The 54,659-nt window shown below is 38.0% G+C and overlaps 1 protein-coding gene across 1 annotated transcript; it reads left to right on the top strand.

Moving 5' to 3' along the window:
• Positions 1 to 21,443: 21,443 nt before the first annotated feature.
• LOC131928408 (GATA-binding factor 2) lies at positions 21,444 to 53,355 on the top strand (the record flags this gene model as incomplete). The annotated part of the gene is given in 4 exon segments (XM_059284439.1): positions 21,444 to 21,929; positions 30,446 to 32,174; positions 51,241 to 51,521; positions 53,318 to 53,355. Coding segments are annotated over 3 exon segments (1,931 nt in total), but the record flags the coding sequence as incomplete, so codon positions are not given.
• Between the last annotated feature and the right edge of the window lie 1,304 nt (positions 53,356 to 54,659).

Here is a 54,659-nt window from a genome sequence, read left to right as displayed (position 1 = left end):
ACAATCAATCATTGAAACTGATGAAATTTGCACGAAATAATTTTCTTCTTGCCTTTGTTCATCCACCCACTTTTTTGGTTGCAGGGGGAATAATGTCTTCATAAATTTCCATAATCTAAAAGCTGTCCATATTTTGAGCACTAATTTAAATAATTAAAATTCTATTTGAATTTCATCATGGGGCACATGATCTGGTATCTAAAGTAGGGTTAGAAAATTTGTACTAATTTTTGTGATAGGGATAGATCACCTGCCTAAAAATGATAAAAGGGGCAGATAATTTCTTTCTGTCAACTTTGATATTATCCACTTGCAGAAAGGTAGTTGTTTTGGTGTAAAGAGCCAAATGCTATACAATCCATGTAGTAGTACAGTACTGAACCCAGAGAGTACTCAGTACACATAATCTTACCTGTGGACTGTATGATGTTGTACATAGTGCTTGTAAACTAATCCCAAAGATTGAAATATTTATTGTGTCATTTTATTCCTCTGTGACATCCACCATTTAAGAATATTTTTTTTTAATCTAGATATTTAAAAAAAATTTAAATGGAACTTCCCATTATTTGCATTTAACTTTTATTAAGTGCTATTTTTTTAAATATTGTAAATAAGTGTTGTTTTAGATAAAGCTTGCCATAGTTAAATATTTTTAACTGTAGTTTCTTGTAGCTTGCTTTTTTTTTTCTTTTTAAAAATTAATTGAAATTCGAAGTACGCGTAAACAAACATAGGTTCTGTGGAATTCTTTGATTTTTATTTTGTCTGCTTTATGGTTTTTAAAGTTCAGATTTTTTTGTATCTAGTCAATTTTGGCCAACTTTGACAATCCAAAATATTTTTCTTTCAAATTTGGTTATACAATCTGGCAATTAGAAAAATCTGGCTCAACTAAAATAGAGATTTCCTGTTCTCATAGCTTGACTCAGGTACAAGTTTGGAGATTAAAAATTTATATTTATACAAATAATGGTATTAGACAGTCTTAAACACAGCTGTCATTTTAAAACAATGTATGCCCTGTTATAAGGGCCCACAATCCAGTAAATTTGATGTGTGAGTAGATGTATGTAAGACCCACAGTTTATGGTGGGCAGTAGAGTGATTGTTGTAAGAGCCCACAATCCACTACATTTGATGTTGTAAGGGTCCACAGTCCAGTATAGATTTTATGTGTGGGCAGCGGTGTGCCTGTGTTTTTGTAGAACCCCAGCTCAGCCATGTTGGTTTAGCAGTTTAAAAATATTCTCCACAGTTGGCTTGTATTAACATGATTGAATTTCTATTTTTAGCACAATCCTATCTTTTTAAAAAAAAGTCATAATGGTTAAAAACATGTATTTTACAGTTGTAACGATTGTTACTTTCCTGAAAGTTACTTTATAAATATTTTATAATTTTTTAAGGCATAACTTAACTTAAAGTTGAGAAAGGACGATTGATTTACATCTGTCTTGTTAAGTTGAAAAAAAACACATTAAAATGGTTTTGCAGTATCTTTAATTTTCTTTCAAATTGTACACAAAAAGCACAATTATAAAGGTAGTTTATTTCTGGATTTTATACTTGTCTGTCTCATGTCAGGTGTTGTCAGTCTGTTGTCACAACCATCTGTAGGAGGGTCAGATGTTGTCAGCTTAATGTCAGGCTGTTGTCACAAGTTTTAGTCAGTTTGACACAAGTGTCAGTCTTGTTATATGTGGCAGTCGCAAGTACCAGGCTGATGTCATGTGTGTGTCATTCTGAGATAGTCTGTCACCACTAGTTATTATTGTCACATGAAAGACTGTCACCTGTGTCAGTCTGTCACAAGTGTCCGTACGATGTCACATGCCAACCTGTACACAGCTATTGTGGCCTTGTTTTTATTAATTTTTTTTTTTCATTTAAATTTTTAAAAAATTGAACAATAAATGGATCCCTTTTATCACCTGTATATTGTCACTTCATTTTTTTTTAGTCTTTTTAATTTAAGTACAAATTGCAAGGTTTAAAAAACCCTTGTTTGAATAAATAAATTTAAAAAAAAATCAAATTTTGCACACATTAAAAAAAAAAATGATTGCAAAAGTAAGATTTTAAGACTGAATTACAAACAAATTTAATAGAAATCTTACAGACTAGAGTCCTTTTACAAAAGAAATTTCTCTGATTTATTTTGGCAACTTTTGGATTAACTGATTACATCGCCAGTGGGCAGCTGACATTCACTTCCTTACACAAGAACTACGTTGCCTATTGTCCATTGGCTTGACGATGTTTATGGGCATCATTGATCTTTTATAAAGTAACCACACATGGTCCTATAGTTTTGACTATAAAGGCCAATTGTTTCCAGCCCCTTTTTATGTCACTATATTCTTGTCTATTGAACTGTGACAATCTTTGTAATGTCCATCTTTTGTCCATCATCCTATGGACCTTACCATTGAACTGTTAATTGATGGAGACACCACTGTAAGACAATATAATCTTCCTCAACTGTTTATCCATCTTTCGCCACCTAAACAAAGAAGTGGCCTAATCTTAGAAAATTGAAGATATGTATTGTGAAAGAAAAAGTAAACACATGTACTCGGATTATGTGTGTTAGCTGGGGAGGGAGAGTTGGATTATGTTATGTCTCTAAGATGAAGTAGAGCTCAGCATATGAAGGGGAGGTGCGGTCAGCTCTTTGCCCAAGCGCCTTTACTTTCCCTAAACCATTCGAGCTGGGTAACCTCAGGGACGTTATACTGACTTGAACCCGGATTCGAACTCTAGACTTTCGGGTTAGCAGCCTAACGCTCTATCGCCTAGGCCACGCCGTCCCTTATGTCCCTCATTGCGTGAGGGGCTATTTTACACAAGGTATGTATTTTATTACATAAGTTCTATTTCGATTGGGAGGAGCTGTAGGCGTGCTTCGTGGAGGATGCCTGAAGGAAGCAATGGCTACGCTGTTGGATGTGGAAAGCGGGTCTGTTACCCCGGGATCCTTGGGGTTGGATCCCGGATTTGAACTCGAGACTTTTGAGTTGGCAGCGTACCCTCTACAGACCAACCAGAAAAATTCGCATTTAAACAATACATTTTGCTTAACCTTGCTGACTGTTCATCGTCACACATCGTCACCCCCCCCCCCCCCTTTCCGGGTATGATGGACCCATCAAAATGCATATAAGATCTAGTTAGTTTTTATTTTGAAAATGTTAAAACATGATAGATCGTACGTAGTACGTAGATATATTTATGTGGCCGGAAAACTTTCCCAAATATAAACACAGAGAAATGAATGATTTTAATATATTACAGGGCGAGATCCATTTCAGCCATGTTTGTTATACACTTTCCGCCGGCATTAGATCATTTTACACCACTACAACGCCGAACGCCGAGGCTGACGTCATGTCCGGCTGCCTAGCCTATTATGGCGGGTCCAAGGGAGAGCATTCTGTTTGCACACTGTCGCATGGTGCTCTTGTTTTTCCGAGGCACCATTAAAATATTCTAATAGGCCACTTTGGCCCAAACCTGCAGTGGCGTAGATTTATTTTAATCAAGAGTGGGTTCAAGATGATCTTCATTGTTTTGTTCATAACTTTATCCCTGTGAAATTTGGCACATTAAACTAATAATTCGGCCATTTTTTAAAAAATGCTTGTTAAAAGCAACGTCATCTCAAAGAAAATAATATACAAATGTTAGATACACTAAAAAATTAAATTCCAGAACTCGAAAAAATTAGTAGATGGATCTTCAGCTCATGCCGTCATCTATACGTTTTCAAAATATTTCTCCCTATAGTTATTATCTAGAAATAAACTTAGTTCCCCATCTAACTGCCCCTTAAAACAAATCTCACTTAGGATACACTCCAGAATAGGACCCTATTCAGGTCCCGCATTAAGACAGTTCCCTAAAATAGTGTATTCCACCTATCAGATGGAAAACTTCAACATTCAGAAAACGCCATTGAAAAGGATACAACTTCTAGGATACACCCCAGAAAAAAACCCTATAAAATACGCAACAGAAACGAACTCCAACAGTAATTCGCCATGGAAAAGAACCTCATTTGTGAAATGCGCCAGAAAGCGTATCCCAATAGAAATACACCCCAGCAAAGAAATCCCACTTGGGACACTCTCCCATCTAGGATACGACACAGACAAAAGCCCCAGTCGAAATACACCCCAGCAAAGAAACTCCATAGAAATACAGCCCAGCAAGAACCCCAATAGAAATACACCCCAGCAAGAACCCCAATAGAAATACGCCCAGCAAGAACCCACTTAGGATACGCCACCGAAGAGAAATCTATCATCGAAAACCTGCGCTCTCATCAGATGTTTGAATTATCCAGGTAGAATTACCTGCTGGAAGTCCAGGTGTGCTGTGAGGACTGGGCTGGAGCAGACGACCAAAACAACACGGTCTATGTAGAGCACACACCGTCTGCAGGCACACAATGTCTGACTTCCTACACATCTGCTCCAACAGTTTCTGGAATCATACGTCTACTATCACATACATCTGATGTCATACGAGTACGAAGTCACATAATCTGAAGTCGCATAATCTGCAGTCTAACACATCTGTTACTACAGTTGCTGGAACCATACGTCTACTATCACATACATCTGATGTCATACGAGTACGAAGTCACATAATCTGAAGTCGCATAATCTACAGTCATATAATCTAAAATCACAAGTCGTATAATATTAAGTGGCGTATCCTGGAGTACATAATCTGGAGTCCTGTGAGTTTGCAGTTGAGTACGTCTAATCTACAAGCTGAGCAACAATCTGACCCCGACAATCACAACATTGTAAACTTTATCATGGGTGAGCACATGACATTTCCAACTTCACGAAAATTGCAACGAAATTCTTGCCTATATTATTTTCAAATTTGTATTTACGTTGACTTGTGTGAAAGACAAAACTGCATGACTGCTGCTGAAAACAACAGCAGACGGTAAGGCGGGTGACGTCACACCATCACATGGAATCGTTCCCAAGTACAATGACCTGTTCAGCCGCGGATATTTTTCTTGCTGGTGAGTAAGAATTAATTAAGGTCATTTTCATAAACATATTTTTTTACAGCGGTATTTCAAACTATTGGAATTTTATTGGAGACATTTGTGAACCTCTATTCGTGTAGTTACATGGCTGATTACGATGTTGGTACCATTGAGCCAACAAACAAGAAACCATGTTATGTGGTGTTCCAATTTCGCTAAAAAATAAAGCGTATAGCAAAAATAATATCAAGGAATATTATTACGTAAAACCAGTTTTAAGAAACTGCCTTACTTCATTACTGACGATAAGAATCACTATTTTTTTTAAAACATTAGTGATGATTAAATTGAAAACTATGACAAAATAACCATTTTACTCACTAAACAAAAATGGCAGACCTTTCTTAACAAAGACAGAAGCAAGTACTTAAAGCTAACAAACTATGGTAGACTCGTGGTTGTTTGTGGAAATTTGTTTTTCATATTAATATTTCAAGTAGTTTAAGCAAAAATACTTGTTTTGCGGATCCAAACGGTTATAAAAAATATTCAAATCATAGTTCATGAAAATTTAATGTGAATTGTTGGTGAATTTTGAACGGATTTGCGGATAATTTTATAATATATTACCAATTAGTAGACATGAGTCTGGTGTAATTATATCAAACTTAAGACACATTTTAAAATTTAAAAATTAAAATAAATACTGTTAACAATTATTAACAAACTCTTTACTTTCAACTTTTTTAGGAATCAGTAGGCTAAATTTGAAATATTTTCTTTTTTTTTAAGTTAAGACAAAAGCTTTGTCTGACAATATTGAGGCTAAATGTTTAGTCAATGTTTTTGATATAATTGTTCTGAACACTTTGATCAAAGATTATTTTCTATTGTACCGCTGTCTCTAAAATTAAGATCGTCTGATGCCGATTTTCTAAGCCTGAGGTCTGTCATGATTTCGAACATTAAAATGTCATATAAGTTCTATGTGTAAAATTATAGTTTTTTTTTATCACAACCTGTTTGTCTTACGTGCATTACTCAACTCTAAGGGTTTTCGTGGTCGATTTGGTAAAGCTCATGTTTACCAAACCGAAAAGTCTCGAGTTCGAACCCTCGGGCAGATGAGGCTCGTTAGCTGGTGACAGCCACTCTTCTATTATAATTTTTTAAATAAGACAAATGAGAAATACAAACGCATATGTAGATTGTAAAAATAAAAAAAAATTAACTAACTGGAACTTGCTCTAGATTCAATTAAAATCGTCATTTCTATTGCGACGAAACCGAAGATCTGCACATTGCACTCTACTTGAATTCTCCTCAAGTGCGTAGATACACAAGAAGGCGGATCACTTTTCTAGGGATGTCTAAGGTGCCATGAGGACAAGTTCCAAGACTTGACGGCGAAATGCCATTGTGTTTGTCCAGTAAGCCAATGCCAACAAGTACTTATACATGGCTCGACATTCCCACTGAATGGTTTCCGTATAGCTGTGGGTGCTAGCCGGAGCGCCACTTGGATATATTGACATTCATGCTAAAGTTATTAGGCGCTGGTCTTGAGTCAACAAAGACGGGGGGTAAATATTTGTACTTAAGTTGTGGATGAATTAGCTTTTCCGCCATTTTATTTGAAAATAAGCAAATTAAAACAAATTAAACAAAGATGATAAATTACGTGAATTTATTTACAAAATGATCTCACAAAAAGTTTTAATAACATAACGACAAGTGTTTCTTTCAGACTTTTTTCTCCGGGGGTGGGGTGTGGGGGGGGGGGGGAGGGTGCGGGAGAGACTTGAAACTGTGGAAGGGGGATGTGGACACTGGTAAAAGCATACATTTTCTATATAAATAATATTTTGTTGGGGGGGGGGGGGGAGTGTAGAAAGAAACACTGTCAACAACAGATCAGGGGAATATCAATGATATACTATTAATGTGTACAAGCACCAAGACGAGGATCTAATGTACGACAACTCGACGTAGTAGCATGACACGATTTTTATGAGACAAATCTTTGTGAAACATGGACAGAATATGGCCAATACCTTCATAGGTGAATAAGTACGTAAGTAAAGATCCATGTTGGTAGCACTAAGCTTAGAATATAACAGGTTTACCCCCTAAGACCTGTATCTTATCACCGTTATCATCATCATAGTCACCCACAACAGCATCTTTATTAGCGTTATTAAATATATCATGCCTTTCATAACACCCGCCACTTATGATAAAGAATAAGTAACCAGTGTTCTCTGTCCTGCTGGAGTATGGGCCACCAACTACAGCTCTCCAGAGTTCTCTGTCCTGCTGGAGTATAGGCCACCAACTACAGCTCTCCAGAGTTCTCTGTCCTGCTGGAGTATGGGCCACCAACTACAGCTCTCCAGAGTTCTCTGTCCTGCTGGAGTATAGGCCACCAACTACAGCTCTCCAGAGTTCTCTGTCCTGCTTGAGTATGGGCCACCAACTACAGCTCTCCGGAGTTTTCTGTCCTGCTGGAGTATGGGCCACCAACTAAATGTCTCCAGAGTTCTCTGTCCTGCTGGAGTATGGGCCACCAACTACAGCTCTCCAGTTCTCTGTCCTGCTGGAGTATGGGCCACCAACTACAGCTCTCCAGAGTTCTCTGTCCTGCTGGAGTATGAGCCACCAACTACAGCTCTCAAGAGTTCTCTGTCCTGCTAGAGTATGGGCCACCAACTACATCTCTCCAGAGTTCACTGTCCTGCTGTAGTATGGGCCACCAACTACAGCTCTCAAGAGTTCTCTGTCCTGCTAGAGTATGGGCCACCAACTACAGCTCTCCAGAGTTCTCTGTCCTGCTGGAGTATAGGCCACAAACTACAGCTCTATAGAGTTCTCTGTCCTGTTGTATAGGCCACCAACTACAGCTCTATAGAGTTCTCTGTCCTGTTGTATAGGCCGCCAACTACAGCTCTCCAGAGTTCTCCGTCCTGCTGGAGTATGGGCCACCAACTACAGCTCTCCAGAGTTATCTGTCCTGCTGGAGTATGGGCCACCAACTACAACTCTCCAGAGTTCTCTGTCCTGCTGGAGTATGGGCCTACGGGTATCTAACCAAGTAAAGCAAAGTAAAGGCGGCTAGGCATAGAACACACTATTCCTTCATATGCCGAGATCACACAAAAAAAAAACAACAACAACAACAACAACAACACGCAACCTCTTCTTTATCCGCCCAATTGATTACCAAGTCCAAATGGGTAAATCAAATCACTTTACGTTCGATCGAGATACAGGGACTTACACAATATTTTTGCAATCATTGATAACACTTGTTTACATTTTGGAACTAAACTGAAAAGTGAAGTACAAGGAAGTCAAGGGACACAACTTTATGACAAGAGTTAGCTGGCAACTACGGCCGGACTGTTCTGTAGAATACATAAGAAATAACAAGTTCACAGATATTTAACAGGAAAAAATGCGCGTAATCTATCTATCTATATATATATAAAGCAATGTATGTTTGTGTGTCTGTTTATTTTTTGTCCTTTATGCATTACTACACCTCTCATCACATCGCCGTGAAACTTTGGGAAGTTGTTGAGAATATTCCTGGGGAGGTTTCTATGAAAAAAAAAATTTCAAATTCGCAGGGGTGGCGCCCCGGCAGGGCGCGATTTGTTTTTCTCTATATACCGTATATAAAAATAAAAGTCGATTTTTGGTTTGACATCGTTCATCCGATAGCCATGAGACTTTGGGGAGTTTATTATACCACTTTAGGGAAGGGTTCTGTAAAAAAATAATTTTTAATTTCGCAAAGGCGGCGCCATGGGAGGGTCCGATTTTTCTCTATATACGGTATATAAAAATAATAAAAGTGAATTGCAGTGACACTGTTCATCCGATAGGCATGAAACTTTGGGGAGTTGATTAGAACACTCTAGGGAAGGGTTCTGTACAAAAATCATTTTTAACTTCGCAAGGGCGGCGCCACGGGAGGGTGCGATTTTTCTCTATATACGGTTTATAAAAATAATAAAAGTTAATTGCCGTGACACCGTTCACACGATGAAACTTTAGGTAAGTTGTTGAGAATATTCCTGGGGAGGTTTCTGCGAAAAAAAAATATTTCAAATTCGCAGGGGTGGCGCCCCGACACGGCGCGATTTGTTTTTTCTATATACGGTATATAAAAATAAAAGTCGATTTTGGTTTGGCATCGTTCATCCGATAGCCATGAAACTTTGGGGAGTTCAATATACCACTCTAGGAAAGGGTTCTGAAAAAAATAATTTTTAATTTCGCAAGGGCGGCGCCACGGGCGGCTGCGATTTTTCTCTATATACGGTTTATAAAATTTCGGTTTCACACCGTTCATCCGTGTAACATGAAACTCCGGGGAGATGATTAGATCACTCAATGGTAGGGTTCTGCAAAAAAATATTGTTTAATATTGCAAGGGCGGCGCCCCACGGGGGGAGCGATTTTTTTTCTCTATACACGGTATATAAAAAATAAAACTCGGATGCGGTTCATGAAACTTTAGGGCATAGATGAGAATACTCACGAGAATATTTCTGCGAAAAAGAAAACTAAAGTTTCTTATGGGCAGCGCCATATAGGGTACAACTTTCGTCAATACACGGTTTGGAGCCCAGAGTTTTAGAGCGACGATGTTGGCACTTGGCATCCGTTAATCGAGCGTCCTGCATAGCGAGTAAGGGGTACTACTATATTCAGCGGTAAAACTACAACAGGCTTCTGAAAATAACTTTGTAACGCGAGGAAATCCTTCTGTACAGTTTCGTCACCTTGCGAAAGATGAAAAAGTAACTTTTTGAATATGAGGAGCCTACTGTAGAGTTTCGTCACTTTGCGAATGATGCAATAAGCATCTATTATTAGACAATCCAGTCAGAAATTGAGATCGAGCATCTAATAATAGACCATTAGTAACGCTAGCATATTGATCAGTCACACTGATGTTTATAACACGTCAAATACTTTTTTACGTGTTAAAGAAAAAAAATCCTGTTCATTTGTGTCACTATAGCGAATGACGAAATCAGCATCATTATTAACAGGATGCTATTTGGCACGATGGCGCCTGTTAGTTTTAAGGAGCCAGGCGTCGTACGCCGCGCCTATGCGGTAGTGTAATCGGGGGGTGGGGGCCCTGAGAACGCCGCTGTACGTCTCTGACACATGGGCGGTCACTGAAGTGTGTTCTACCATATTATTTCGGTGAGTGATTAATGTACATTCAATGTTTTCATGCAGTAGTGTAGGTAAACCCGTGTCCCGATATTGATGATCCAAGCGCAGGCATTGTTTACATTTAAATAACTCACTTTTAGAAAAAACGGTCACGCGTCTTAGAACATATGATTGGAAACGCGTTGCTGAAATTCTTCTAATGCATTTCGTCAAACTTACTTTTATCCCCGCGGCAACGCGCGGGGGACGGGTACGCTAGTGATAAAATAATAAACCGGGAGTGATCTCCCCTAAACTTTCTCGAATATTCTTATATAACTTGGAATGTAGACATGATTTTTAATTACTTAAACTTTTAAAAATAGAATAGAATCTCATAGAAAAAAACATTGCGCACCAAACAAACGCCGAAACAAAATGTGCATAATAGTGCGCAATATTATTAGTACTTTATAAATTTACTTGCGTTTTTTGAGAAATCGGAAATAGCGTAAATTAGTACTTCCGGTCAACGAAAATTACTCAAAATTTAATAGAAGGTAGAGAATTAGATCTATTAATTACATGTGAAATTTCATTTATCTATCTGAAATAGTACTCAAGTTATAGGCTTTTGAAAAATTCAAAGTAGAAAAAGTACCACTTCCGGTTATCGAAAATCGCTAAAAAGTTGATACGGATCTACGATTTTGATAAAATACTTATATATGAAATTTCATCAACCTAGCTGTAACGGTACTCAAGTTATCGTGTTTACACACAGACACACACACAGACAGACAGACAGACAGACAGACAGACAGACAGACAGACAGACACACAGACATACGGACAAGATTGCAAAATTTAGTTTTTCCGTATCAGTGAGGTGTAAAACGTCGAGATTTGCAAAAATCTCGATTTTTTTTTTGCACGATTACAAGACTTTCTCTATACTTCGTATATACGAGAAAGTAAAAAAGGCGACTCAACAATTTGTAAAACAAAATAAATTTATTTTGAAATGTTCAGTCCTTTTAATATTTTACCAATTTTTAAATTTTTCATTTTTGTTTTTGTTTTGAAATGAACAGTTAAAAGTTTGCATTAAAAAATAATTATTAAAGTATCTAGCACAAAAAACACCTCTAATTAAACACGCATGAAAGCTCACTAATAAAGTAATTAATATGTAATTAAACTTTATCTGAAGTGAAACAAGAATCTTGATAGATTAATACAAGCCTATATCGACAAATAAACAAAAAATACGTCGCGTGTTTCGACAGAATCACTACCGTATTTATGACAATAAACACTTGCCGTAAAACTTATCAAGTCCAGGCGCGCCACGACAAGTTTGTAGATTATCTTTCACACGCGATAACAATTACACAACTGCAGGAACTGTTGCTGTCGATATCTGCTGAATTAGATGGTCCATGCAAGTACGATTAATGAGGGTGGTGATAAGATCTAATGTAAATTTATCTGGAAATCGATATACATGAAAATGGGTAAATTTAGATATCGATAAATTTTATAAAATGATTACACGAAGATACTGAAAATGTGGATAAAATTAGAACTCGATTAAAATTAGATCTAAATATAGATGCATTCGGATATCGAAAAGTGGAATATAGATAAATCCTGACACTAGCGAGTTTCGCAGCTCTCGTTGTAACCTTTGTTGCCATGGTAATGATGGCTGAACCCTGAACCTGAAGTCCTAACTTCCGTTTGACCTTAGCTATTTAGGGGCCTATCAGTTTATGCTAATGAGCAGAGCCCACGGTCTACATTTAATGACGAAAGGGTCCTCATCTATACGATAAGATGTTTTAAAAATTGATCGCGTTTTATTTCTTGTGACACAAGCTGTCTAGCAATCTGCGTATTTATTTTATCCTAGGTTATAGCAGACGTAGGTTTTCTAAGATCAAATGTTCATCGCTCGATTGTTCGTATTTCGATCGTTTCGTATCTTGAATGTTCGTAGTTCGATTGTTCGTATCTTAAATGTTCGTAGTCCGATTGTTCGTATCTCGAATGTTCGTAGTCCGATTGTTCGTATCTCGAATGTTCGAAGCCCGATTGTTCGTAGTCCTCCTATTGTTCGTATATCAAATGTTCGCAGCCCGATTGTTCATATCTCGAATATTCGCAGCCCGATTGTTCGTATCTCGAATGATCGCAGCCCATTGGTACGTAGCTGAATTTGTTCGTAGTTCGATTCTACGAATCGTGTTCGTGACCAAGGGTATTTGTAATTCGATTGCTCCTGTAACAAAAGTTCGTATCCCAGGATATTCTTTGTACCTCTGTACAGCTGTTTGTAAGAACTAAATCTCGAAATTCGAATACCTTGTTAGTCGAACAATAAAAAAAAAATGACTAGATAAACATACTGAATGATTTCATGTACGATTTTAAAATTTGCTCAGAATATCATTTACAAGCGGAAATCATTATTTAACAAGTTAAGAAACTACAATTTTGAAAAACACTAAGAGGTGTTTTATACTAAAAATTAAAATTTTATTAGTTACTTCCCATTTAGTTATTTAAGTAACCCAAGGGAAATAGTCTATAACAATGTTTCTAAAAAGAAATAAGGAAATTAAAAATTACAAATGATGAAATAAAATATATAATTTTATATTTGTTGATCATAAAATTAAAAAGTGTATTAAAGACATATAAATATTGTATATTTTATTTATGATTTTTAGATTGTAATTTTATTTTATTTTACTATAATTAATATTGAAAGCCAATAGCTTTAAAAAGAATTTAGTTTTATATATATTTAATTCATTCTTATAATTTTAGTTGGATACGGTGATAATTATTCTTTACTATATATTCTACAAAAAGAACAAAAACAATATGAAACAAATTTAGTAGGCAAGTATCCCAATTTAAACTGCCACTTTCTCTTAAACGATTTCAAAAAATAAATTGCTGTTTGCAACAATCTAAAGATTGTCAGACAAGATGGTCGTAGCTGTCTAAGGTTTAAGCGAGCGTAGAATCCTAATATATAAAACCCCACGTTCGCACTTCTCTCTCTCTCTCTCTCTCTCTCTCTCTCTCTCTCTCTCTCTCTCTCTGTCTGTCTGTCCGCAAAATATTTTCGCCGGACATCACGTCAGAAAATGCAGCGATATATGAAGAAAAATAAAAAATAAAGGCGTATTCGAATGTAGAGAAACAGTATTATTTATGCAACCGGAAAAGCATTTATAGATGTGAAAAAGAACGCATAAAACTGTGACGTCACTAATGTTTATACATTAACTAATGACGTCATCTGCCGTGTTTAGAATAAAAAGAAATGAACTATTTCATTCAAATTTAATTTAGATCTACGTACACTATGAAATGTATACAATACAATTTTTCCAGCCTAAACTCATAAAATTTATTTTATTTATTTGGATTCTAGATTGTAGATCTAGACTAGATCTAAATCTACGCAATAACTAGACGTAGACGCTAAGATCTAGATTTAGACTCTAACTACTCTAGAATCTATTCCAAAAATAAATTTCTATATTAGGCCTAAACTATTTCAACACTTAATTATTTTATACAAAACCTTTGTTTGGAACTGGCTAATTTGGGATAAAAAATTAATTTGAAAGAATAGGCATATTCACGTAAGATAAGATTTTAAAATGCGTCTTTCATTCTCCGTGTTTTTTTTTATTTTGCTCGGGCTAAACTTTAAAAAAAAATTCTATTAGGATTCTAGATCTAGATTTTCTAGATCATCTAGATCTAGATATTCTAGATCATCTAGATCTAATGAAAAACTAGACTTACACAGATGTTGACCCTACCTAGATCTAGAATCTATTCAAATAATACATTTCTATATTAAAGTATTTCAGGCCTTAATTACTTTATTGAAATCTTTGTTTGATACATGCAATTTGCTAATCTCTATAATATAAAAGCAAAGTTGTCGGGTGCCCGATAGGGCACTTCCCGGTGCCGCAGGCGCTTCAAATTTGGCAGGATCTTGCCTTGGGGCGACGGAACACGGGGGCCGGTTGGCCGAAAGTCTACGATGAGTGGGTCAAAACTGACCTCGACGGACCGGCGCCTTATATGAGCTATAAACCGAAAAAAAATATGTCCATGTAGGAACCTCTTCATAACTCCTGAGGTCGTAGACCGACCCTCGGGCGAATTAATTAAGCATTCGGATTCCCAATGTTTTCGAAAGCCTAAGCGAAGATGGGCAGCATGCCTAGTATAAATATATATTACATGTGTGAGGAAATTGTTGAAAAAAGGAAGTCCATCTGCTTGGGCAACTCTCATTCCTCTAGCTAGATTCTAGATTCTAGAATCTGGTTTTGACAAATTTTCTAAAAAAAAAAAAAAAAAAAAAAAAATTCCACCTTTACGTTACAACTTTTGTGTATTTGAATCACAAAAAAAAAAACAAAAAAAAAAAACAAAAAAAAACAAACAACCAGTAATAATTTAATAACAACAACAAAAACTACAACAGTTTTTATATGGACATCACATAATGAGCACATGAGTATACCGTTACAGTAGTTCAGTGTGGGATTATTTGTAACATACGGGAAATGCCTTTGCGATAAAGTGTGACTGTTATGTCCACTTTTAGAAGTGGCGACCCTAGGGTATAAACCCTAGGACAGTACATCAGAGATGAAAACTCATACATACACATATATATAATATACAAATATATAAAATTTACTTTATTTAGTAAAGTATTAGTCACTAATAAAATATCTTACAAATAGAAAAAAAAATTCCATTTTTTCATTTGTAAAACTTTTATTTAACTTCCATTTCGCGACTTTCTTAAGTCTGTAATGGAATAAAAGTGATCGGAAACAGTTTGCTTCGAATTTAGAAGTATTAATAAAAGATAAGCATTGTATATCAAACACGTTAGTACGTTGGTAGGCATATCTTTAAATAAAAATTATATAATAGACCCGCAAGCCATTTTATGCACTCTACTTAGTGGGCAGGGTTTCTTTCAAACATTTTTCTCAGGGTCGGAGTCGGGGGGGGGGGGGGGGTCTGGGGTGGAGGCGGGGTGTGAACATTTACTTAAGTATATATTTATATATAAATAAATATATATTTTCAATATAACTTTATAATGGACAATGGGCAATGGCCGTGTTCCCGAGGGGGAGGGGTGGTGGACAGAAGGGTAGCGACCCTTCCCGGCGCCCGGGGACAAACTTTCAATTTGGCGCCCCTCTCGGGAGCAAAGTTTTAATTTGCACCCCCCCCCCCCCCTCAAACTTTCGATTTGCACCCCCCCTATCAAAGTATTTATAATGCAAAAATGTAGCTGAAATGACATTTTAATTTGTTTTTACAACCCAATTTGGCACCCCCTAAGTTCGGGGCCCGGGGACATATGTACCCCCCTGGGGAGAGAATTGCCAGTAGGAGCCACTAGTATCGAGCAGATTTGTATCCTCATAAATAACTACACTGTTAAAGGTGCTGAGTATTAATATATTTATTTTTTTGCATCGGAATTCCCCAATCAACGTTTTATGAACGACCCATGCTTTTATTGACAGGTATGCAAGTAAGAATTACATTATTATAATTAAAGAAAGTTATTTTATTTTTTATTTTTTTCGTGTATAATTAACAGCTTGTAACAATATTTTAAATTTTTTTAAATAATTACATTCCTTGAAAAAAAAAAAAACTAAATACACTTACTATTTATAAAACACTTTTCATTTTAATATAGTGAGAAAAAAGTGTAATATACAAAACTATAGATATTTTTTCCACCTCCCCTACAATGCTTAAGCCCTCGGCATACTACTGAAAGTTAGGTAACGACAAACGACTAAAAATGCTTCCACCGATGACACGTCGTCACAAAAGATAGAAGGCCGACACGGATCAAAGGCTGACGCGGACAAAAAGCCGACGGTACATAAAGCGACAGCCCATATGGCCTTCTGTCAAAGCACTGGCGAACAAAGTAAAAATGCCGACAACCCAAAAGGCCGACAATCAAAAGAAACCATCTTGTCAACTTCGTCTTTTTAATTTCCGAGACTTAAAATTGCAGCTTAGGTAAGAGATAATCCAGAACGAAATACCAAGTTTAAATTGTATCCCACTGCTTCTACTACAGAACATCTCTCATTGGAGGACCCTTTTTACTTGTAAAATGTGACTATTTCTTAATAGCTAAATACAGCGGCATCTATTGCAGTCATACCAAGCTCACAAGAAAAGGTAAATCTTTATTTTAATTATATTTTTTAACTAATAATTACTAATAATCAAAAAAGGTTCCTGTCTCTCTTTGCTGATTTTAGTGTATGTAAGTTTTTACTTCGTTTTATACTCATACATTAATCCACTAATTAGAAGCAGAGTACGATATATATTTATTATAATTTGTCAAATTAGGTAAAGTATTGGCATTAGGAGATTGTTTGGTTACTATATCGCATAGTGTTTTTCCCCGATATACGTTACATAAGATTAATTTGTAGGTATTACCCGCATAATTATTTGTGTTAATTACTTTTAAAACCCATTTTAGCAGAGCTTAGATAGTATGTTTTATGTACCTTACTTTTCAAAAAGGACATTAACCATTTTAGCATATTTTAGAGAGTGTGTTTTGTGTACCTTACTTTTAAAAAGGAAATTAATCATTTTAGCAGCGTTTAGAGAATGTTTTGTGTACCTTACTTTTTAAAAAGAAATTGACCATTTTAGCAGAGTTTAGAGAGTATGTTTTGTATACCTTAAAGAGTGAAATTAACCATTTTAGCAGAGTTTAGAGAGTATGTTTTGTGTTACTTGTAGATTACCAAGACACCGAGGATGACTTTAGATATGAACCGTACGTTATTTGTCAGCCGGCTTTAAGTGCGTCTTAGCCTTTTGGCAGTTAGCAAAAATCCCCAGTCGTTCTAGAAACTTTATATAATACACATTTATTTTTAAGCGAGGCGGGTCTCAGTATTTATAGTGTTTAATATTTACCGACACATAAATCAGGTCACCCCCTCAGTGCACACCACTGGCTGCACCTCCAAAGCTACACCCCTGATCCTAGCAACCCCTACGGTGGCGGGAATTAGCAAACAAGGAACTGAAGGTTGGACCCCCCCTCCCCCACCAGCAGCAATGACATGGGCGGGTGTGGGGCTACAGGTCGGAGTTTGTTTGAACAGCAACACAAAGGGGGAGATCACTCCACGTGATTTCAAATTGAGCAAGGAAACATACGTCAAATAAAAATAAATTCAAGAGATTTGTCCCAAATGCAGATTGTTTTTGTTACTCTGATGTTGAAAATAAATAAAATCCTAGAATATAATTCGACATTGTGATATAAACAAAATCCCCGATCCTTGAGTACCATTCTTACACGCCAATCCTACAATACTAGTCGTACATCATAAGCACGACCTACAGGGGTTGATTGGCTATCAGGGTGGGGGCACTTGAAAATTTCCGGGGGGCGGACTGAATTTTCCGCAGGGCGGGAACAGGTAAAGTATATATTTTCTATATAAATTCCATTTCCTTCGGGGGTAGGGGGCTGAGGAGATGCTAGGAAGAAACTCTGTTGGCTATGTCCATGTGCAGAAGCGTAGCGAGGGGGGGGCGGGACGGACATATGTCCCATGGCGCCGACCTTAAGGGGCGCTAAATGGGTTGGAAAAATAAGTTGAAAGGTTAAGGAGGGGTGCAAATCGAAAGTTTGAGAAGGGGGGGGGGGGTGGGGGTGCAAATCGAAAGTTTGTCTCCGGGCGCCGGGAAGGGTCGCTACACCCCTGTCCATGTGGTTCGATACACTTTTAAAGGGGCCCCAATCCCAGATTGAAATTTTGATTGTGCAAGAACGAATGAAATGAAATTATAAATTAAAATATCAGGACCCGTAATTATGGTTTTAGTATTACTACATAACCAACTTTACACTACCATATCCACTCAACCACACGATGATGTTTACGCTAACAACCACACTCCACATGAGATTGTCCATCCGTGACGTCAGTGAGTGTGGGGATGGGGGGGGGAGATAACTGTGATTTTGTGACCATGGAGGTGACAGGGGTATTAAGAATAGTGACAGCACATTCTATTTCTGTTTTAGATATTAGTTTTTCTAAGTATGATGGGCGTGATTGTGGTTATTATGATTACAAACACCGAAACATCTCTGACGCTAGATCGACCTCGCTATACATTGGATAATGTTGAACGCTTCTGTTGCACATTGATCAGTGGCGTAGGCAAAGGGAGGGGGGTAACGACGCCATTGGAAGGCCCTAAAATTGACAGCCGTCTCACCAGTTATAATTAGAATCTACAACTATTTGCGACTGGACGCTTGTTTCGTGTTCAAAAATGATTTTAGCTCCGAAATCTTAAATGTCATAAAGCCACAATTGTACGTTCTCAATATATAGGCATATATATATATATATATATATATATATATATATATATATATATATATATATATATATATATATACATATAATAAACTACGCAACTGAAGTTGACAGATGATTCTCTGTGAATGACATCATGGGATCATCGTCACGATTAAACCGGTCACGTTTTAAAATTGAATAGAATCTTCCTTTGATAATCGCTGAGAGCCGCCTGTATAGTCAATGTGGTCAGGTGGTTAGTTCACACGCTGTAGTCCACTGAAGGCGGCGTCCATTGAAGTCAAGCCCGTCTGTAGACACGTCTTTGTTAGCTTGATCAGCGATTGGTAGTGTCGAGGTTGTTGTTTCACACGTTAGGGTGGTGTATTTAAACAGTGAATAGAATAGCTTTCTTTTTATTTCTATTTAAAACATCTTAAGTAATGTAGGCCTATTTAGCACTGTAAGTGATGTTAACCTAAAACTTCTGCGTAATGCAATGTATTTTTGATTGACTATTTGCCACACCACAAAATTAAATTAATCATTAATTAATTATATGGTATATTTTTGAGATTATTTTTACAATTACGTCTTATCTTAATCTTCATCACTTTTTCTACCTGCAAAATATAAGAGAAAAAAACCAAAAGCACACTCAAACGAGTCTTTTTTAAAAATAAACTATACACATTAGCTTATCTTTCAAACATTTTCGGGCTGTCTGCTAGCAGTCTATCTGTGATCGGGGTCTATCTGCGTTTTAGCGTCTTCCAAGTAATCGTCCATTCGACCAATCGTCCATTCAGTCACTCACTTAATATTTAGACCATCGTCCATTTGGTCAATCACTGATTCGGTCAATCGTCCATTCGACCAATCACTTATTCAAGTGATCGACTGTTAGGACAATCGACCATTCGGATAATCCTCTTTAATGGCAAACGTTGCACCTGAAAAATGCTTTCTGCCACTTTTTGAGCAATCGTCCATCACACTGACTCATGCTGTTCAAAGCAATTCTACCATTTAAAGTATGCTGTTGTCTGAGTATCATTTTCATGTGAGAACACCAGCGTTGTTTCAGAAGAACGGCTGTTGTAATTTTTTCGCGCCGTATATACACACATTAAAAAAAAAACTTTTTTTTATGGGTTTTGTTTTCCAAGGACCGCGTTGCAAATAATTTTCTAATGTATGCGTTTGCTTCAACTTATTATTTTAATGACTAGATCTACATTTAATTATATACTGTGTAGTAATTTTTTTGAAGCATGCTATTGAGGAACAAACTGGTCCCAAAAATCCAGCTAGCGGTATGAACCTAGTATCGTGGAACGGTTTCAGAATGGCCATATACTTTCTATGAAGTAATCATTGCATAAAACTCGACTTAGGAACGTTTCAACCCACATAATATTCGACAGGAGGCGCTTTTAACCAATTATGGGTCGAAACTTCAAAGCATCGGGCCTTTAGAAATTAAAAAAAACCGCACTCTCCAATAGCAGATACATAGATGAACATTTAAACTAAGTGTCTAGAGAGAAAATGTTCAAATTACGGCGTGCGTAACAACGTACAGTAACATTATATTTTAACATTATTTATTTGTTAAACTTTACACTCCCTTCCCCCGGCATGTCCGAGCTTCCCCTACCCCACCCACTAGTCCGTTCCACCCCTAGCACCAGTTCATCAGGCTCTAGACCTAACTTTAACTCACTCACCAATACATCCCTAGACCTAACTTTAACTCACTCACCAATACATCCCTAGACCTAACTTTAACTCACCCACAAATACATCCCTAACTCATCCACCAATACATCCCTAGACGTAACTTTAACTCACTCACCAATACATCCCTAGACCTAACTTTAACTCACCCACAAATACATCCCTAGACCTAACTTTAACTCACCCACAAATACATCCCTAACTCATCCACCAATACATCCCTAGACCTAATTTTAACTCATCCACCAATGCAACCCTAGACCTAACTTTAAAAGTTGCCACAAAGCCTTAGATCTAACTTTAACCCAATCTTCCAACTTTCCCCAATCGCCCAAAACAACCCTAACTGTAACCTAACCGCTGACAAAATCTAACTGTAACCCAATCTAGCCTAACTACAAAGATAATATTGACTCAACCGGTATCTCAATGATACGCAATTTACACCTAACACTTTGAACGAGAGTATTTCGTTCGGGTCTTCAACTTTTATGAGTTTGTTCAGCTTATCAACGAATCGCCGATCTCCAATGCAATTCTGCTAGATTAAAGAAAACTGATATTACAACAAATTGTCGAAAATCAAGATAAAGGAAATTCTTGCGGAATTTACTACGCACTTATTAAGGTATAAAAGTGGTCGGATAAACAGAGCCACTTATTATTTTATATAGGACAAAAAATGGGTGCCGTTATGAGCGTTAGAAGTCCGACATGTTTAAACGGTAACAATTTTCAAGTGTCGCTATCTGCCCGGAGATTAGGGGTCCCACTCGACATAGTTACAAAGTGTGTGTTTCAGGTGTGTTGGGATACTTCAGGCTCGGCGACACACCAGTTTATATCTGAGGGCTGCAATAAAAATACGCCGCGATCACGTATGCACATACACGCAAACACACACACATACACGGGAGATTGCAAAGGTCTCCGCCTGTCGTAGAATCCCGTGTCAACCCGAACCAACTCGACGGTACTGAAAATAATTTTTTTCTCCCCCTACCTTCTGCGCATGCCCGGGGGCTCACGTTATCTGTGACGTCACCAACGGCAAAACGAGGCCCGCGGAAAAACCGCCCCAAAGTTTTATGGTATCTTGGCGATTCGTGCAATCTTTACAGCCCAGAAGTCCTATCTTATCTGGAAGCAGCAAAATTTTGTTGACAAAACTTGACTGATAATCAGGGTAGGTCACCACTGCAAACTTACACGCCTCTAGCGGGCGTTTAATGCCCTCAGAGAAGAAAAAAAAGATGGCGACGATGAAAGTTTTCATTTCAGAAATTATTTCCAGGTGTCGACGCCAAGGAGGACTACTTTAGGCTGCGTAACGCTAACCGTTTTGGACACAGTGTAACACGTCCAACTGACGCCACTGCGCATGGGTCGCGAGTTATGCAAATGAGGGCCATATTCCTGGATCTTCTCAGGTAGCTGAGGCAAGTCTAAACTTCCAAAGAGTTCCATTTCTTTCACATAAGAAACTAAAAACCGGAGAAGATATTCCCCGTTGGTTATCTAAACACGGCTAAGATGTGATTCCTACACGATATATTGTAAGTGATGTGTAGTTAAGATTAAAAATAGATACTTACGTTAAACTTGTTTAAGTATACATTGACGTGTCAAAAGGGTTAAAGTCCAACTCTTTGTGAACATTTTCTCGACGCTTCAGGATTCGTATTTCGGCTGTGTGCTCTTTCCGCGGAAGACATCCTTTCTGGAAGCGAAGGTACCCAAGAACTGCTTCCAAGGTCTGCGTTCCTTGGAGTCTAAATGCTCTCTGTATCTTTCTTGCTATCAGCGCCCTGGAATTCTTCGCTATCTATAGCTCGTTTTTATCGAGAACTGCGGAAAAGGCTGTAGGGCAATGAAAACTGATTTATCGCGGTCATAACACCCTATCTGTTAGGCCCGCTAACCCTCTGTTATCTGATGGGCTGACCGTATGGTAACGAGAAGCGATAAAAACAACAAAATTTAGGGGGGAGGGGGTTGGGGGGGACGCGCAATCTTAGGTAAAGCAAGATCCTTATCGAGGCACCAATACATTGTTTTATCAGGGGGTTCTAGGATCAGATACAGGTCGTTGTTTCACTCAATCAGTTTGTGTGTGTGTGTCCCCTCACTCCCCCCTATCAATCTTTTACTCAATCATTGTTATCTTGTTGTCTTATTCAAACACAATTTCAGCTGAGTATTAATTTCACTAAAATATCAGAGAGTTAGTTATTGCGAAAAAAAAAGGTGTAAACGTATATAATTGCTATCAAATGATTAATTTGGAAATTGAAAATTATGATTAAAAAAAACAAAATCTTAAAATTTAATTTAAGGAACTTTAGGTAAAATTCGCAACTACACATTTGTTTTTGTATACACTAGAGAACAAAAGGATATTCAAAAGGATTCTTAACAACCAAATAAAACAAGAATATGAGATAAAACTATCTTTTCTCTAATTTGTTTTTGGACTAGAACACTTTTATACAAGTTTCTGTTAGTAAATTTACAAATAACAAAAGAAACAGATCAAGTACAATATTATTATCACAACTTTTTAATATCTCCTTTCAATAAGTTCAGTTGCATTTGGAGTTCTGTTAAGTTGCTTTGTAGATAAATAAGATGCATTTTTTTTGTAGTTACAATGTTCTTGTATTATACTTTTTAAAAGCTGATTATTTGAAGATTTTAAAATTAAAGATAAAACAACGGAGGTTTTATGAATAGAAGCTGTCGGAAAATGTGTAGTTTTTCTATGAGTTAAGCGGAAAACAAAAAAGTTAGTTTTTTTTCCGGACTAGCCAATATTTTTAGAAATTTTAAAAGTTGAAACAATTTCTTTTCCCAAAGTTAAAGAAAAAAACTTCAAAATATAACTTTTTAAACTAGATGTAGCCAACTTTTGAATTTGATATGTAAAGTTTAATATAATGTAACCATTATTAATTTATAATATTAAGCAATAATCATATTGTACTGATTGGTAATTAAAAAAGCGATATCGTTTTAACAATAGTAACAAATAATCAAATTTACCTTCCTTTTTACAATTAATTAGTAATAGTTTAACTTAGGGCAAATAGCCGAAATACGGAATTTAAAAAAAAAAGTAATGTTAATTATGTTATTATGCGTTTTTATAAAAATAGTAATTTTTTTATTTTTTTGTTAACAATAATACTAAAACGGTCATTTTTACAGTTTGAAATTTTTTAAATTATAGTCAGCGCCAAATAATTTTTGGGCTTTAAAAACCCCATAGTAATTTTAATAAACTACAAAGCATGATTAAATTTGTAACCCAGTGGGCACTGGAATTTGCATGTTATGACATACTCCACTTACTTTTAACAGTAGGTAGCAACACATGGCTACATATTTATTGAGTTAGACACCTTCAGCAGTTTAAAATACGAGCGTTGTTTTAATTTGTTTTAACATTTTTGTGATTAGCAGAAAAGCATAAAACTAATTTTTTTTTATAAAATGTTTTACTTTTAAGTTAATCTTAATGATAGAAAGCTGAGATTCCTTTCTTACATGTGTATCTTCTTAGTAAAATACTGTATGTATTCAAATAGATTTAGGCATTTTTAAGTCAGAAAAAAATAAATATTAACCTGTACATTGAAAAAAGACAAGTGTAAAATTGAATTTCATAACTATTTGTATTGATATTTTAATAAAAATTCTTACCAAGAAAAAAAAAAAAAAAAAAAAAAGCATTTCTTCCGGTTAGTTTTAATTGCTAATAAGATTTTATTTCTTTTACCATTACACCTGGTTTTGAATTATCTTGTAAACCATCAACAACAGTCTTGTTGGGCCGTTTCATTTCTATAGTAATTTATTGTTCTCTAAGTAATACACATTTTGTCGTTTGACCGTTTAATTTCTATCTTTAATTTATTCTAAAAGTAATGAAAATAGTTTCGATCGGACGTTTCGTATCTACATTCAATTTGTTATTAAACGATAACAATATTCTTTTTCGACCGTTTAATTTCTTTATTTAATTTTTTCTATAAGTCATGAAAATAGTCCTGTTGGGCCGTTTCTTTTCTATATTCAATTTGTTATTAAATGATAACAATATTATTTGTTTTCGGTCGTTAATTTCTATATTTATTTATTTCTTAAGTAATGAAAATAGTCTTGTTCGACCGTTTCTTTTCTATATTTTTAAATGATAACATTTTTTTTTCGGCTGTTTGATTTCTATCTTTAATTTATTCTATGAGTAATGAAAATAGTCTTGTTCGGCCGTTTCGTTTCTATATTCATTTTGTTATTTAATTTAATTTCTATTTTTTATTTATTCTATAAGTAAAGAAAATATTCTGGTTCGGTTGTCTCAGTGAGACTTGTATTAATTACTCAACAATTATTTCACGGTAACATATTAAATTTCATCAGAGATTTGCTGTGTCTCCTAATAAAGATTATACACCGTTTACCCCTTTTAAGCCCCCCCCCCCCACCAGCCGCGACAATAACATTTTATGACTTTCAAATTTTAATCAACCTTTACGCTGCGCAATAATGTGCGCAATTTTAATTAAAGGCTCATTGAGATTCCATGTTGATTAGTGTTAATTGCATTGTTTCATGTACAAAGTAAAAACACAAGTTACTGAACTAAAGGTGTGTGTTATGAGACGATCATGTTGGAATAAACACCCTACTTTTATTGAACTTAGGCCCTAGTGTATTGTGTTGCTGTTGTGTTTACTCTCTCTAGATTCTGCTACTGCCGAGTGGGAACATAGCAACATAAAATCTCATTTTCCCATCGTACGAGCAGATAAACGTATATATATATATATATATATATATATATATATATATATATATATATATATATATATATATATATATATATATATATATATATATATATGTAAGTGTGTATGTGTGTGTCTATACAAAAACATACATACATAATATCACTTCTTCAGAACAAGGCTCAGCATTTCCTTTTATTTTGGACATATAATCTATCCAACATTTTGTTCTAAATTCACAAAAGCATCATGGTTAAAGAAAATGAGTGGGTGTATATCTCGCCAACAGTGCACATTTTCATTTCACCAAGTGCTAAGTTTAGAAAAATATGTTAAGAAAACAACATTTAAACTTTTTTTGTGTGACTATTTATACGAATAGTGTAGCTGGAATAGTCTCATGGGTGTGCCTGTTCTAGAAACTTAGATTGAACTAGGGTACTAGTTAATAAAATAAATAATAAAAGTAAATAAAAATAGTAAAAATATAACAGTTTTTTTTATTACTTTTCGCCTTTCTGACGGGGCTTGTAAGTCCTAATAATTAACTAGTAAATGTAATTATTTTCTTAACCTGTGCAACAAACAATAAAAACATAAAAACTATTTTGTAATTTGATTTATAAAATATTTTAATTAATCAACTAATATAACACTTAGTTTTTATTAAATTATTTTTGTTAAGTTATGTAGCTCATCAATATGCCCTACTTTTGTCATTTGATGGACATGAAATTTTAGCATCAGGTTAGTTCATTATCTTGCAGTTTATTTTTTTCTATTTAATAACTTATAATTTTTTTCCCTAAATGTAAATTCAATTGTTTGAAAATTACTATTTAAAAAATGTGTAAGACTATTCGCACATTCAGAAAATATTTTGTCAATATTAGTAGTTTGTTGTTGGTTTATACCAAAATAAATTATGGTTTAGAGTGCAATTTTTAAAGAAAAATAATATTTTATTTAAAAATTAGTTAACTTATAAAAACATTATTAAAAAATCAATGGACACAGCTAACATACATAAAACACAACAAACGCTAATAAAATTAAACACATATCAACAAGCGCTTAAACTCATAAACACACAACAAACGCCAACACAGACATAAACAAACAACAAACACACGCATATAAACACACAACAAACACACACATCAAGAAACAACCACCGAGAACACAAACATAAACAAAATCAACAATACCCCCAAAATTTGGCGAATTCAAAAGTTTCGACGGATTAAACGCTTCGAAATAATATATTTTTCTTTTTGAGTTTATCTTGATGCAGAAATTATGTCTCACATTTCTTTTCTAAAACAACCATTTTTTTGAAAAAAAAAAACAAATAAACACAATTTAATAATAATTTTTTTTACTAATATTAGTTGTATGTATTTAAAAATATGAAATAATTAGCTTTTTTAGTTTTTCCATAATAATAATTTTATGGAGCCATGCTTAAACTTATAGACTTATTAATAACTTAAATTAAAAATATATTTAACCGTGTATTCAATAAAATATAATTAAATTGTGCCTTCTATTCACATTTTGCTCACTTATTTATTATTTTTTCGTTTTACTTAACGACACGAGATTTTCAGGCGTTTTCTGACCCTGACCGTAGTGTATCTACATATAGGCCCCAAATGGCCCCTATACATGTAGGACCTATATAGTTTTATAATCTACAATTACTTTTATTACGGGACTGTTACATTCGGAAAACATTGTTTTCATTTTCAGTCGTCCATACTATTCAAACTATTGATTACTAACATATTGAAATTCATTACTAAAAAGAAACTTACAATATCTACATTTCTTTATTTAAATTGTTATAGCCGGTTGATTTGATTTTAACGTTAGTGCTAACACTATTCTACTCAATTTGTTGTATTCTAGAGGAGTTGATATTTAATGTTGCAATAATTGTGTTTTGTTTTGAAAATACATGGCGGTATCATGAAAAACTGATACTAATTTATCATAATAACTTTGATAATAACTTCAAAATTAATACGATTCATAACTTTGATTAGTATTTGTATTTAAAAATAACCTTTACATTTCTAACTGCGCTAAAATATATTACATTCTTTATTCAAAAATAGGTGACACATATTTAAAAATTTGTAGGTCTAGTAGAAATTTTTTGGAGACCTGTATGTTCATTTTATCTAATTTAGACATTTGTATTGTATCAGATTTAGTAAAATTGTTCTTTTTGCTTTACACATCGTACTCTTATACTAAATTTTTTTTAAAGGATGTATTTATGGAGTGCCATAACAGGATGATTTACTGATCTTTCTATTTCCGGCTTAGCAATTTCTAGGTATGGAATAAAAAAAAAAAGTAATTTTTTTTTCTGTTGAGAAGTATAGTATGCTAAAATAATCTTTTTAAAGGAGGAAAAACCCCAAACATTACGTAATAGCCCTAAAAATAAAAGAAAACCCCCAGCATTATCTAACGAAAAAAAAAAGTATAATTTGCATTCACGTTTTTAATTTTAAAAAGTTCTGTTGTAAAAGTAGCCTGCTGGTTTAATAGTTGTGTAATGTTATATGTAGCAAGCCCTATTTCAGCGCTTTTCTTTTTAAAATGAGCTAATTTGTGTTAATTTTGATAGTTTTGTTATATTATTACTGCAGAATACATTTTTAAAAGTACTAATAGGTCTACATCCTGTTACATTTATGTTATTATATACATTTTCGTTTATTTGTTTAAATACTTGTGTTTTTTTTTAAATCTTTAATATACCTCGAAATAAGTGATGTTTTTGTTGAAAGTTTCGTTAAAAATTGATGCTAACACACACTGGGAGAAAGTTCGTGGGATAGGCCACGGTGACGGTAGATCATCATTTAGATTTTTTAAAAAATTGGATTTACAAAAAGGTAACGCATTTTCTGATAAGCAGTAAAAAGAAAAGATTCCTCTTTAGACCAAGGGATCCATTATGCAGATGAAGCAGTGTTCATATATTTCTTGACGTCGGCATATGAAGAGATAATGTCGTCAGCACTATGCCAAGCCGCATTTACGTTCCCTAACGGGAGATAGGTACCCATCAGAGCTGGATGGACCCAGGGACGGTCGGCTAACTTGATTCAGGATTCGAACTTCGAATTTTAGGTTAGCAGTATAGCGCTCTACTGCTAGAACACACCGTTCCATGACATATCAATTTAGCAATTTAGACATGAATTATGATTACAATGCCAAATATAGACACAGTTACAAAATACAGTCAATATCTACTTTACTGTTAAGAAGAACGATTGTTAACCCTCTACTAACTGAAAGTAGTAAGGAAAAATTAAACTGCTAAGTATGATTGAGAAAAATAGTCATCACAATTAAATCTGAGTTATAATGATTTTTCAGAATTAGTAAGGACATGAAATGATTCAATCTTCTAAATCCGCTAGTTTTTAATCTGTCACATATTAACCCAAGCCCGTGGCAAATTAGCATTTACCTTCCTTGAAACATAAGTTTAAATAATCCATGGCCCCCCAAAAAAAAAAAAAAACAAACACAAAAACTAACAAGCGCACCACAAACACACGAACAAAGAAAACGTGTCACAAACACACCGACGAACAAACGTGGTACAATCAATCACAAGGTCCGAAACACTTGTTGATGTTCAAAGTCCACTTTTAATATCTGGGTCTGTTTTGCTTTGTGCATTGTTTTTGTTTTATTTCATAGTGTGTCGCGAGAGTTAGACGAGCGGTACACACGTTCTAACACTCTATGGCTTTATAAGATTTAAATGACTATATTTACTCTTGTTCATTGAATATTACCTGAACCAATGCAAGTTAGTTTTTCAATACCTCAGTATTCTATCCACACACTAAACAACTCCTATAAACTAAGTCTTTCCCCTCACACTAGACATCATAAACTAAGTCTCTCCCCTCACACTAGATCTCTCTCCATAAACTGCCTCTCTCCTCACACTAGACCTCTCCTAAAAACTAAGCCTCTCCCCACAATAGACCTCATAAACTAAGCCTCTCCCGTCACAATTGACCTCTCCTCTCACATTTAACCCCTCCACACACAAACTCGCCCTCTCATCTATTTTAAACACATATTTTTGTCATCCCTTTTGGCCGCTTATATTGATAAATGAAACCTCATCTAGATACCATCAGTACAAGATGACCATGAACAGAGCAGGGCAAAGAGGCGACCACCACAATCTCAGCTAAATTAGGCTTTAATTTAAAGTGATACAACGAATAAACTTAAAAATACGCTTAAAATGATTTAGACAAGTTTTTATGATTTAAACTAAAGATGAGTTTTTAATGGTATGACAGCATAAGTACAGAAGAAAACAACATTTGCCGTTTCCCTTATAACATTTTGTGTTTAGATTTGGAACAGTGAAATATACAAAAAACTTTAACTACATGGAAAAATTATTTAGTTATAGGAAACTACAGGCTTCTGTTTTTCACTGTATTTGAAATATTTATTTAAAAAAAAATATTGTGTGAAAAACTTAAAATAATTGTTTTTTTATTTTAGTAATTATAAGTATAAGCTTTTATTTAGTTTACAATGTAGCCTATGTTTGTTTGTTGATGGGATGTGGCTAATCTTTTAATCAGTGTTTCTTCCAGACTTTTTTCTCCGGGGGGCGGTATACTCCCCCCGCCCCCCCCCCCCCCCCCCCCCCCCGCCCCAGAGAAGAGATGCCTGGAAGAAACTCTGCTTTTAACTATTTTTTAACCCACTTCTTATGCAGCGTTTTCCATCAAACTTTCCAGATTCTTTTTCCGATGACAATGCAAGAGTATCTTTTAAAATCTAATTAGTCATTAAATATTTATTTTAAAATCACAATACTCAACAATACAAGATAGATAGCAGATATCAGCTATCCATCGATGCGGAGCTATTTTTCACGGCTGAGTGATTTTTCGCCAGAGCGTCGGATCACAGACTAAGAAGGGGCAGATAATTATCTTTCAGAGATTGCAAGCTTCTGATCGCATTTCAACGCCAATTTTTACAATAATTACAAACGATGATTTTAAAAGCATAGTTAGCATTTAAATATAATGTTTATATTTACTTTAAAAATATTGCATGGTAAAAATAATTTCATTGTTCTATTTAACTCTATCCACTTGCTGGGTACTTATTTGCACTGAACTGTCTTACTAATAATAAACAATGTAAATCAGTGTTAAAAATTAAAAAAAAATCTTTTCACATGGTAATGATTTGACTTTTATTTCCAGATAATTATCAAAAAGCAAGAAAAAAATATTAAAACAAAATTCCCAAAGGCAGTTTACCCCGTCCGGTAACCTTGAAAAAAAAACCACAAACCGGAAGTGAGAAGGGAACACCGTTAGATGACATCACCCATGTCGCAGACGGAGCAGTGGAAGTCTTACCCACACGCGAACTCTCCCCACAGAGCCGGGGGTGAACGGATCTCCCGCACCCCCACAGCACCCCCGCACCTATCCGCGGCGTCGCCTTCCTCGGCGTCTGTCACACCCCGGGGCTCCCCAAACGCCCCGCCGAACATCACTTCCGCCTCGCCATCGCCAACGCCCCCTTCCGGTCAAAAGTACTTCCGGGCGGCCACACCCTCCAACGGGCCGGTTTTAGTCAAAGTTGAGCGAAACGAATCTAAAAGTCCCATAGTTTCAAGGGAGTCTCAAAATTACGCCACCTTGGCCCCCAACAAAAGTGTAGCAGATAAGCCGTTGCGCCGGAAATTACCGGCTAGCTACTTCGACCACACCGGTAGCCTCGTGTCGGATGACCTGAAACCGGCTATAAAAGTCTCACCGCCGTACACCCCTGACCGGTTCCAAGCAGACGAGTTGGGGCCCCCTCCCCCGCAGGCCGTAGCCGTCTGCCCGACCGGACAAGATTACGTCATCAACGCTTCCAACGCTTCAAGCGGAAGCACGGTCCGGATAGCCTACGCCAACAACAGGTACCAACAGGCCCTGGAGCTAAGCCCCTCCCAGCAGGAAGGTAAAGACACGCCCCCGTCGTATTCGGAACTTCAAAGCCACTCAAGATCAACCCCAGGGACAGGCTCCTCGACGCAGACGCGCTTAAGAATCGCGCCCATCTCGAGTCACCTGACGCCACTAGGGACCTCAACCCAGCTGACGAACCTATCACATTCCACATCATCACAGCTGACTCCGCTGAGTCAGTCTGGCTCCATCTCGGCGCATCTGACGCCGTTAGGTCAGTCCTCGCACTTGACCTTGACCGCAGGGGGTCAGTCCTCGCACTTGACCTCTGGGGGTCAGTACGAGACGCCGCTGCTGCCCCGGGAAGACGTGGACGACTTCTTCGACAACCTGGACAGATCCAGACAACACGTGACCTCCCTGGATGTCACCAGGCAGACCCTCTCCGCCATGTCCAACGGCCAGTACCCCGCGCACCACGATCCTGACAGCGCGAGCTACATCCACCTCACGAACTCACCCTTAAACCCCGCTCAACACAGCTACTACAGCCCGAACCCTTCCAGAACCCGAATCCTCAACCTCCAACCCTCATCGTACTCGGATAACCCCTCGCACTCAACCCAATCCCCGAACTACCTCCGACAGATGCCGCCTCTCTTCGGACCCTCGCGCCAAGCAACCCACACCCCAACCGGAAGTGGATATTCCAACAACCCTGGTCAACCCTCCGTCGTCCAGGTGTCAGGTCACCTATGGCCCGGGGGTGACGCAGTCTACACCAATTTAACCGGCCCGTCACCTGATTCCGAGAACTACGAGTACACTGTCCAAGACACCGGAAGTGGACTTTCACTAATCCCCACCTCCAGGTCGGAGTCGGTACTGTCTCGACAGCTAGCCAGGCCCCCTGCTGCTATCTTGGACAGCTACGGCCGCGGGCTGCCCAGCGGGGTCGGGGGGTCATACCCCAGCCTAGAGAATCATCCCTGGAACTATGTTATGCAGGATGGTCGAGCCATTAAAGGTGAGTGTGGTAGTTTATGTCAGCCTGTATCAAACAATGAATGGTTAGGTTAGGTTAGGTTAGGTTTGCCTGTCGTCCCTCCTGGGACATAGGCCGCTGACAAGAGCTTTCCAGGCGTCTCTGTCTAACAATGAAATGATTGTTCTATAATATATTATTTCTATGAAGTTATGAATTTTTAGAATATTTCAAAGTTCTATTCTTTTATCTTCTTCATTCGTTATAAACAAAGATAAAGTTTTTTTTTCCTCCAATGATCTTTTCAATGATCCGAACCCCCCACCCCTCTTCATTTTTTTCCACGTTCATGCCCAAGACCCAGGGCCAGATGAAGTAGAGCTCATCTGTTTCAATTTCCTGGGCATACAGGGAAATAGTGTGGTCAGAGCTGGGTGGACATTCTACAGATTCTATCCCGGGATTCGAACTCGAGACTTTCGGACTAGCAGTCATTAAGCTCAACCATTCACTGCCCCTAACACCCCCCCCCCCTCACTTGAAAATCAAATTCATTTGAAAAAGTACATTTTTATTTTTATTTTTAATATTTACAAATTTAAAAAAAAGGTACATTACATTTTAAAGCCCGAGCCACACCCCTACCCCAACCTCCAGTAGACACAATATCTTACTGTAAATATTAGTAAAGTATCCCAAGAACACATTACGCCCCCAAAAAATATCCCAAGAAAACATCTCTCAATAGCGAAATATTTCAATGACAAAATTCATCAAGACAAAAAATGGCTACGGGATAAGGTACTTCAATGACAAATATCTGAAAGTATCTTTAAACAAAACATCTCAATTATGTAATATCCAATTGACAAAATATCTAATTGACAAAATATCTAATTGACAAAATATCACAGCGACAAAATATCTCAATTACACATTTCTGATTGACAAACTATTTCATAGGCAAAAAAATCAAATGACAAAATATCTCAATTACAAATATCTTAATGATATATATATATATATATATATATATATATATATATATATATATATATATATATATATATATATATATATATATATATAGGCCTTATTTTTTAAAATCTTTTTTTCCTGTATTTTAAAGTGTGGGGGTGTAGTACCTTGCCCATCCCCTTGACCAAATTTGCCGTCTCCAATGCAAACCTTACCTGGTGATGGAAGTTATTGCTTTATAACATAACATAACGTGTCCGATTGATTCTATATCTCAGTAACACGAATCGATTTTGCTGGGAATGTTATGGGGAGGGGAAGAGACAAGGGGTGGTGGGTTGTTCTAGTCCTGGTACATTTGCGATCATGAAAACATAATTTGGACAAACGCGACCAAACATCAATAGCGCTGGCACATATCTGAGGTAAACTGTTCAATTCGCCTTGCCGGAACCGCCCCGGCCACGTTTACGCCGAGATAAAAAAAAACATTTGGTGCCTTAAAAAATATTTTAAAATAAAAAAATGTACGCTGTTTAATTTAAAAAAAAAGAAAGTATGTACTGGTGGGGTGGATAAATTAAACATTTCTAACCGGTTATAACATTGGTAGAGGTTAGGGCCTAATGCTAGTACCGCGAGCGGGGGTGGGGGTGGTTCCCTAATTCCAGCGTTGCTAAGTAACTTCGTATTTCCAGCTCTTACACATCGGTCGGGCTCTGCGCAAACAGGACATCGTTGAGCAAGGGCTAAGGTGGGTCGGAGGGAGGAGGGAGGGGGGGGGGGGTAGGACCAGACCTGTGACAGAAAAATCGAAGTTTTGTGTTGAGTTGGGAAATTTGTCTTTATCCACCGCAGCTGGGGTTTAGGTTAAAATATGTTGCCGGCTGGATCAAGGCAGGTATGGGGGGGGGGGGGGGGATTGTCAAACTAAAAATAAACTGTAAGTTATTTAAAAACTTAACAACGTTTAGTAGTGTATGGGATGGTAGCGGTTGATACATTGAACAGGAATTGCCGGGGAGCATTCACAAAGTAAACCATTCAAAGAATAATTTTTTGTGGCCCTACATCTACCAAAGTCGGGGTTGATATACTCTCTTTTATTTCTAGTCATCTATTGACTGTCCTATAGACTGGATTATGTAGACTTGTCATATCTTCACTGGACACATAATTGATAGGCCAAATCTTGACTGACTACTTATATCCTGGTTACTTTTTGACTGGTCACCTTTTTTACTGACCACCTTATACTGACCACCTTATACTGACAACCTTATACTGACCACGTTTATACTGACCACGTTTATACTGACCAACTTTATATTGACCACCTCTAGCAAGCCCACCTCTAGTAAGCCCACCTCTAGCAAGCCCATCTCTAGCAAGCCCACCTCTAGCAAGCCCATCTCTAGCAAGCCCACCTCTAGTAAGCCCACCTCTAACAAGCCCCCCTATAGCAAGTCCCCCTATAACAAGCCCACCTCTAGCGAGCTCACCTCTAGTAAGCCCACCTCTGGCAAGCCCACCTCTATTCTGCTACTTCCTGGCCAGACCGAGTGGGTGATTTACGATGTTAACTTTTCTACCCCCCCCCCCTCCCTCCCTCCCTACCTCGTGCACTCAAGAGGAAATAAACGCCACCTGCCCTATGTGAGCGAACTTTTTTTTTGTTCTCTAGAAGTGGCCGATGTTGGCTAGTCTAGGGATGGCCAGTTTATTTCATTAGAAGTGGCCAATGTTGGCTAGCCTAGGGATGGCCAGTTTATTTCATTAGAAGTGGCCGATGTTGGCTAGTCTAGGGATGGCCAGTTTATTTCATTAGAAGTGGCCAATGTTGGCTAGTCTAAATATGGCCAGTTTATTTCATTAGAAGTGGCCGATGTTGGCTAGTCTAGGGATGGCCAGTTTATTTCATTAGAAGTGGCCAATGTTGGCTAGTCTAAATATGGTCAGTTTATTTCATTAGAAGTGGCCAATGTTGGCTAGTCTAGGGATGGCCAGTTTATTTCCTTAGAAGTGGCCGATGTTGGCTAGCCTAGGGATGGCCAGTTTATTTCCTTAGAAGTGGCCGATGATGGCTAGTCTAGAGTTGGCCAGTTTATTTCATTAGAAGTGGCCGATGTTGGCTAGTCTAGGGATGGCTAGTTTATTTCCTTAGAAGTGGCCGATGTTGGCTAGTCTAGAGTTGGCCAGTTTATTTCATTAGAAGTGGCCGATGTTGGCTAGTCTAAATATGGCCAGTTTATTTCATTAGAAGTGGCCAATGTTGGCTAGTCTAGAGTTGGCCAGTTTATTTCCGTAGAAGTGGCCAATGTTGGCTAGTCTAGAGATGGCCAGTTTATTTCCTTAGAAGTGGCCGATGTTGGCTAGTCTAAAGATGGCCAGTTTATTTTCTTAGAAGTGGCCCATGTTGGCTAGTCTAGAGATGGCCAGTTTATTTCCTTAGAAGTGGCCGATGTTGGCTAGTCTAGGGATGGCCAGTTTATTTCCTTAGAAGTGGCCGATGTTGGCTAGTCTAGAGTTGGCCAGTTTATTTCATTAGAAGTGGCCGATGTTGGCTAGTCTAGAGTTGGCCAGTTTATTTCATTAGAAGTGGCCGATGTTGGCTAGCCTAGGGATGGCCAGTTTATTTCCTTAGAAGTGGCCGATGTTGGCTAGTCTAGAGTTGGCCAGTTTATTTCATTAGAAGTGGCCGATGTTGGATAGTCTAGGGATGGCTAGTTTATTTCTTTAGAAGTGGCCGATGTTGGCTAGTCTAGAGTTGGCCAGTTTATTTCCTTAGAAGTGGCCAATGTTGGCTAGTCTAGAGTTGGCCAGTTTATTTCCTTAGAAGTGGCCAGTTTGTGCGTCCTAGAAATGGCCAAATGTTTGGATTCCTAGAAGTGGCCAAAACTGTTGTGTTCTAGAGATGGCCAGCTAATTTTGTACTCTGGACGACAACATGCCGTTTTGTTCTTTAAAAAATGTCTACCTTATGTTCTACTGTCTCAACTTTTCTATTTCTTGTGTTCTTAAATTAGCGCACACATTTTGTTCAGTAATTCACCTCAAACATTTTGTTTCCTTGAAATTGTCATTTCCAATGCATTTACAAATCTATAATAAAAACAAACATAAGCTTAATGCAGTCTTTTAACTAATTCTTTAAACAAGTTCTTTGGACAATTTCAATTACAATCTTTAGAATTTAAATTTTGAAGCGTGCTCCCCAAGGAAAGCTCACTAATGTTTAGGAGGAGCGAGACTTATCTTAGACATATCATAACTCTAAATACAAATATACAATATACACCTATATATATATATATAACAATTACCAGAAATAATATGATTTCTATTTGCTGATATAGTTTTTAATTTATTTGTGAAGTGTCGGAGGTACTATCCCTGCTTATCAGAGTTTATTTTTAGTTTTTTAACGTATGAATGAATTTTATTCCAATAATTATGGCAGTAATTATTTATCACATATGGGTTAAGTATATATCATCTTTTTCCCGTTCATGGGGCAGATGCAGTAGAGTTCATTTGTTTCAGAGACCTCGGTTTATGAAGGGATAATGTGGTCAGCACTATGCACAGCCGCTTTTATTCCCGCTAACTTAAGTTAGGTACCGGATTCCAACTCATGACAAAGTATACATAAAGTATATACTTTAAAGGGTATATGGGGGTGGTGGAGTCTCCATTTTGTTTTAGTGTTAGCAAAATAGCCGACAAAATGTTTGGAAAGTGTTAAAAAAGTTTAGAAACTGTTGAAAAAAGTTTAGAAACTGTTGAAAAAAGTTTAGAAACTGTTGAAAAAAGTTCAGAAACAGTTGACATTTTTTAAAGAAAGTATTGACTTAAATAGAGTGACCGGAAACTTCCAAATTCTATTTTAAACCGCGTGCAAGTTCAAGCCACTAGAAATGCGGATTAAAATCTCCAGACGTCCAAGAAGATTCGACTTTGGAACTCTGGCAGTGCAGAAATACAACGTCTGGGTCACACTACGGTGATCACGTGACGTGCAGGTCCTGTACACACAGGCGCCCTCTACATGTGTCACTTGAGTGAGATTGACGAGCCGCTTCAGGTTTTTAATAAAGGCGCACCCCCTCACCTGCATCCTTTAACCCCCCCCCCCACCCTCTTGTGTGTGCAATCATGCCTGACGGTACCTCCACATGACATTACCCCCTTATTTGACCTTAAGTTACCACTTTACATTTCCTTACTTTACAACCTTACCCGACCTTAAGTAACCACCTTACCTGACCTTACTTTACCTTAGGTAGCCATATTACTTAACCTAAGATCACCACATAACCTGTCCTTAGGTAACCATATTACTTTACCTAAGGTCACCACCTTACTTGACCTTAGGTCACCACATTACCTGACCTTAGGTCACCACCTTACCTGACCTTAAGTTACCAATTTACCTGACCTTAGGTTACCACATGAACTGACCTAAGGTCACCACATTACCTAACCTTAGGTCACCACCTAACCTGATCTTAAGTTACCAATTTTCCTGAACTTAGGTTACCACATGAACTGACCTAAGGTCACCACATTACCTAGCCTTAGGTCACCACCTAACCTGATCTTACCTTTGTCTAACTTTACCACCTTAATTAACAGAACCTCTTCCTTACTTTAACACCTGGCGTGATCTAAATTGGCTAACAACCTGCCCTATATGCCCTTAAACCAGCTCTGTTTGTTATATCGGTAATAGTTCAACTACACTGTGTTAGCTATATTAGACGTACCGTATTATTTACACGACTTAACGAAACAAAGTTAGAAACGATGAGTTAGTGTAGAGCCACAACAGTATAGCCACGCGAGATATGAGGCAACGATTCTTCAAAGCGTGGGGTCGAAACCTACCGAGGACCTGATTTCAGCCATCGGCACAAACAGATCACCATGGCAACCTGTTTTCAAAGTATCCCCGGATTTTCTTCTAAAATAAAATAACTAAATTAACAAACCCTAGGTCAAACATAATCATTTTAAAACAACAAGTACTTTAAAAAAATAGTATGTGAAAATTTCGAGTTTAAAAAATATTTTAGTGTCTTTAAAATTATATACGAATTTTTTTTTTTTTTACATCAGCCTAAAGATAATTTATACTTTTCATCATACCATCCCAACCCTCACCTCTACCATCCATCAACTTTTAGAACCATCGCACTAAATCCTGCTGTTCTACCATCCTTCACGCTTGACCAAGGTTTGAACAACCAGCCATACTCAAGTACCCAGCAAACGTCAGCACTCGAGTCAACATTAGGCAAACATTAGGCAAACAATGACTGACATCCATATGAAATACTTGTCGAGCTATTTTGGGAAACAGAAGACCTCCAGGCGTTGTGCCAATGTCTAGACTGGGGGTGGGGGAGGGAGGGGGGTAGGAATAAATTATAAGAGGCTGATATGTGGGTGACATCCTTAAACAACACGGGGAGGGCTGGAATCACGAAGACAAGGCGAGGTGAATTTTAGTTCCGATATTAGTTGTTGGTTGGTCAATTGGTACTAACTAGTCGACAATGTCATAGTTAATACATTCTTGAACTCACGGATAAGGGCAAGTTATGGATAGAGTTAGAGTAAATCTAAGGTTGGGGGTATAGTTTTAGTTATGATAAGGGTAAAGGTAATTGCTGATATCAAACTTTAGACTTATTGTTTAGTAGTTGGTTGGTCAATTGGTAATAACTAGTCGACGATGTCATAGTTAATACATTCTTGAACTCGCGGTAAAGACGTTATGGTTAGAGTTAGGTTAAAATTGAGGTTAAGGGTATATTTTTGTTAGTTATGATAAGGGTAAATGTAATTGCTGAGGTGAAACGTTAGGCTTATTGTTTAGGGTTTGAATAGTGGTTGAGAAAAAAATATCTGAATTCACTCAGCACTAATGAGTACCTAATTTTCACACATGGAGGTTGAAGGTGATCGGGCAAAACACCGTTTTTTCAATTTGCTAAGGTTGGCGAAACAGATAAACTCTACTTCCTCTGACCCATGGACCGTCAAGTTTTTAACTAAATTCTAGCATTTGCATTAGAATAAGACAATTTTTGATTGATCTAATGGTTGAAAACTGATTATAAACTCCAAATCAAGATGTAATAGTTCGGATAAAAATCAAGAAATTTGATAAGTGTTTAGCATGTGTAGTTATGCATCTCTACCTGTCAAGTAATTGAATGAGTTTAAGGATAGCTTTAAACACTGTTTCCTGTGACTTTTCTTTTTCTTGTGACTTTTTTCTTACAATCACCTAAAATAGTTAAAATAATCTAGATGCAAAAAAATAAAAATAAAATAAAAATAAAAATAATTAAAAATAAATAAAATAAAATATTCGAGGGTTTATTCTGTCTGTAAACCACATCCATAGTTCCGTGGGTTACCTCCCTTTAAACCTTTCGACCTTCACACCAGATCTAGAATCCCCTGTTGAAACTCCCAACACACCGCCCGCCTTCCAAGGCTGATTAAGTCAAGTTCCCAAACTAAGCGCTTTATTGCACGATATAAACGCTGGTCAACCCTCTCCTTGTCTGCCCTGGTCTTGTTGCTTGTACCTGCTTGTAACCCCCCCCCCCCCCCCCCCACCCCATCCACCTTTGTTAACATACGCGTGTGTACCCAACTATAATGTCTCCCTACACAAGACATCTCGTCCTACCGTCGGCTCGACTTAGCACTTGGTTAACCCCTCAATGCAACGAGGTAATGATTGGCCATAAGATTTTATGACCCCCCCCCATCCCCCGACCCCCCCCCCCTCCCTCTAGAACTTAACTACTCATTTGCTGATAACTCCGGCACCAGCTGTGCAGCCGTGTCAAGAAACAGCTGGGTTGTAATGGTTTCTTTGTCTCCGTGGGCCTACATGGACATTTGATGTGTTAATAGAAGGTGTTGTCATGATGTTGATCATGTCACCCTTTTCAAATTATAATAATTGGTGTCAGCAAATCACCTTTTTATCAACAAATATAGGTCTTGTAATGGTGTTGATATGTCACCTCCTTACTATCATAAAAATAGGTGTTGTAAAAGTCCTTACCAAATTACTTTTTTAAAACAACATAATAAGGTTATGTGGTGAATTGTGGTGGTTTGATCGTATGTTCTGCGATATATTAATACCAGGAGTTGTGAAAGGTTTAACATAACACATATAAGTGTTACGATGATCACATCTTCACTATCACAATTATAGGTGTTGATCATGTCACCTTTTCGTATCAGAATAATAGGTGTTCTGAAAGTCTTCATCAAATCACCATTTCAATAACATGTGTAGGTGTTGTGATGGTTTAGATCATATCAAATATACAACAGATTAATAACAAGGACTGTAAAAGTGTTCATCAACTTTACAATATAAACAAATATGTTGTTAAGGTGTTATATCACATAATCACTACCAAAGTAATATATGTTATAAATGGTGTTCGTCTTATTATTTTTTTCACAAATCCATAATTGTGATGGCGTTTATCAAATCATTTTTACACTCTCTTAACAGTATATGTCTTGATGTTGTGTTGATCAAATACTTCTTCATCACCGATCATGAAAACAAAATATTTGAATCATCCCACCACCCCCACCCACATATAATAAACCTGCTCAGAACACACCTATTTTAATTACGAGATTTTAAGTTCCATAAACTAGAACCCAGATCAAGATGTATTTGACACGCTGCGGGGATATTGCTTTGCATCGACTGGGTCGGGGTAATGTAAACAAACAGAACGGGTCTCTCGTTGAACAAATTACTCGCAGCTGATAAGGCGAAGGCAACAATCATATTGAAAGCTGGGACATGTCAGAAGGTTGTCGCTCGATTTACTTAACTATTGATCAAATTACGTACATATTTTAATCGACATTTTGAAGTGGTAGACATCGGGACATGCAAATAGAACTTGCCAACAAGTCATTACAATTTTAAAAAAAAATTGCTTTAAGATATAACTAGGCGTTTATGAGATAAAAATATTTTTTTTTTACATTCGAGTGCCTGTGTGCGAGTGTAGAGGAAAGGTGGTAAACCAATAGGCCTTATGTCCAACCAAATTGTAAGTTGAAAAAGGATACAGAAAATAAATGACTATAATAAATGATTATCGTCATTGGCAGATAAAGGAGGAATGCTAAGCCAACCGGAAGTAGTTAAGACATTTTTTGAAAGAAAGTGTAAGCCTATCAAATTAACACGTTTTAAATTTTTAGCAATGTTTTCATAATAATATACATAGTAATACACAAACTGTTATAATCATAATGTTTGTATACATTTGTAGTGAACTGGTAAGATCTGAGTCGGCTAAATAATCCCCCCCCCCCTCATCAACGTATATTTTATATATCACTAGAACCTAGATCCGCCTATGTGCACCCCTCCACAGCGTTTTCACTTGCGACATGTTTACTATACTTGTCTAGAAAAAACATCTAGCAGCAAGTTGGTAAACTTATTCCGTGGGGAAAATGTTTTCATGTAACCAATAATGTTCTGCGAGTTTTTATTTCCTAGACATGTATGGTATACATGTCGCAAATGCAAAGGCGGTATAACACCTGTATTCTATATTCTATTAAATTAAACAAGTAACAATGCTACATCTTCTTTGCATGAGAGAGTTACCTCCACCCCCCTCCCCCCACATTAAGTTTTGATGAGGACACCGCTGCATGCCCATAACACTGATAGATCCAGTGTCCCATTAAAATCGGACATAACCCTCAATTTTTACTTTCGTATTTCAAAACTTTTTGACGTTTCTTTGTTTACTGAAGCACTTCTAACTTCCGACATAAAAAATATCTTCCTTTACTTTGTACTTAAGCTTTCAGTGTGCACAAAGATTTGAAAAACTCCAATTTACCTTCCTGGACTTACAATGGCATCTCTATGGAATGTCGCATGTATAAACTTAGATCACAAGTCTTCGTGAATTCCGCAGACGATATTCTATTTTCTTGGGGAAGGGAGGGGAAAGAAAGTGAGTGGGGTGTGGGAAATTCAGTTTTTGAAGTTTTGTTGAAGCTAGCTAGATATGAGCATTTTTTAAATTTCTTTTTTTTTAGTTGACAGATTTCTTTAGATCTCCGCATCACCTACCTCATGTCAGGTTCAAAAGGGTATTTAGCTATAATAGTCTAGAACAAAACTAAACGTTGTGGATTGGTAGGTTGGAGCCCACCAGTGTTTCTTCCGGACTTTTTTTTCTCCGGGAGGGGGGGGGAAGGGGTCGGACACTAGTAAAAGTATATGTTTTCTATATAAATTACATTTCGTACGGGGGTGGGGGTGGGGGGGGGCTGCTCCTCCCCCCCCCCAAATAGATGCCTGGAAGAAACTCTGGAACCCACAACATCCATTCCCTAAGTCCGGTATGCTAACACCTCTGCCACCTATTGGTGAGCACAAACACGGAAGGAAACTCTGATTGTAGAACGGCGAGTGAGGGAATTCCGCTATCAGATTTGTCTTCTCCTTCAGAGAATAGTGTGTCAAACGGTGTCCGTTGTTGAGTTGGTTTGTGATAGCAACAGATAACGGCGTTGATAAAAGTGTTGATAACAGTGTTGATATTGATACGATGATAAACGTTGTCTGTGTAGTGATGTAAACCGCATGCGTGCCGTTTAAAAGGCAACGTATGGAGGCAGGGGTGGGGATGTGGGGGTGGGGGTGGTACAGCGGTAGGATTGGTCTTAACTGATATATAGAAACCGGAAGTAGGTGAATGGAGGAGGAAGATGTTCACGGCGATGCGACGTCTCCAAGGAACTGAAATGTTTAAAACTTTAGCAGAGTCGTTTCTGTTTCGTTTCAGTGACAGAAAGTTTATGGTGTTGTGACGTTACATATTTATAATAAAATATTAAATATAACTATTTTAAGAAAAATATGACAAAGACACGATACTAACCTATTTTTAGAATAACCTAACAATGACGCATTAATGTCAATATTCTTTAAGAACGCAATAATTACGTCATGTATATTTATAGTAGATAGAAAAAAACCTACATTGGTTTAATTACAATCAAAATACTTTTCGGTGACACGAATAAGATGTTATCTTTAGATAAAACAATTTTACTACTGCAAACATAGTTTGTGTGTGTAGGCAATTAGTGTATCTTATTGTGTAAAATTAAGTCATGTAGCCTTCGTATGTGTAGCAACATCCGTAGCCCTTTAGATAATGGTCTCGTATGTGTAGCATTTGTATATTAAATCGTCTATTATTTAGCTTTTTCTTGAGCTTTATAATATATGCAGCTATCAAGTTTTATAAAAATCAATTCTGAAACTTGATTTTATTTTATTTTATTTGTTCCGTTTTCTATTTCCGTAGTTTTCTTTCATGTGATGGGTGTTATAAATTACATCCGTGCAGGGGACTCTAACGAGGCATAGGGGCCAGAAACAGGGGTCGTAATTCGTATCAGGGGACCGGGACTCAAAGCAGGGCCCGTAACTCATGACCAGAGACCGTAACTCAAGTTAGGGACTGGAACTCGAATCACGGGGAGTAATAATTTGCAACAAGGGAGGTGACTTAAAATCAGGGACCGTAACTCTAGCCAGGGACCGTAACTCGATTGAAGAATCTTGACTCGGATCAAGGGGAATAATTCATTTCAGGGACAGCAACTTCAAAAAACTCCGTAGCTCTTGATCAACATGTTGCTATTTTCTCTGCACACGTCTGAAAATAACAGAAACAAGTATAGGAACACTAACATTTTACTTTTTAAAACCAATGTTAACGAACTAGCTAAGCCTCTACCAAACAAGCTGCAACTATTGCTTAGGCAACACCGGCAATAAGTCTCTATTTGATGTTTTGGTGAGCATGCGCAGAGAAGTCATTGCTGAGTACAGCTAGAACTGGTCAACCTTTGAATTGGTCACCGAACTTTTCTGCTTATTTTACTTTAACTTAAATCTCTGACTTTCTGTATCTCAAGATACTCCATTACAAAATATATCCCAAAATATTTGTTATCAGAACCAAAAAAATAATTAAAAACTAAATAAATAAATTAGTTAAAATAATCTTTTTATTATTTGGTATGGATGTTTTTTTTTCTTTCTTCTCGTTTTCTGGCATACGAAGCATTGTTTTAAACAGCAAAGCAGCGAGTTTGTAGATTCATGAATTTGTATTACTTTTTAAAAAGTTAACACAAGTTAAGTTAATTTTTGGTGTGTTTTAGGCCTATCGGTCAAAACGAAACCGCCCCTATGTCAACCTCATTTTAAGATGGTTCAAATTAACTTATATTAAAAGTTGTAAATTAAAAGTAACGCAGGAGACGTGGCTACCCTCTAGTGGGTTATACACCTGGGCCATATGTAGCCTACACACTGAAGGGTCACAGGGTCAGGTGCGGACCACATAATGTGAGACATATGTGTTAGTGTGCCACCCATGGGATAAGACAGTTTAAGTGTGTGGAGGATGACACCTTTTGTGTGGTGGTGACACATTGGTTATTATGTGGAGGGGGGGGGGAGGGAGGATACACCATTTGTGTGATGACACAATTTAAAAAAAATGCAAAATGTTTAGAGAAATAAATTGACTCAACCAGTTATGGATATATATATATATATATATATATATATATATATATATATATATATATATATATATATATATATATATATATATATATGTAAATAAGAATACGTATATGTATGTATATAATATGTATGTGTATGTATATATATATGTATAATATATTATCTATGTATCTATGTAAAAAAGAATTTCGGAGGGTACCATGAGTATCCTGACTCAGCGATACAGCTGCTATACATATAACTACACATAATTTAAGCATCGATAGTCCTAAACAAAGCATACCGCTGAAATTTCCATCACCATGTATACACGCAAACACCAAAGGGCTGTCACTCTGATAAAACTTAATCTCTGGACTTGTTTACATGCCGTCTATGTTAAATACGCTATAGAAATTACCCCCCCCCCCCCCTCCCCACACTCCCACCCTCACATAGTTCAAACAAAATATAAAAACAACGAAGCCACCTAAGGGTCATAAGAGTACAGAAAAATGAATGACTTAAATTTTGTTCTACTCTTTTATCTGTGTACCGTGTAGGCCTATATTAGTGTGTACAACTGTGACAACATTGATACACATGTAACTGATGTATTGATGTTACACAGTTGGATGTTGAAAAAATATGTTGGCTATAGCGATCTAAACACATATTTTTGAAGTCAAGTGTCGTAAAATATTTTTTCACACCAACAGCATTATAATTTGTTCAAATAAAAAAAGATTTAAAAAAAAAACCGCATTTAATTCATAAACAACAAGCACTTTAACAAACAAATATTTTACCGGAAGAAAATAAAACACAAAAAATGGTTTTGACTTTTGCTGAATTATGTTCCTGCTCGCTCGACCTTAACCAATGCACGTGCGCCTATTTTTAAGGCGCCTTTACTTCTCGTGAAATTAAAAACAAACAAAAAAAAAAAAAAAACAACAGTTAACATAAATTATGTTTGTCAACGTATCAACATACTCAAGGGAAATAATTATTTTACTGTTTATCAGGGATTATGCACTTAGCGTTAGGATTGGTTGGCCCTATACTATTTTGTTATATGTGATGTGATGTGTGTGTGGGGGGGGGGGGGGAGGGGGGGGGGGGAGAAGGTGGGTGGGTGGGTGGATGGGAGGGAGCTGTTATATTAAACGGGGCTTGATTTTTTAATACTTATTTGTGATTCTTTTAGGATATGAATGAATTTTTTTTTTTTAAAATAAATTATCTTTCATGTATGAAAAAAACTGAAATTATATCGCAACTCCAATCATTTCTTTAAAGACATATAGCCAACTATCAGTATTGTCAACACTATGAATGTAGTCATATGTAGTGTGAAGTGTGTGAATGGGGTATGGTATTTTAAGAAACGTCATTTAATACGACAGGTGGGCCATGAAGATTTAACGGAGTGTTACAAGCCATGTTTCTTTCAGGCATTTTTCTCCAGGGGTGGGGGCACTTGAAACTTTAAGGAGGGGGGGAGTGTTACATTTCCGAGGTAGTGGGGGGTGGACACTGGTTAAAGTATATAGTCTCTATACAAATTACATTTTTTGTTCAATTTAGATTGAGGGAATGGTGTTGCTTGATTTGAAGTTGTGGGGGTAGGGGGGGGGGGGGACAGGGGGCACTACCACGAAAAGATAAGAAATAAACTCTGGCATTAAGGCTCAGGGGGGTTGGTCCTTTATTTATTATATATTTATTATGACACTAAACGGCCTACAAATTATTATAAGTCCATTTTAAAATAAATAGTTTTAAAACGAATTTTTAATAAAAAAATCCAAATTCTTCTTGTAGTCTTAATTTAATAAACAAAACATTGACTATGTGTAAGTCAGAGAGCCCATTAAACTAATACCTTTTAAATTCATACACAAACATATATACACAAACACAATTAGTGACCAGCCGTTTGAAACAAAGGCCACTGAAGGACACACCAATTGTTACAACTTCACCCTGCTGACGGGGGCAGATGTTCCCTCCCACCCCTACAGCCCCTTTGTTTATCTTTCTATTTCCCTCTTCACTTATCTACCCGTTCGATATCGCAGTTATCGTTCGTGTCCTTATCGGCGACTGAGCTGTGTAGCCGGGCTCTTGGCTAGGCAAGGTCCGGCGCTTATCTCCCTTATCGACTTGTCAATGCGTTTTTAGAATAGTTTATCTCCCTTTGTTTCGACTTGAGGACGTCAGAGTAGGGGAGATGTGGTGGTGGCGGGGTGTGTGTGTGTGGGGTTGTGTGGGAAGGGGGGGGGGGGATCTCACACGGGGGGCGTTTAGGTGGGGTGGCGGGGGAAAATATACAGGGAACGTTTAGGTGGAGTGGCGGAGGGAATTATACAGGGGACAAATAGTTGTGGGGGTGGGATCTGATACAGGGGACGTTTAGGTTGGGGTGGGTCTGATACAGGGGACGTTTAGGTTGGGGTGGGGGTCTAATACAGGGGGCGTTTAGGTGGGGGTGGGGTCTGATACAGGGGATGTTTTAGTGGGGGTGGGGGGTCTGATACAGGGGACGTTTTGGTGGGGGTGGGGGTCTGATACAGGGGGCGTTTAGGTGGGGGTGGGGTCTGATACAGGGGATGTTTTAGTGGGGGTGGGGGTCTGATACAGGGGACGTTTAGGTGGGGGTGGGGTCCTGATACAGGGGACGTTTAGGTTGGGGTGGGTCTGATACAGGGGACGTTTAGGTTGGGGTGGGGGTCTGATACAAGGAACGTTTTGGTGGGGGTGGGGGGGTCTGATACAGGGGACGTTTAGGTTGGGGTGGGGGTCTGATACAGGGGGCGTTTAGGTTGGGGTGGGTCTGATACAGGGGACGTTTAGGTTGGGGTGGGGGTCTGATACAGGGGACGTTTAGGTTGGGGTGGGTCTGATACAGGGGGCGTTTAGGTGGGGGTGGGGTCTGATACAGGGGATGTTTTAGTGGGGGTGGGGGTCTGATACAGGGGGACGTTTTGGTGGGGGTGGGGGTCTGATACAGGGGGCGTTTAGGTGGGGGTGGGGTCTGATACAGGGGATGTTTTAGTGGGGGTGGGGGTCTGATACAGGGGGCGTTTAGGTGGGGGGTGGGGGTCTGATACAGGGGGCGTTTAGGTGGGGGTGGGGTCTGATACAGGGGATGTTTTAGTGGGGGTGGGATGTTATACAGGGGACGTTTAGGTGGGGGTGGGATGTGATACAGGGGACGTTTTGGTGGGGTCAGGGGGTGCGGGAATCCCTTACCTGTTACGTTCAGGGGTGGGGGGTGGGGGTGGTGATTGCGTTGGTTGAAAACTGTATAGGTGTATGAAGAGAGTGGTGGGGTAGCCTTGGAGTGAGGATGTAGAGTTGAGTGAGAATGGGAATAGGGAGCTCTTTGAAAATTGAGGTACACAATAGTTTGGTGAAGTACACGCCAGTGTAATGAGGTAAGTGATAAGGTACATGCTGGTGTGATGAATTACATGACAGCGTGATGAGGTACTTGATGAGGTACACGCTAGTGTGATGAGGTACACACCAATGTAATGAGGTACGAGGGTAATGTGGTGTGGGTAGGGAGCAAGGTGATGTTAGTGTGGTGGTCATGGGTGTTGAAGGTTTCTAAGTGGAAACAATCGGAGGTAAAATAGAAACGACTGGGTGGAGATTTGATAAAGGAACAGCTAGGAAGTAGGGTGAGGACAGAATACGTGATGTTGGGGCAATAGGATTAGGAGGATTGTGCAGTGTTTGGACGATGGGGTGGGGGGAGGGGGAGAGTTTGGAGGGTTTTGAAGGATGGGGAATGATTAGAAAAAGGAAATAATAAATACGGGTTTTCATGTGGGAAAAAAAAAAGAAAAGAAAATGTTGACGGTGTAAAGGTAAGTTACAAATATGAAGCCTAGTTTTTTAAAATGTGTGTTCAGATCACGTGACCGACATACACTCTCTCAGATAAAAGTTTTGCAAAAAACAAAATCACCGGCTGTTTCTTATCTTCTGTAGCTGACCCGTGTGTGTGTGTATGTGTGTATGTGTTTGTACGTGTATACGCGTGGTCGTGTGTATGCATGCGTGCGTGTTTGAATATCAAAATATGGGGTGTATGTATGTGTGGTAGTGTGTGCATTTTTGTGGGTATACAAATAGTGTTGTGTATGCGACGTCAATAAATCACATCACACTTTTTGACGACTTTTATCTCCCGCCCCCCCCCCCCCCTCCTCTCCATGTCACACATCGTCACAAAATACATTCCCACCCCCATACATGTAAAATGAAATAACTTATCAACCTGACAACCATCTTCTTTGTATTGCGTTTTGTTTTTCTGAAAAATCGTTTTTTTTTAAATCGATTTCTGTTTAAAATATTTATTTTGCCGAGTGAACATTGATCAAAGGTCAAAACAATACGAAACAATGTCTTTTATTCAATTAAAAAACAGTTTTTTAGGATTCACATATTCAGATAGCAAAGTAAAAGTAAAGAATTATCGTTAGACATAGCGATCCATTGTGTAGATGAAGTAGAGTTCATATGTTTCTTGACTTCGACAGATGAAGAAAAAGTGGGGTCAGGACTTTACCCATCCGCCTTACCTTCCCTAACATGTGTTTGGTACCCATAAAAGCTGGGTGGACTCAGGAACGTCCAGGGACTTGGACCCTGATTCGAACTCTAGACTTTCGGGTTAGCAGCCTAGCGCTCTACCGCTTATTCAATAAAAAAAAAAATTTTAGAGGTAACATTTTCGGATATTACATAGTGAAACATTCACCAAATTTTCCTTTGAATGAAAGAGTTATTTGTCTATTTATAACATTCTGACTAAATGTAGTCTTTTTTAAAAATGACTTCTTATTTTTGTTAGCTAAGCTAACATTTGACCAATTCAAACAACTGACTTTCTACACACACAGTTTCTATATTACTACTCTATAACTACAAAAGTTGTTAGCCGGTCACCATAAGATATTTTAAGCACAAAAAACGATGATTAACCGGTAGGAGATATTGTAGCGCGTCTTAGTTTTTCTTACATCTGCCTGTGTCGTTATATGCCTAAGGCCCATAGAGAGTTTCTTCCTGGCATCTCTTCGAAGCCTCCCGCCCCCAAAGAAAGTCCACCGCCTCCCCCCCCCCCCAACGAAATGGATGTTTCTTCCACTTTTTTCTCCGGGGAGGGGGGGGGGGGACTTTTCCGAAGTGATGCCTAGAAGAAACTCTGCTGATAAATTTAGCCAGCCCCTCCGAAGATATCAAGTGCCCCTCCCCCACACCCTTCTCCCCCCCCCCCCCCGGAGAAAAATATCTGAAAGAAACACTGAGCCCATAGGATTAGAATTAGGAAAAGGGTGAGCGTCAGGATAATCCGTCAGGATAATCCGTCGCGTCTTGATTGAGGTCAGAATTAGGCTCAAGGCCGTATTCAGGTTGACATGCAACCGTTTTATGCTACATAACTTTCACAAGAAACAATTAACTATTGACAAGATATAACCCCAACCGCCAACTCAAAACCCTAACAGTTACATAAAATAAGAATTAACAATAACACGTTTGTTTAAGCAGTAAAAATAAGAACATAATCACACTTTTTTTCCCGCGTTGGATTTTTTCAACAGGTGTACAATTTGCAACTACCACCAGCTAATCTGACTGAACAAGTGATGGCCACAACTTTGACATTTCCCATGTTGTTTATGTAATTAGTACACTGTAAATTAAACGGTAATGTCTGAATGACAATTGCAATGATCTATTACAATTTAGATTTAATTGCGTAGTCATTGAAGATATTCTTATGTGCAAAATTTAAAAGATATTACTCGATTAGAAACTGGTCAAATTTTAGTTTCAATAACGAAGTAGAAATTTGTATACAGAAAAAGTCCCGCCCCCTCCCCCAGGGGAAAAATGAAATATATCTGAATTTTAGTTGCAGAATTTGAATACAAACCCCCATAAAAAGTTTGTTGTTATTTATAAAACCACAACAAAACAACAAACAAATAACAAACAAAAGTAAAAATAACAGTTAAAAAAACAATGACCCTTATCACCAAATCTAGTAATTAAAAATATTACTCTTGCAGTCTTTCTTGCAGGCACCCCTCCGCGGGTGTAACTCCCTCACTCTCACCCCCGGACCAAATCCCCCTTCCGTCCCCCGAATGAAAAAGAAAAAAGTAAATACATTTCAATAGAAAATACGTAGTTTAATAATTGTCCTTCCCCCTTGGAAGGTTCAATCCACCCTTCCATAGACTGAAAGAAAGAAACACTGAATCACTATCCCTAACAGTTAAAAACGATTTCCACAACCGCTGTCCCTAATAATTAAAAACAATATAATTTAATTACTCTTTTTACTTGCTCAAGTGCTTATCAATATTACTCTAACCACCCTCCCTAACTTCTAAAGCATATTTTACCCTAACCAGTGTAACCACTAACTCTAGCATTTAAAATACAACAAGAACCTTAACACGGACCTATCTTTTGCAGACGGCAGCGAGGACTACTTTGTCTCGGCGGAAGGTCGCGAGTGTGTCAACTGCGGCACGATCTCCACGCCCCTTTGGAGGCGGGACGCTACGGGCCACTACCTGTGCAACGCGTGCGGGCTGTACAACAAGACGATCAATGGCGGGCTGCGCGAGCCAATGGACGACGACAACTCGGGAACGCCCCCTGATCAGGGCACGCCCACCAGCCCGCCCAGCTCGCAGATTGCACATATCGTGCCCATGACGGCGGGGCATGTTAGGGGCATTGGCTCCTATAAGGTAAGGGGCATATATGGGCATCAGCTGTTATAAGGTAGACAGTGGCGTAGCTACCGTAAAGCTAGCGTAAGCAAGGCATAGGGCACAAGGCGAATAGGGGCCCTTTTTCGAAAGTTTGAGGGGGGGGGGGGTGCAAATCGAAAGTTTGTTCCCGGTCGCCGGGAAGGGTCGCTACGCCCCTGAGGGTACCCACTAACACTTTTTGCATAGGGGCCCAAAAATCCTAGATCTAGCTACGCCACTGAAGGTAGACAAGTTACCAGATAGGGGTGGGGGACGGGGGTGTGTGTATGGGACTTTGACTCTGACAAAGTAGGTTACAAAATGGGGGTGGGGCACGTGAGATAGCTCCTACAACGTGAACCTTGTAAAGAAGGCGTGGCTTGTTATGGGCATTAACTCATTTACGTAATGGACGCGGGATGTTAGGGGCATTGACTGCTACAAAGTAGGTCACGTGGAAAGGGGCGGGGCATGTTAAAGAAAACAACACCTAGAATGTAAGTCACGTGATTTGATTCTTGTAAACATTTAGGGGAAAATGTAGAGTATAAGAAGAAGTTGTTTTCTGATATTTTGTACTACTGAATTATATTGTTACTTTTATAAACTATCACCTATCATATATATTAAAAAAATATGCAGCCATTCTATATTTTGGTTTTAGTAATGTTGGGTCTGGGGTTAGGTTAGGCTTATGCTCCGGGGAAGTAGGGGAACTGCTTGGGTGGGGTGGGGGCAGAGGCGTAGCAACCCTTCCCGGCGTCCGGGGACAAACTTTCTATTTGCACCCTCCTCAAGTTTCGATTTATTTTTCCAACCCATTTTGGCGCCCCCTAAGGTCGGCGCCCGGGGACATATGTCCCCCCCCCCCCCCCCGCTACACCTCTTGGTGGGGGTCCAGAGATGCCTGAAAGCACCACTGAGGAGTATCATTGTAAGTCTAAAGCAGGGGTCTCCAAACTACGGCCCGCGGGCCATATGCGGCCCGCGAGGTCCTCTCATCCGGCCCGCGGCGATCTTTTTGTTTGTTGGTTATGGCTGAGAAACTTTGCCTAGAGAGAAACTTTGCCTAGAAAAATCAAAGAAATGTCTGGAAGAAACTGGTCCTCGAATTGAAATTTGATAGTTAATGCGGCACTCGGTCTGAAAAGTTTGGAGACCCCCTGGTCTAAAGAAAGTACCAGCATATAATATTTAAATTTTGAACCGGTTGGAGAGAGGGGAAAACATAGTGGTGGGGTGTATTGCATAACTTGCTAGTGTTAATGATATTAGAAATAGATCTAGATCAAGCGCTGGAATCAAAGACAGGGAGTTGGTTTTTAGCTTTTAAGCGACAGGTAAAGTTGTGGAGGGGGGGGGGGGGGGGCATTGGCGTAATTAGTACATGTTTTTCCAGGTGTCAACCCCGCTCCCACCAATACCTCCTTCAACAATTTTGCATTTTCGGTTTTGGTGTCAACATTCTCCCCCTACTATTTTCTTATTTTAACTTTATACGACATTGTTGTGACAGTACGTTTTACGATTTTTTCGGCGTGGTGTTACCCCCTATATGGCACCCACACTCCGCCCCGCCTTGTGACGCCACTGAGTGGGGTGTATTAAATGTGACATCACAAAAGCTTGGCCTATATTGAATTTAAAAAAAAAAAATGGAACAGGGGAAGCAATTCAAGATTAACTACATATATTGCGGTAGCGGGGTGCTCTCTCTTAGATTTCTTGAGTTTAACCAATGTAGTGAAACATGTTTTTTTAATTTCATCTATATACCATTTTTTCCTCCACAGGGTTCAGATGATGAGGATCAGAGGTCAAAGAAATTACCCGACTTGAATAAATTTGAAAAGGTAGTTGTTTTTTTTTTTAAATATTATATTTTTAAAAATAACGAAACAATCATGGGATTTTATTATTTTGGATTATCTCCCCTACATAGTTCAGGACCAATAGCTTACAGAGGATTGCTGTGTAAAGTTGTTTCTGATGATGAATCATCTCCTTTGAATATACCCCATACTGTATTTTTAAACATACATAGTTGTGGTTGAGATGTAGCACACACGACTGTCAACTCAAGTCTCTTCTTCTTCTTCGCTAATTACAGTACTACCGAATATTTCCCACAACGCAACTAAGAATTGTATGTTAACATGTTATGTTCCAAATGACCTGTTGACTCCGACGACTGTTTTATTTTCGGAATCTGCTCCTAAGCCTGTGTCATTAATCATATTAGAAATCATTGATCATGAGTATACTTTCGTGAATCAAGGGAGACTACTTTTAAAGTAGTTAAGTAATGAAATACTATATGAAATATAATTCAATTCACTCAAACCTATACATGTTTATTAACGATATAGATTGTCGTCTTAAAAATCATATGAGACATGAGAATCAATATAATTTTTTGAAAGGTACAAATATAATATATAATTTAGTTAACAAACACAAACACGAACTTCTTTGACCATATTTTATTTATAAAAATGTTTCTCAGCTTACGATCTGCAGGATATACCAAATTATGTTTCTTAATTTTGGATCCCTTTAATCGAAGGGACAATACGATTGTATTAATAGGGGGAGGGGCCAGAGTGTTAACAGCACTAGCAAGTGCTGGCTGAGCTCAGTGCCAAATTACTAGAACAGGGGTCGGCAACCTTTTGAAGCGGAAGAGCCAAAAGTTACAATTTTCAGAATTTCCCTGATTTTAAAGAGCCACTAACATTTTTTTAATTTCAAATATTTTATTTTTTTATTAAGATTATTAGTATTTGTTCAAGGAGCTGAAGAGCCGCATCTTGATATCAAAAGAGCCGCATGCGGCTCGCGAGCCGCAGGTTGCCGACCCCTGGACTAGAACATTTTCTTCGTACAGCTCACCTGAATGGGGGTCAGAGCTAATCATTTTCTTTCAACATTTGCATGCAAACAAGTAGGTTTAGTGTTAAGATCTGGGTGGAATCAGGGGCGTAGCGAGGGGGGCGGGGGGGGGGGGCGGGGGTCGCGGACCGCACCGGGTGACACCATTTAGGGGGGTGACAGCAATGCAAAAAATGGCAAAATATAGAGAGAAAAACTTGAGGGGGGGGGGGTGTGCAAATCGAAAGTTTGAGGGGGGGGGGT

This window comes from Physella acuta, unplaced genomic scaffold (genome assembly GCF_028476545.2).
Source record: "Physella acuta isolate Inbredline_101_S28 unplaced genomic scaffold, ASM2847654v3 ptg001498l, whole genome shotgun sequence".
In the NCBI taxonomy this organism is placed as follows: domain Eukaryota; kingdom Metazoa; phylum Mollusca; class Gastropoda; family Physidae; genus Physella; species Physella acuta.
Note: the sequence above shows the minus strand (reverse complement) of the source record. Positions and strands in the feature narration are given on the sequence as shown.